The 72,089-nt window shown below is 47.2% G+C and overlaps 1 protein-coding gene across 2 annotated transcripts; it reads left to right on the top strand.

Moving 5' to 3' along the window:
* The first annotated feature begins 21,008 nt into the window (after nucleotides 1-21,008).
* On the top strand, nucleotides 21,009-50,829 carry PPAN (peter pan homolog). 2 transcript variants are annotated; one of them, XM_063931483.1, is made up of 12 exons: nucleotides 21,009-21,029; nucleotides 43,415-43,585; nucleotides 45,172-45,273; nucleotides 45,441-45,491; nucleotides 46,352-46,522; nucleotides 46,888-46,964; nucleotides 47,581-47,688; nucleotides 48,123-48,246; nucleotides 48,340-48,418; nucleotides 49,311-49,440; nucleotides 49,789-49,946; nucleotides 50,310-50,829. In XM_063931483.1, the coding sequence occupies exons 2-12, from the start codon at nucleotides 43,556-43,558 to the stop codon at nucleotides 50,717-50,719; spliced, it is 1,440 nt and encodes a 479-aa protein (XP_063787553.1). In that variant the 5' UTR covers nucleotides 21,009-21,029; nucleotides 43,415-43,555; the 3' UTR covers nucleotides 50,720-50,829. The 2 variants fall into 2 exon arrangements, with proteins under 2 accessions (XP_063787553.1, XP_063787552.1); XM_063931482.1 differs by lacking the exon at nucleotides 21,009-21,029 and adding an exon at nucleotides 21,175-21,331.
* Nucleotides 50,830-72,089: the final 21,260 nt, after the last annotated feature.

Below are 72,089 nucleotides of genomic sequence, written 5' to 3'. Positions count from 1 at the left end.
CCTGCAGAACTGATTGACCAAACTTTAGGTCCTCAGAGGCCAAAGTATTGAACTTTTAGAACTTAGCAAACGTGTTCGACCCTGACCAAGTAGCCGCTCTGCAAAGTTGTAACGTCTGAGACACCCCAGGCAGCCTCCCAGGAAGAACCCACCTTACGAGTAGAGTGGGCCTTAACAGATTTTGGACACGGCAATCCTGCCGTAGAATACGCATGCTGAATAGTGAACCTGATCCAGCGAGAAATCGTCTGCTTAGAAGCAGGCCATCCAACCTTGTTGGAATCATAAAGGACAAACAGCGCGTCCGACTTTTTGTGACGAGCAGTCCTCTTCACATAGATCTTAAAAGATCTTAAAAACACAACATCCAAGGACTTAGAGGGAATTGAGGAGTCAGTAGCCACTGGCACCACAATAGGTTGGTTGATATGAAAAGCCGACATAACCTTCGGAAGGAACTGCTGACACATCCTGAGCTCAGCTCTAACATCATGGAAAATTAAGTAGGGGCTTTTACAGGTCAAAGCCCCAATTCCAACACACGTCTAGCAGATGCTAACGCCAACAGCGTGACAGCCTTCCAAGTGAGAAACTTGGCCTCAACCTCCTGTAAAGGCTCGAACCAATCCGATTGCAGGAACTGCAACACCACGTTAAGATCCCAGGGTGATGTAGGAGACACAAAGGGTGGTTGGATGTGCAGAACCCCTTTCAAGAAAGTCTGAACCTCAGGGAGGGCAGCCAATTGTTTCTGGAAGAAAATGGATAAGGCCAAAATTTGGACCTTTATGGATCCCAAACGCAGGCCCACATCCACACCTGCTTGCAGGAAGAGTAGAAACCGTCCAAGTTGAAACTCCACCGTAGGAAACTTCCTGGATTCACACCAAGACACATATTTTTTCCATATGCGATAGTAATGTGTTGTCGTTACTCTTTTCCTAGCCTGTATCAGGGTAGGAGTAACCTGGGCCGGAATGCCTTTTCAAGCTAAGATCCAGCGTTCAACCTCCATGCCATCAAACGTAGCCATGGTAAGTCTTAATAAGCGAACGGCCCTTGTTGCAGAAGGTGCTCTCGAAGAGGAAGAGGCCTCGGATCTTCCAGCAGTAACTCCAGAAGATCCGCATACCAAGCTCTTCTTGGCCAGTCTGGAGCAACGAGGATCACCTGAACTCTTGTTTTCTTTACGAGTTTTAGAATTCTTGGGATGAGTGGAAGTGGAGGGAACACGTACACTGACTTGAACACCCACGGAGTTACCAGGGCGTTCACAGCCACTGCCTGTGGGTTTCGCGACCTGAAACAGTACCTCCGAAGCTTATTGTTGCGGTGGAAGGCCATCATGTCTATTTGAGGTACACCCCAAAGATTTGTCACCTCTGTGTACACCTCCGGGTGGAGGCCCCACTCTCCTGGATGGAGATCGTGTCTGCTGAGGAAGTCCGCTTCCCAGTTGTCCACTCCCGGAATGAAAATTTCTGACAGCGCACTGCTTGTCTTTCTGCCCAAAGGAGGATTCTTGTTACTTCGGATATTACAGCCCTGCTCTTCGTTCCACCCTGTCGGTTTATGTAGGCCACAGTCGTTACATTGTCCGACTGCACCTGAATGGCCTGATCTTACAGAAGATGTGCTGCTTGTAGAAGACGGTTGTACACGGCTCTTAGTTCCAGAATGTTTATCGGAAGAATGGATTCCAGACTTGACCACCTTTTTTGGAAGGTTTCCCCTTGAGTGACAGCGCCCAACCTCTGAGACTTGCATCCGTGGTTAAAAGGATCCAGTTCTGAATCCTGAACCTGCGCCCCTCGAGAAGGTGAGGCATTTGTAACCACCATAGGAGTGAAATCCTGGCTTTCGGCGACAGACGAATTCTTTGGTGTACGTGCAGGTGAGATCCGGACCACTTGTCCAGGAGATACAGTTGGAAGGACAGTGCATGAAAGCGTCCATACTGTAGAGCCTCGTAGGAGGCAACCATCTTCCCCAGAAGGCGAATGCACTGCTGAACTGATACCCCGGCAGGCTTCAAAACATCCCGGACCATTGTTTGTATCACCAACGCCTTCTCCACCAGTAGAAACACCCTCTGCACTTCCGTGTTGAGGATCATCCCCAGGAAAAACAATCTCCTTGTCGGCTCCAAATGTGACTTTGGAAGATTCAGGATCCATCCATGATCCCTGAGCAGTCGAGTCGTGACAGCAACGGACTGATACAACCTCTCCCTGGATGATGCCTTTATCAGCAGATCGTCCAGATATGGAATTATGTTCACTCCCTGTCTGCAGAGGAGTACCATCATCTCTGCCATCACCTTGGTGAACACCCTCGGTGCTGTGGAGATGCCGAATGGCAGTGCCTGGACCCGATAGTGACAGTCCAACAGTGCAAATCTGAGATAAGCCTGGTGTGGCAGCCAAATCGGAATGTGGAGGTACGCATCCTTGATATCCAGGGATACCAGGAATTCCCCTCCTCCAGACCTGAGATTACCGCTCTCAGAGACTCCATTTTGAACTTGAATTCCCTCAAATAAGGGTTTAACGACTTCAGATTCCAAATTGGTCTGACCAATCCATCCGGTTTCGGTACCACAAATAGGTTTGAATAGTAACATGACATTTGCCTTTTCTAATTTTTTAATGGCTCCCTGTAGGATAGCCCTTTCTGCCAGCAAAGCTGGTAAGCCTGATTTGAAGAATCTGTTTGGTGGGAGCTCTTGAAACACCAGTCTGTACCGCTGGGACACAATATTCTGTACCCAGGGATCCAGGCTGGATGATATCCAGACGTGACTGAAAAGTCTGAGTCTTGCTCCCACCTGCCCGCTCTCCAGGCTGGGAGGTCCACCGTCGTGCTGAGGATTCTGTTCCAGGCTTCTGTTCCTGGGAACCTGCAAGTGCAGGTTTTCTGGATTTTCCCCGACCACCTCTGAATAAAGTGGAAGGGGGCTTGGACTTCTTAACCTTTGCGGTCCAACAGGACTGCATTGTAGATGTAGAATTTTTTTTTTCGGTGGCTGAGGGAAGAAAGGTTGACTTACCCGTGGTTGCCGTGGAGATCCATGCATCCAATGCTTCCCCAAATAGAGCCTGACCTGTGAAGGGTAGGTTCTCCACACTTATCTTGGATTCCGCGTCTGCAGACCATTGGCGCAGCCAGAGTCCCCTGCGTGCCGAGATAGCCATGGAAGACGTCCTTGCATTCAGATAACCCAGATCCTTCATGGCCTCCACCATGAAACCCGCAGAATCCTGTATGTGATGTAAAAACATTTCAATGTCACTTCTATCCAGAGAATCTAATTCCTCAAGTAATGTGCCTGACCACTTTACTATGGCTTTAGAAATCCATGCACAGGCAATAGTGGGCCTTAACTCCACTCCTGAAGCAGTGTATATGGATTTGAGCGTAGTCTCAATCTTGCAGTCTGACGGTTCTTTCAAAGCAGTAGACCCAGGGACAGGTAAAACCACCTTTTTAGACAGACTAGGTACAGAAGTGTCTACTATAGGTGGGTTTTCTTTTTCCTATCCGCCACAGGAAAGGGAAAAGCAACAAGAGCCCTTTTTGGGATCTGGAATTTTTTCTCCGGGTTTTTCCAGGATTTCTCAACTAATGCATTTAATTTCTTAGACGCAGGAAAGGTCAGGGAGGCTTACCGAATTGGGGGAAAACAAAACACAAAAAGGAAAAAAAAAAAAAAACCCACTGCTTTCTCTCTGTTATGCACACCAGTGCCTGCAGGAAAGTACTGGTGTCAGGACTGTTATGCACACCAGTGCCTGCAGGAATGTACTGGTGTTTGAACTGTTATGCAAAACAAATGGACTCACAGACAGACTGGGGAATATGACATAACGTACACAGAAGGTGATAGGGTAACAAAATACACACAAAGTGAACAGAGAAGCCCAGAGGCTAAGGAACTGGGTGTCTCCCTTGTATTGGTAATGCTCAGATGAGAAAAGCAAGATGTTGTGTTTTAATACGTAGAGAACCCGAAATGCTGTTGCTAAGGGCAACAGGAAAACCCTAAAGGGTTACCAACGGGTGTGGCAGTAAACTCCTTGGTCAGAGATGGAATGATAGACACAAGGAGAGTCTCCACAATCCTAATTCTCACTTGCAGTGCACAGGTTCAGCTTACTGCCACTAAACTGACCCCTGACACCTAGCACAGTGAGACAGGATTAGACAGGCAAGTCTTAGAATACAGCCGCAAACTTGCTAAGTTCACAGAGTAGTAACAGAACCCCAGCAAGCTAAACGACTGACTCCAGTCTTACTGCTAGGTCTGGATTGGCAGAGTGTAATACCAAATCCCCAGGCCTATTTGCAGTAAGCAACAAACAAATACAAAGCTACACAGTACTGGCTTTCAGGAACTGACTAACCAACAAAGATTCAGCAGCATCTGCTTACCCTAAGAAGAGGCCTTATAAAGCAGGTGCTGTCCACGCCCCACTCAGACCTCACAGACTGTGAGCACAAAAACCAGCACCGGATCCCCTACCGTGCACAGAGCCTGTAACCACTGCACAGCAAAAGACCCGAACCGGAGTATCAGCTGCGCTCAGGTTACTCTGCTAGCACTTGTCTCCCGGTTGCCATGACGACGTGGCAGCACAGGGCAGGAGACCCTAACAGTACCCCCCCTCTGACGAGGGGTCAAAGAACCCCTACCACCGGGTTTATCGGGGAACAGCGAGAAGAAAGAGCGTATCAGTCTGGGGGCATGAAGATCACAACTGCGCACCCACGACCGCTCCTCCGGGCCATACCCCTTCCAGTGCACCAAAAATGACAGCCGACCCCGAACCACCTTGGAGTCAAGAATCCTTTCAACAACAAACTCCCTCTGGCCACGTATCAGAAGAGGGGAAGGTCTTCCACTGGAAGAAGGATTACTAATCGCCCGTTTTAAAAGGGAACAATGAAATGTTTTATTGATACCCAAAGAACGGGGCAGATCTAACTGAAATGCCACCGGATTGATAACCCTGGTGATCTTATAAGGGCCGATGAACCGGGGGCCTAACTTATGAGATGGCTGTCTCAACTTCAAATTCTTGGTAGATAACCAGACGAAGTCTCCTAATTTGAAGCTGCAGGGTCTTTTCCGCTTATCAAAAACCCTTTTGGTCACTAATGACACAGACACAAGGGCTTTCTTCACTTTCCGCCAAATACCTCTAAGGACCGAAACCACAGAGGAACCACCAGGCGTGGAGTCCAGGGGGTCAAAAGAATTGGCCTTAGGATGATGCCCATACACACAAAGGAAGGGAGAGATCCCTGTAGCAGAGTGAGCCGCGTTGTTATAGGCAAACTCCGCCATGGACAGATGAGCAACCCAGTCAGTCTGACACTTGGAGACATAACACCTGAGGAACTGCTCCAAGGACTGGTTCACCCTTTCAGTCTGCCCATTAGACTGCGGATGGTAGCCTGACGACAAGCTGACAGAAATCTGGAGATCGGAACAAAATGCCCTCCAGAATTTGGCCACAAACTGGGATCCGCGGTCAGAGACCACATCAAGTGGCAACCCGTGGAGACGCACAACATGCAGCATAAATAATTCAGACAGGCGCCTGGCCGATGGCAGCCCAACCAGTGGAACGAAGTGCGCCATCTTCGAAAACCTGTCAACGACAACCCAGATGGCTGTCATCCCCGAGGATTTGGGCAAGTCCACCACAAAATCCATTGAAATGTGGGTCCATGTCTTAGATGGGATAGAGAGTGGATGTAATGGGCCAACAGGAACCCCTCTAGGAGTCTTATTTCGGGCACAGATGTCACATGCCCGAACCCACTGATCCACATCCTTAGCCACCGAGGGCCACCACACCGCCCTAGATAGCAACTCCCGAGTTCTGGCAATACCCGGGTGACCTGCCGACTTCTTGGCATGGAATTCCAGGAACACTCGCTGTCTTAACCTAGGAGGCACAAACAAAAGACCTACCGGAAGGTCTGGAGGAGCCTGCTCCTGTGCTCTAAGGACTAATGATAAGAGGTCCTGGGTAATGCCCACTTTAATACATGATGGGGAAACAATGGGCAATGGCTCCTCGGTGGTCTCTTGGATTGAAGCAAAACTCCGCGAGAGCGCATCAGCCTTGATGTTTTTTGACCCAGGGCGATATGTTATCAAAAAATTAAAGCGAGCAAAAAACAAAGCCCATCGTGCCTGCCTGGCATTGAGACGCTTCGCTGACTCTAAATATGCCAGATTCTTATGGTCAGTGAGAATTGAGACCACAAACTTAGCCCCCTCAAGCCAGTGTCTCCACTCCTCGAGTGCATCCTTAATAGCCAACAATTCCCGGTTACCCACGTCATAATTCATCTCGGCAGGCGAAAATTTACGGGAAAAGTAAGCACAGGGATGAAGGCGATTATCAGACACTCCCATCTGAGAAAGCACTGCCCCAATACCCATCTCAGAGGCATCCACCTCCACCACAAAAGGACGCTCTGGATCTGGGTGTCGCAGCACCTTGGCCGAAACAAATGCCCTTTTGAGACGGGCAAAAGCCGCTTTAGCCTCACAAGACCAGTGAGCAACATCCGCCCCTTTCTTAGTGAGTGCCACCAAGGGCGCCACTATAGACGAAAATCCAGCGATAAATCGTCTATAAAAATTCGCAAAGCCCAGGAAACGCTGAAGCGCCTTCAAACTAGTGGGCTGCACCCAATCCAGGACTGCCTGTACCTTGGAACCCTCCATTTGGAAACCTTCTGGGGAGATAATATATCCTAGAAATGCGATTTGCTGAACTTCAAATTCGCACTTCTCCAGCTTCGCCCCAAGCCGGTGGTCTCTGAGTTTCTGGAGGACTAAGCGTACATGCTTCCGATGTTCCTCCAGGGAATGGGAGAAGACTAGGATGTCATCTAAGTATACAACTAAGAATCTATCCAAATATTCCCTGAGCACATCATTCATGAAATCCTGGAAGACTGCCGGGGCATTACAGAGCCCAAAAGGCATCACCAAATATTCATAATGCCCTGAGTGGGTATTAAAGGCAGTCTTCCATTCATCCCCCTCTCTTATTCGGATTAGATTGTACGCACCGCGTAGGTCAATCTTAGAAAAAATGGTGGCAGTACGAAGCTGGTCAAACAAGACCGAAATGAGAGGCAGTGGGTATGAGTTTTTAATCGTGATACGGTTCAATTCCCTGAAGTCGATGCAGGGTCGCAACGAACCGTCCTTTTTACCCACGAAGAAGAACCCCGACCCAACTGGAGACTGTGAAGGTCTGATAAATCCCTTAGCCAAGTTCTCCTGAATGTACTCTGCCATAGCCTGAGTCTCAGGACGTGACAGGGAGTACAACCTGCTCTTGGGAAGCTTAGCATTTGGCAACAAATCAATGGCACAGTCATAGGGGCGATGGGGAGGTAGTACCTCTGCAACTTTTTTGGAGAACACGTCCGCAAAATCTGCATAACACCCTGGCAATCATGGCAAACTTAGCTGCGAGAGCCTGACTGGAAGGCTCAAGCAACTCCTGAAACAATCAGTACCCCAACTAAGAATCTCCCCAGAGACCCAGTCAAATTGAGGATTGTGGGCCCTTAACCAGGGTAACCCCAACACCAATGGGGCAAAAGTACAGACAGTCACATAAAAGGACAATTTTTCAGAGTGTGTGGCTCCAATAAACAAAGAAATCTGGCTAGTGCAAGAGGTAATTTTACAATGGGATAATGGTTCCCCGTTTAACCCACAAATCTCAATTTCCGATGCCAAGGGTACTAAGGGAACAGAGTGTTTCAGGGCGAATTGGCGGTCCATAAAAACCCCGTCGGCCCCACTGTCCACAAAGGCCTCAGTCTTGACAGTTTGACCGAGGATCTTCAAGGTCACCGGAATGATAAAAGTCTTCTTGGGAAATTCTGACTTCTGGCCTGACAGGATATTTCCCATCACCCTCAGGCCCTGAAGTTTTCCGGCTTTTCTGGGCATGATACTACCACATGACCTTTATTCCCACAGTACAAACACAACCCCTGCTGTCTCCTCCGCGTCTTCTCACGCGAGGAGAGGCGGGTAGCCCCAATCTGCATAGGCTCCTCTGAAAATTCCTCAGAGTCTGAGGTTCCCTTGGGAAGGAAGGAAATCTCAGTCTCCCTTTCAAGCCTACACTCTATCAGCCGTCTATCCACCCGGATGGATAACTGCATGAGCTGATCCAAGCTATCAGGCAAGGGATATTGTACCAGTTGGTCCTTTATCTGGTTAGAAAGACCTCTTCGGTACTGGTGTCTCAGGGCTGGGTCATTCCACTGGGTATCATGGGCCAACCTCCGAAACTCCGTACAGTAAACCTCAACTGGCCTTCGCCCTTGCTTAAGGATCGAAATCTGAGCCTCGGCTGAGGCCGTCTTGTCAGGGTCATCATACAACATGCCCAGTGCCGTAAAAAAAGCATCAACACTTTTAAGCGACGGACAGTCAGGCTGCAACCCATATGCCCAGACCTGTGGGTCTCCTTGTAGCAAGGAAATCACTATGCCCACCCGCTGAATCTCCGACCCAGAAGACTGAGGCCTAAGCCGGAAGTATAGCTTGCAGCTCTCCTTGAAACAAAAGAACTGCGAGCGATCTCCAGAAAAACGATCCGGGAGATTTACTTTCGGCTCCTTAACCCCTGCAGGTGCTGCTGCTGCTGCGGGAGCTCCGCCAGCAGCCTGGGAGGTGTGCATTTTAATGGACAAATCATTAAATTGTCGAGTCAGGACCTGCACCTGATCGACCACCTGTTGCAACGTATTTTGAGGGGTATGCTCCATATTCCCACAAAATTTCAACAGGAGTATTAGGCTGCTGAATATGTTATGCACACCAGTGCCTGCAGGAAAGTACTGGTGTCAGGACTGTTATGCACACCAGTGCCTGCAGGAATGTACTGGTGTTTGAACGGTTATGCAAAACAAATGGACTCACAGACAGACTGGGGAATATGACATAACGTACACAGAAGGTGATAGGGTAACAAAATACACACAAAGTGAACAGAGAAGCCCAGAGGCTAAGGAACTGGGTGTCTCCCTTGTATTGGTAATGCTCAGATGAGAAAAGCAAGATGTTGTGTTTTAATACGTAGAGAACCCGAAATGCTGTTGCTAAGGGCAACAGGAAAACCCTAAAGGGTTACCAACGGGTGTGGCAGTAAACTCCTTGGTCAGAGATGGAATGATAGACACAAGGAGAGTCTCCACAATCCTAATTCTCACTTGCAGTGCACAGGTTCAGCTTACTGCCACTAAACTGACCCCTGACACCTAGCACAGTGAGACAGGATTAGACAGGCAAGTCTTAGAATACAGCCGCAAACTTGCTAAGTTCACAGAGTAGTAACAGAACCCCAGCAAGCTAAACGACTGACTCCAGTCTTACTGCTAGGTCTGGATTGGCAGAGTGTAATACCAAATCCCCAGGCCTATTTGCAGTAAGCAACAAACAAATACAAAGCTACACAGTACTGGCTTTCAGGAACTGACTAACCAACAAAGATTCAGCAGCATCTGCTTACCCTAAGAAGAGGCCTTATAAAGCAGGTGCTGTCCACGCCCCACTCAGACCTCACAGACTGTGAGCACAAAAACCAGCACCGGATCCCCTACCGTGCACAGAGCCTGTAACCACTGCACAGCAAAAGACCCGAACCGGAGTATCAGCTGCGCTCAGGTTACTCTGCTAGCACTTGTCTCCCGGTTGCCATGACGACGTGGCAGCACAGGGCAGGAGACCCTAACACTCTCCCTCTCTCATCATCATATGCAGCTCAAATTTATAGTAATCTGTCATTGATGACCAAATGTATACGTATTGCTCCAGCTTCATTCTTTCACTCCGCCCACCACGTTCTGCAGTTCCAATCACACCATCACAGGCTTCTATTCTCCAATCCCTTGGCATTTTAAAAAGAAAACACAGGTGCATTCGTGGAAAGCGAGCAGGCCGGAAATTTATTTCCCCCGGTAACCATCTAAGTCCTTTGCCCAACTGCTCACCCCCATACTCAAAGAACAATCAAATAGAAGTGATACCCAAAAGACGGCCCTGTGTTTGGAAGGACAGAACTGTCAACTCTCACTTTGTGACCCCCATACCCAGAGCTCCTGCACTTAACATAAAGAAAACTGAAGGCCCTCTGGTATGCCCAATCAGGTCAGTCCTTTGTAATGCCAGATCTATAAGAAACAAGACTGCAACAATTGCTGACCTTATTGAATCTGCAGATCTAGCCTGTATTACAGAGACCTGGCTAGATGAAAATGCAGCACCTATATTGGAGGCTGCAGTACCAACAAACTACTCTGTCATCCACAACCCAAGACTGGACCGCAGGGGTGGCGGGGTGGCTATCTGCTTCAAAAAAGAACTTAAACTTAGGGTCCACCCTATTGAAACTACTCGCTCATTTGAGTGCATTGCTGCCCGGAGTTCGACAGGATTAGGTTTCAGAGTACTTCTCATTTACCGGCCACCTGGAGATGGAAAGATATTTCTACAAGAAATTGCAGACACTGTTGCTGGCCTGGTTCTGGAACATCAAAGATGGCTCATCCTCTGGGATTTCAATGCATGGGTGGATGATGAGCTCTCACGCCTTGGCCAAGACCTCCTGTGCACAATGAATGGTCTGGGCTTCACACAGGTCATTCCCTCTGCCACACATAAAAGTGGTCACACTCTCGACCTTGTCTTTCAGATTGGATTAGAAGTCACTGACCTAAAAATAAACCCAGTCATCTGGTCAGACCACTACTCCCTCTGGTTCTCAGTTGCAACCCCTCAATTAAGATCTCTGCCCGTGGAGTTGACCAGGTATCGTCCAAGGAGGGGTATGACTCCCCAGGCTCTTGCAGCAAATCTGGATCTCTCTGCTATACTGGGTGCCTGTGAAGATCCCTGTTCCCTAGTCCATTATTATAATAGGGATGTTATGGCTGCAATTGATATTATCGCCCCTGTGCGTTTAAGACCTCGTAAACCACAACATCAAGCTCCATGGTTCGACAACAGTGTTAGTGAGCTCAAGAAAAGGGGGCGTAGACTGGAAAGACGATGGAGGAAGACTAACCTAGTGGATGACAAAATAAAACTAATAAAGCATAACGAAGAATATCAATCGACAATCACTCGTAAGAAAGCACAGTACCTGTCAAATGAGATCACAGCAGCAAACGATAGGCCAGCTCAACTTTTCCGCACAGTGGAGATGCTTTGCAAGCCAGCATGCCTGCAGACTGATGTCTCATGCCTCTCCCAGGCAAGATGCAACGAGTTTGCAAACTTCTTTGCAGATAAAATATCCACCATCCGGGCTGGAATCTCCACAGTGCCATCAAAGGAGTGCCAAACTACAAAACCTGCCAATATAAGCTACCTACCTTCATGGACCAGCTTTGATCCAGTGGATTTTACATCTGAAATTGCTCGGATTTTGCGTCCCACCACCTGTGATCTGGACCCAGCCTCAACCAAGCTTCTAATAGGTTGTATGGATATAATTGGTCCTGTCTTTACAAAAATTGTTCAATGCTCTTTGCAGACAGGCATTTTTTTCCTGGACCCCTAAAGGAAGCAATTGTTAGACCGCTTCTTAAAAAACCTAATTTAGATCCCGACTGCATGACCAACTACAGACCGGTATCAAACCTTCCTTTCCTTGGAAAGGTTATTGAGAAAGTCGTTGCAAATCAACTGGAACCCCGCCTGACAACCCATGATATTTATGATCCATTTCAATCAGGATTCAGGAAAAGACATAGCACTGAAACAGCCCTGGTGTGTGTGTTAAATGATCTTCTGATGGCAAAAGACAGAAGTGACTGTTCAATATTAATCCTTCTGGATCTCTCGGCAGCATTTGATACCGTGGACCATGGGCTTCTGATTGAGCGACTGATACATTTCTGTGGTCTGGATGGCACAGTCCTAAGCTGGTTCAAATCATTTCTCACAGGCAGGTCACAGAGAGTATCATCTGGATTATACTTATCACCACCAGTGCCATTGCCATGTGGTATCCCACAAGGTTCTATCCCATCCCCCATGCTTTTTGCAGTATACATGCTCCCATTGGGCGAAATAATCAGGCGCCATGGCCTGGTCTACCACTGCTATGCAGATGATACACAACTGTACTTGTCCTTTGCTCTGGGCATTGATAACCCAATAGCAACCCTAAATGGCTGTCTAGCTGAACTACAGGAGTGGATGAGTGCCAGTTGGCTGCGACTGAACCCGGATAAAACAGAGGTCCTTATGATACGACCGCAACATCAAAGGACAAGACTGCAGCATAGCCAACCAACTGGACTTACACTCGGGGATTCAGAAATACAGACCAGTGATCGTGTGCGGAATCTTGGCGTTGTCCTGGATGGTGGTTTGACACTTAAACATCAGATATCAGCCACAATCAAATCCTCATTCTTTCACCTGAGGAACATAGCCAGAATCAAGCACTTAATTCCCTCAGATGATATGCCAAAAGTCATACATGCATTTGTATCATCTCGTTTAGACTACTGTAATGCCCTCTACCTTGGTCTACCAGCAAAAGAATTGCAGCGCTTACAGCTGGTGCAAAACATAGCTGCCAGGCTATTAACCAACCAGCCCCGTTCTAGCCACATAACACCCATCCTCTACTCCCTTCACTGGCTGCCTGTACGATGGCGAATCATCTTCAAGATTGGCTTACTGAGTTTCAAAGCATTACATGACCAAGGCCCAAGGTACCTGAAACAGCTTCTGACCCCATACTGCCCCACTCGATTACTGCGATCTGTAGATGAAGGACTTTTAGCAGTACCTAGAATCTACCGTAATTCATCTGGGGGTCGAGCTTTTAGTCATGCGGCTCCGACTCTATGAAACTCACTTCCACGCACAGTGTGAGAGGCCCCAACTATAGAATACTTCAAAAGTAGACTCAAGACTTTTCTGTTTACTCAAGCATTTCCATAATGTCACTTTTAGTATCTTCTTGCTTCTGTATTTTATGAAAATGTACTTCATTATTTTCTGTACTATATTATGCTATGTATCTGTTAAGCGCCTTGAGTCCTATTGGAGAAAGAGCGCTATATAAATAAAATTATTATTATTATTATTTCTTATTGTCTGTAAAGTAAGCCTCCTCGACCTGCCCAGGTGCTTTATCAGTAATGTGTAACACATCCCTAATGGCCTCAATCATGAGCTGCACCCCCTTTGCAAGGGATGCCTCACCACCCCGCATATCCCCATCACCGTCTCCCGTATCAGAGTCGGTATCCGTGTCGACTTGCATAATTTGGGCAAGAGCACGCTTCTTTGGGCATATACCAGGGGAGTATGAGGAGGCAGTGGGAACAGAACCAGACAAAACCTCTACAGATTTTCTCAAAACCTGTCTTTCCGTCTCAGTATGAGCAATCCTAGATGACATCTGGGATATCATTCCCTTAATTGAAGCCACCCAAAACGGTTCGGATTTAGAAGGCTGAGACATGATATTACATTCCTGAGTACATGGAATTGATTCCTCTGGGGAAGATACATACTCTGTAGCACAAGACACAGAGTCCCTGGACATGGTAATGTGAGGAATATGTACACACACACACACACACACACACACACACACACAGGAAAATGTTAGACAGTTTCCCCCACGTACCTTCAGAAAGATAGAGTTAATAGAGCCAGCACCCACACAGCGTCCCAGTAGGCAGTTATATAATAAAAGCCTGGCGCTGACTGTGCAACCTTAATAGACTACACAGTGTAAAAACGAGATTTATGGTAAGAACTTACCGTTGTTAAATATCTTTCTGCGAGGTACACTGGGCTCCACAAGGAATAACATTGGGGTGTAGAGTAGGATCTTCATCCGAGGCACCAACAGGCTCAAAGCTTTGACTGTTCCCAAGATGCACGGAGCCTCCTCCTCTATAACCCCGCCTCCGTGCACAGGAGCTCAGTTTCGTTAACCAGCCCAATGCAGTAGCAGGTACTAGAGACGACAATCATAAACAGCCACATACACCACACACACACCACCACCGGGGAGGGTGTCAGCGACTAATGCCATATCAACCCAAACAAGCAAAGCGCATCAGGGTGGGCGCCTTGTGGAGCCAAGTGTACCTCGCAGAAAGATATTTAACAATGGTAAGTTCTTACCATAAATCTTGTTTTCTGCTGCGGGGTACACTGGGCTCCACAAGGAATAACATCAGGGATGTCCTAAAGCAGTTCCTTATGGGAGGTGATGCACTGTAGTGGGCACAAGAACCCGGCGTCCAAAGGAAGCATCCTGGGAGGCGGAAGTATCGAAGGCATAGAACCTTATGAACGTGTTCACTGATGACCACGTAGCCGCCTTACACAATTGATCAAGGGTCGCACCACGGCAGGCCGCCCAAGAAGGTCCTACAGACCGACTAGAATGGGCTTTGATGGTAGCAGGAGCTGGCAGACCATCCTGTACATAAGCATGTGCAATCACCATTCTAATCCATCTGGCCAAGGTCTGCTTGTTAGCAGGCCAGCCACGTTTGTGAAACAGTACAAAAAGAGAATCAGATTTCCTAATGAAGGAGGTTCTCTTCACATAGATACGGCGAGCCCGTACCACATCCAAAGACCGCTCTTTAGATGACACCTCAGGAGAATTAAAGGCTGGAACCACAATTTCCTGATTAAGGTGGAAGGAAGACACCACCATGGTCAAATAACCCGGACGCGTTCTAAGAACCGCTTGGTCACGGTGAAAAATCAGATGGGGGGACTTACAGGATAAGGCACCTTCGAGACCCTTCTAGATGAAGCGATAGCCAGCAAAAACAAAACCTTAAGGAAGAGCCACTTAAGGTCCACAGATGCAACAGGTTCAAACGGATACTCTTGCAAGGCCTCCAGAACCACAAACAGATCCCAAGGGGCCACAGGTGGAACGTAAGGAGGTTGAATCCGCAACACGCCCTGAGTGAAGGTATGAACATCAGGTAGGGCAGCAATCTTTCTCTGAAACCAAACCGACAAGGCAGAGATGTGAACCTTGAGGGAGGCCAGATAAAGGCCTAAGTCCAGGCCTTGTTGTAGAAAGGCCAATAGTTTGGCCGTACTAAACTTGAAAACGTCATGATTATAGGACGCACACCAAGTAAAGTAAGCATTCCAGACCCTATGGTAAATCCGAGCAGAAGCCGGCTTACGGGCCTTCAACATAGTTTGAACGACCGCCTCAGAAAAACCCTTGGCCATCAGGACGGTAGCTTCAAGAGCCATGCCGTCAAAGCCAGACAGGTCAAGTCCTGGTAAACACAAGGGCCCTGAACGAGGAGGTCTGGTCGTTGTGGAAGTAGAAGGGGACGATTCAACGAGAGGCCCTGTAGATCGGAGAACTAGTGCCGCCTGGGCCACGCTGGAGCTACCAGAAGCAGGTTTCCTCCTTCTTGCTTGAACTTTCGTTTTACTCTGAGCAGGAGTGACTCCGGAGGGAAGACGTACAGCAGCCGAAAGTTCCATGGAATTGCCAGAGCGTCCATGAACGCTGCTCGGGGATCCCTTGTCCTTGCTCCGAAGACTGGAACCTTGTGATTGTGTCGAGATGCCATCAGGTCCACATCTGGAAGGCCCCACATATCCACGAGAAGTTGAAACACCTCTGGATGGGGGCTCCATTCTCCGGCGTGTACGTCCTGATGACTGAGAAAGTCCGCTTCCCAGTTTAGGACCCCGGAATGAACACTGCGGATATGGCCGGCAGATGGCGTTCTGCCCACTGAAGAATCTGTGATACTTCCCTCATTGCCATGCGGCTTCGAGTGCCGTCTTGATGATTGATGTACGCCACCGTGGTGGCGTTGTCCGATTGTACTTGAACAGGTCTGTTCTGTATTAGATGCTGGGCCATTGTCAACGCATTGAACAATGCCCGCAGTTCCAGAATATTTATCGGGAGTAGAGACTCCTCCTCGATCCACCGACCCTGAAGGGAGTGTTGTTCCAATACCGTGCCCCAACCTCTCAGACTGGCATCCATCGTCAGTAGGACCCTGTAGAATATCCAGAATGGACGGCCCCTGCTCAATCGATGGTCCTGAAGCCACCAGTTCAGTGACAGACGGACCTCCGGAGACAAGGAGATCATGTGAGATCTGATCCGGTGAGGCAGGCCGTACCACTTGGTCAGAATTAACTTCTGCAGAGGGCAAGAATGCAATTGAGCATACTCCACCATATCGAAAGCCGACACCATGAGACCAAGCACTTGCATTGCCGAATGAATCGACACTTGTGGACAAGATAGGAAGCATCGAATCCTGTACTGAAGTTTCAGGACCTTCTCCTGAGACAAGAGCAACCGCTGGTTGTTAGTGTCCAATAATGCTCCCAGGCGTACCATGCTCCGAGCAGGAACCAGGGATGATTTCTTCGAGTTGACAAGCCACCTGGACAGTCAGATCTAGATGACACAGGAGAATTTCTGGGGAATTTGGCAGGATTAACAATTCGTCTAGGTACGGCAGGATCCTGACCCCTTGACGGCGGAGTGTAGCCGTCATGACTGCCATTACTTTGGTGAAAAACTCGGGGAGCCATTGTCAAACCAAAGGGTAATGCCCAAAATTGGTAATGAAGGTTGCCCACCGCAAACCTCAGGTACTGCTGATGAGACACTGCAATAGGAATATGCAGGTAGGCATCCTGTATGTCCAGGGAGACCATATAGTCCCCAGGCTCTAAGGCCAGAACAATAGAGCGAAGAGTTTCCATACGAAACTTGAAGATCCTCACGTGCTTGTTCAAGGACTTGAGATGGAAAATGGGCCACGAGGACCCATTCGGTTTCGGGACTAGGAACAGCAGTGAATAGAACCCTTTGCCTCGCTGAGCCAGAGTCACCCGTACCACCACTCCTGTGGTCAGGAGGGATTGTACCACCGAATGGAGAGTGTTTACCTTCATCGGATCCAAAGGGACATTGTCAGGCAAAATCAATGAGGAGGACGGTTCTTGAAGGGTACAGCGTAATCTCGAGTGACGACTTCCCTTACCCAGGTATCCAAAGTGGTCTTCAACCATTCCTGGGCAAAACCTAGAAGCCGGCCCCCCACCCTGGGATCCCCCAGAGGGAGGCCCGCCCCGTCATGCGATAGGCTTGTCAGTTTTGGAAGCATGCGCTCTGGGCTTGGCAGGTTTGGAAGCATGGGTCTACTTTAGGTACGCCTGACCTTTTGCTTTACCCGGAGGACGAAAGGGCCGAGGGAAAGTACTTTTAGCCTTCTGTGCGGAAGGAGCCGTACTAGGTAGGCAAGCTGTTTTAGCAGTAGCCAGATCAGCCACAATCTTATTCAAGTCTTCACCAAAAAGAATGTCTCCTTTAAAAGGAAGCACCTCCAGGGTTTTGTTAGAATCCATATCCACCAACCAGGATCTCAACCACAGGATATGGCGAGCCAAGATTGACGTAGTGGCAGCCTTGGCCACCAGCACCCCGGCATCGGAAACGGCCTCCTTAAGGTACAGAGAAGCCGTGGCAATATATGTGAGCCATTGTCTAGCATGATCAGAAATGTCGGAAGGCAGCTCCGCCTCCAGCTCCTGAGCCCATGCTTCAACAGCCCAAGTTACTGCAATGGTTGGCCTATGCACAGCCTCCGTTAGGGTATAAATCGCTTTTAGACAACCCTCCACACGTCTATCCGTCGGTTCCTTCAGAGAGGTGATGGTAGTTACTGGCAGAGCTGAGAAAACTACCATGCGAGCCAGATGAGAATCTACAGATGGAGGAGTTTCCCAATTTTTACATAGCTCCGCAGAGAGAGGATAGCAAGCCAACAGTCTCTTATGCGGTGTGAATTTCGTACCTGGATTTTCCCAGGATTCCTGACGTATGTCAGTCAAGTGTTGAGAATGAGGTAAAACTTGTTTAACCACTTTCTTACGTTTAAATCTGTCCGGATTTTTAGAGACAGCCACAGGCTCAGGTTCATCAGAGACCTGAAGAATGAGCCTGATAGTTTCAATCAAATCAGGGACATCCACCAGTGACTTGCCTTCCCCATCAGAAGCATCAGAGTCAGTGTCTGTGGGGACAGTATATGCACCATCATCCTCAGAGGATGTGTCCGGGACAGCGGTGGATTGTGAGGATGTAGCGTCCCGTTTAGAAGACGACTTAGTCTTAGGTGGGCGAGAGTGAGACTTATTTTTAGTCAGCGATCGGTTCAAGTGCTGTAACTGTGTTGAGATTTGATCCGCCTACGGCGGATTGACTGTAGGGACCATAAATTGCTGCAGTGGCATGGGAGGTCCCACAGGGGGTGTAAGTTTAGTTACCAGTGTATTCAACAATGTGGAGAAGGTAGCCCAAGGTGGGTCATTAGTTGTCACCGGTGCTACAGACCCACTGGGGGGTAAGGAACCCCCTGAACCTTAACTCTCTGCTGCCATGTTATCCTCAAAAGTGACTGCAGCATCACCACCATGCAATGTGGGAGAAGCCCCAGTTCCGTTGCCTCGTGTAGCTGACATAATGATAAGCACAATATCAGGCAACCTAGTATAATCTTAGCAGCGATATACCTTAGCAAGAATTCCCAGTGTAGTGTGACTTCCTATCAGCACAAACCGGGAATCCAAGAGATATATGGTGGCTATAAATGACAAAGAAAAATACACAGCAAGTATATCTTGTGAAATATCTATATCAGTTTATAAACCTGACTCACTTAGCCCCCCTCAGTTACAGAATACAGGAGTAGCAAGCTGAGTGAAATACCCGAGATGGCAGCCACGCAGCCGCTACATGCACACACACATATATAGTCACAAGCGTACCATGCAGAAATTATACACCATAAAACTGCACTGGACTAGCAATACAAAGTAATACTCAGTATAGCTATATATGTAAACAGTAGATCTAACAAAACACAGTAGATACTGTATGTACATCACAGGGTGTTTGTACCACACAACCCTGAATGTATGCACTCTCTTAACTAACACTAAACCCTTGACAGGTAGAATACTTAAGTGTCCTGTAAAATGCACAGCGCTGGCGAACAGGCGGTTTTAGAGGAGGATTTGCCCCAGCAGTCCCAGGAACAGCGCAGCTCCATGTGATGGTGGCTGACGGGGAGTGAGGGAAAGATATGCAGCTCCAGGGCGGGAACATTTACCCAAATGGTGCCCTGGGGCTGGGGGAGGGGCTACAGGTTAGGCCTTATCCACCTGCTGGTTTCCCCACCGGGCACTGTGGGCTGTAATAAAACGGGGTTTTATTAAGAGAAAACCCCCCACCTGTGCCCTGTGTCCCGGTGATTAGTGGAGCGGCTGCAATTTAAAGTGTCCACGCCAACGCGCGCGGCCCGCCCCCCACGGCCGCACCGGATCGCGATAAAAGTGGGCCAAAGAGACCCCTTACCTCCCCTTGTACCTGCGGCCACGCGATCCCGGAGGGCAGCGGCGAGTGTGTGTGACTGACAGGAAAGACACCGGAGCCTCCGCTGTAGTGACCGGCAACCAGGGCGCCGGAGTATACAGCACCACTGGGGGAGTGATGGAGCTGCAGCAGAGGATGTCTATTTGACATACATGAAAGCTGCAGCCCTTGAAGTCTTCAAATTTCTTTATTTTTTCCTGAAATTAAGCTATAATATAGGCTGCAAGAGCAGCCCCCCTGTTGATTGCCTGCTTACTGCATGGCACCAACTTACAAACCGAGCTCCTGTGCACGGAGGCGGGGTTATAAAGGAGGCGGCGCTGTGCATCTTGGGAACAGTCAAAGCTTTGAGCCTGTTGGTGCCTCGGATCCAGATCCTACTCTACACCCCGATGTTATTCCTTGTGGAGCCCAGTGTACCCCGCAGCAGAAATTGTGAATTACACTCTCTCTCCCCCTTTTATAACCACTGGTACCGCACAGGATAGCTGGAGTTATGTGGAGGGTCAGCGCTCCCTGTCAGCGTCTCTGTGTGTGATTTGCAGGCAGAAATTGGAGCTGGTGAGCTGCTGGATCCGCTCTGAGAAGCTCCGCCCCCTGTCATGGCGCGTCTTCCCGCACTTTAAGATTATACTGGCCCATACTTGCCTACCTGACCCTCTCCATGAGGGAGAAAATGCTCTGTTCCTGGACTTTCCTGGTAATGTATGATTGCCATCACCTGTAGTGAAACGCCTTTCTTATCAATTACCTAGCTCACCACAGGTGATGGCAATCATACATTACCAGGAAAGTCCAGGAACAGAGCATTTTCTCCCACATGGAGAGGGTCAGGTAGGCAAGTATGTACTGGCCTGAGGTAAAACACATTGATAGCAGTAGAATCCCTTCCCTGATAGCCCAGATGACCAGTTTTAAGGGTATTGCGCTGGCCCAGGGTGCCCCTCACAGCAGTGCCTCTGACCCTTCCGGAGCGCTGCGCTCCTACCCTGATGCCGCCATTCTCACAGGTTTCCCGCTTGTTGGGTCACCGGCAACCTACTCAACACCAACGTCTTCTGGCTCTGTTAGGGGGTGGCAGCATGCTGCGGGAGTGAGCGGTCGCCTTGGGGGCTTGCGTCATACTTGCCTACCTGACCCTCTCCATGAGGGAGAAAATGCTCTGTTCCTGGACTTTCCTGGTAATGTATGATTGCCATCACCTGTGGTGAGCTAGGTAATTGATAAGAAAGGTGTTTCACCACAGGTGATGGCAATCATACATTACCAGGAAAGTCCAGGAACAGAGCATTTTCTCCCTCATGGAGAGGGTCAGGTAGGCAAGTATGGCTTGCGTTCATCACCATACCTCCCAACATGACCCTCTCCAGGAGGGACACAATGCTCTGCTTCTGGACTTCCCTCTTAATTTATGATTGCCATCACCTGTGCTGAAACAACTTTCTTATCCATTAACTGTTCATAAAAGGTGCTGGCAATCACAAATTAAGAAAAAAGTCAAGAAGTAGAGCATTTTGTCCCTCCTGGAGAGGGTCATGTTGTAAGGTATGGAATGCTGGTCTTAGTGATATGATATTACTTATTGCAGTGCACCTCAGGTTCTCAAGTTGAAACCAGTTCACACAGACTGATTTACATACAACATAAAACAGTCACATCCATAAAAAAAAGTAAACCTGTGCCTGTGGCAGAGTGTCCTCCATCCCGGAACTAATGTGGAGCGGAACCTTAGCTCGGGCGGCCGTTTCCCAGGCTTAGTCATGTGACGCACAGTACACCCGGAAGTGCCTGGGCTACACGTGGGATTTGTAGCAGGAGGAGATAGAAGCAGCATGGGGAAGGATAAGGTGAGAGAGGGGGGTAATAGCGGCGGACTAGAGGGGGTGAAATTTGTGGGTGGGGGTATCCGGTGGTACAAGCCCCGGGTTTACCCATCGTGGGCTCAGATACACTGTACAGCGTCATCATTACAGCTGCTGGAGGATTCCCTGTCAGCGGGTGTGATATGCTGGGACCTGTAGTTCTACATGAGTAGGGCTGCAGATCGCCTGAATCAGAGCTCTTCTGTCCCAGGGGTTCTCTTGGCGAAGGAGTCAGCTCATATAAATTTAACAATACATATTATTATCATTATTATTACTACTGTTGTTTGTTTTATGGCGAGCCAGTATTACTAGCACAGACACGTGTAACTTGCCAGGCTAGCATAGGGATACTGTATGGTATATGGGTTTTCCTTTACTACTCGGAGCTATTGATTTAATTATGGGTAGGCTTACCAATACCATACTATCCCTTTAAACCGAGACACTCGTGAATTACACAGGTTCTGTGGCTGCCTGACTTCAAACCTGCGTTTCACATGATTTTAATTAGCCACAGAACCTGTGTAATTCATGAGTGTCCCTTTTTAAAGGGATAGTATGGTGGGATGTACTAAAAGGATGATCACAGAAAGGGATGATCGGGATGATTGCCTGTAGTTCCTATTCACACCTCTAGATGTCACTATATTTTTTTACCTCAACTGAGAATTTACAAACTACAGCAGGCACATAAAGCTTTTAAAATGATATACTCATAGTTAAAAAAAAATAGTTACAGCATTTATATTGTTTCTGCATCGGTTTATATCAACAAAGCCATATAATTAAATAAGGAAACCAGCATCCTAATATCAATATTGAGTCCTGGCACCCTCTACCATTTTCATACCTGGGACTGTTTTCTATGCGTTTCCAGTGGGATTATGGCTATATCTTTTTTATTTATGTGGGATGATCACGTTTTTAGCGCAAATATACATACCTGGGACTGTTTTCTATGCGTTTCCAGTGGGATTATGGCTATATCTTTTTTATTTATGTGGGATGATCACGTTTTTAGCGCAGATATACTTACCTGTCACTGTTTTCTATGCGTTTCCAGTGGGATTATGCCTTAATCTTTTTTTATTTACGTGGGATGATCACGTTTTTAGCGCAGATATACATACCTGGGACTGTTTTCTATGCGTTTCCAGTGGGATGATGGCTATATCTTTTTTATTTACGTGGGATGATCACGTTTTTAGCGCAAATATACATACCTGGGACTGTTTTCTATGCGTTTCCAGTGGGATGATGGCTATGTCTTTTTTTATTTATGTGGGATGATCACGTTTTTAGCGCAGATATACTTACCTGTCACTGTTTTCTATGCGTTTCCAGTGGGATTATGGCTTAATCTTTTTTTATTTACGTGGGATGATCACGTTTTTAGCGCAAATATACATACCTGGGACTGTTTTCTATGCGTTTCCAGTGGGAAGATGGCTATATCTTTTTGATTTACGTGGGATGATAACGTTTTTAGCGCAGATATACTTACCTGGGACTGTTTTCTATGCGTTTCCAGTGGTATTATGGCTTAATCTTTTTGATTTATGTGGGATGATCACGTTTTTAGCACAGATATACATACCTGGGACTGTTTTCTATGCGTTTCCAGTGGGATTATGGCTATATCTTTTTTTATTTATGTGGGATGATCACGTTTTTAGCGCAAATATACATACCTGGGACTGTTTTCTATGCGTTTCCAGTGGGATGATGGCTATATCTTTTTTATTTATGTGGGATGATCACGTTTTTAGCGCAGATATACTTACCTGTCACTGTTTTCTATGCGTTTCTAGTGGGATTATGTCTTAATCTTTTTTATTTACGTGGGATGATCACGTTTTTAGTGCAGATATACATACCTGGGACTGTTTTCTATGCGTTTCCAGTGGGATTATTGCTTAATCTTTTTTATTTACGTGGGATGATCACGTTTTTAGCGCAAATATACATACCTGGGACTGTTTTCTATGCGTTTCCAGTGGGATTATGGCTATATCTTTTTAATTTATGTGGGATGATCACGTTTTTAGCGCAGATATACTTACCTGTCACTGTTTTCTATGCGTTTCCAGTGGGATTATGGCTTAATCTTTTTTATTTACGTAGGATGATCACGTTTTTAGCGCAAATATACATACCTGGGACTGTTTCCTATGCGTTTCCAGTAGGATAATGGCTATATCTTTTTGATTTATGTGGGATGATCAAGTTTTTAGCGCAAATATACATACCTGGGACTGTTTTCTATGCGTTTCCAGTGGGAAGATGGCTATATCTTTTTGATTTACGTGGGATGATCACGTTTTTAGCGCAGATATACTTACCTGTCACTGTTTTCTATGCGTTTCCAGTGGTATTATGGCTTAATCTTTTTGATTTATGTGGGATGATCACGTTTTTAGCACAGATATACATACCTGGGACTGTTTTCTATGCGTTTCCAGTAGGATAATGGCTATATCTTTTTGATTTATGTGGGATGATCACGTTTTTAGCGCAGATATACTTACCTGTCACTGTTTTCTATGCGTTTCCAGTGGGATTATGTCTTAATATTTTTTATTTACGTGGGATGATCACGTTTTTAGCGCAAATATACATACCTTTAATCTTTTTTATTTACGTGGGATGATCACGTTTTAACGTAAAACGTGATCATCCCACGTAAATCAAAAGGATATAGCCATTATCCCACTGGAAACGCATAGGAAACAGTCCCAGGTAAGTATATCTGCGCTTAAAACGTGATCATCCCGCGTACATAAAAAAGATATAGCCATCATTCCACTGGAAACGCATAAAAAACAGTCCCAGGTATGTATATTTGCGCTTAAAACGTGATCATCCCACGTAAATCAAAAAGATATAGCCATAATCCCACTGGAAACGCATAGAAAACTGTCCCAGGTATGTATATCTGCACTTATAATGTGATCATCCCACGTAAATAAAATATATATATATATAGCCATTATCCCACTGGAAACGCATAGAAAACAGTCCCAGGTAAGTATATCTGCGCTAAAAACGTGATCATTCCACGTAAATAAAAAAGATATAGCCATCTTCCCACCGGAAACGCATAGAAAACAGTGACAGGTGTGTATATCTGCGCTAAAAACATGATCATCCCACGTAAATCAAAAAGATATAGCCATTATCCCACTGGAAACGCATAGAAAACAGTCCCAGGTATGTATATCTGCACATATAACGTGATCATCCCACGTAAATAAAATATATATATATTGATAAAGCTGAATATTTATCTTATATAAAACCCTTTATGAGGTCTAAGAACACTGTACGCTATTTACGTATGGAGTACCGTAAGGGTACGCTCGTTGCGTAGCAATCGCTTAGCCGTGGTCGAGACGCTCAAGCGTCACGTTCGCTCACGGCCAAGAGATCACAGGCAGGCACGCTATTGGCTGCCGACTAACGTAATGGTTCACTATAGCGTAACGGACGCTGTATCGGGAGCGGGCTGCTCGAGCGATACAGACGCTCACGAGAATACGCTGTTGGTATCGGGCACACTTATAGGTGAGCGACTACCGTAATGCTACGCTATCAGCGTAGCGGACGCTCGAGACCACGAGGAGATCACGAGCGGCGCAGACGCTCACAATGTTAAACCTTTATATCTAAACCACAAACAATGTAATTTGCTGTAAAACCTTAGTGTGGAGATAGGGTGTAGATGCAACACAGTGTAACCTTATTAACTTAAAAGCTGTTTGAACGTCACCGACGCTCTGAGAATACTTAACACTATAAGAAATACACAGATACCGTGCTTAGGGTCCAACGCCTAATATATATATATATTATGAATGTTATACTTGCAAAAGAATTAATACAATACAAGTCATACACTACAATATAACATAGACTAACTAACCAGGTAACTACACAGTAAATACAATACAATTACGTTTAAGAGAAAATGAGAGAAAGAGAAGAGAGAGAGAAAGATATGGCCCATACTAACAAGAAAAGACAATATGATTACGGAGAAAACTTACGCACAAAGGAAACGATCGCATGCGCCTCTGGACATCCAGCTCCCGATTTTCAGCAATGATAACCGTTGAAGAGTGAGCTGGATGTGATCGGCTTGTCTATTTATGCCCCACACACAATACAATTCAATGGTCCCTACAATCTCATTGTTCATTGAACACAGGAATTCCTCCTCGCATTATAACAAAAGGTCATAGGTTGATTCATACAGGTGGGCTGTGACTATTTCCAACAGCTCAGGTGGGAGGGAAACTGGGTTTCCCGCCGCATGGATAAGTAAGTGCAAAAATAGTAAATGTTCATAAACTTCTTATGTCCATAACTATTCGCACGAGCGATTGATCCGCTTCAAACCAACACCGGAATATTGCTAATTAAATACTCTTCCGATGGATACTAAACACCACTGTATTACTCCTGTCTGACCCTTCGTATCAAACAAAGGGGGATTTCTCTGTTCATGAACATTCTACATTAACCAAACTTTCAGATCCTATCAAAGGGACCATGATCTACAAAATCCATTATATGGTGAAAATATGTAACGATTGAGTCGCACGCTACGAACACATGAACTCTACCGTAAATGCACATACCGTGCGTCCGCGGGTGCCCGCAACAGCGAGTATGCGCACGCACGGGAGAGCGCACGCATGCGCAGCGCAGACCTGTGTGAGGTGCAAATATGGCAGTGTGCATCGTGATATTTTTCTGACTTTGACAGTCCACCCTTTGGCAGTCAACAATAACTGCCACTTCCTAAAACATTCCAAAAGGAGAAAAATATATGTCAGGGGTTAATACATTTACATGGTTGGGTGGGGGAGGAGAGGAGAAGGTAGGAAAAGGGTATGACCTAGTGAGATAGCAGAAGCATGTGTGTATGAATCCATGTTTGGGGGTCATGTATCATCGTGCCGTACGTGTTTTAAATCAAGCTTCGAGGTATTGCGAAGTATACATTTGAATTCCTTCTTATCCCGTGGTACGGGTCTGTGGATGGGCTGTCAAACTTTACCGAGCTCTTTTTAGGTTTTGGTTGTAACAAAAATGGGGAGCACATTTTAGTTGATGATACATGAATGGGGGAGTATGTGATTGCTGATATCTGTGCCTGTATTCCCTATACTATGTGTGTAATTACCTGAAGGTTGTAGAGATGAAGAAAAGACATAATTACGGTAAATGCAGTGGTATTCTATGTCAGGTTAATGAACATTCGTCGATTGAGGTCTTGTTTGGTGTCTGTTGAAGGCAGTCTTCTTTGTGCTTTTGCCCATAAGGTGCGAGCAAAAGCTTTGTCAATGTCCATAGATTTACAAAAATGTTGGGCTAGCGTAATTTTAAAATCTCTAGGGAAACTGGGGATCTATGGCAAAGTTCATCAAATCTCTGTGTATAAGGTTGTCAAAACTTCTTCTTTAATCCATCTGTTGTCTGTATATCGGCTCATCAAATTCCTCGTCCAAGTGGGTCTTTTTACCTTGGAGGAAAACGGAAAAACAGGTGAAAGAAACGGACCGTAGAAATCGCATTTTCATCACATCATTGTTTCTACATTTGGGTCATAAATCAAATCCATTGGAATTACAATTTCCTCACTCCTTAAACTCATCACCCTGGTACTTCGTTTGCACTTCGTTAAAGCCTGACCGCATCTAAATATCAAGCCAATCGTTATGACAACACCTAAGATACATAGGAGAAACTTCCCTACATCCATTATGACTCCTTGAGCCCATTCTCCTAAACCGGAGAACCAATTTCGCGGGTTCAACCATGACACCCAACTAGTCAGCTCATTACTCACAGCAGCAAGGGTGAGATTGTGTCTACTTCGAAATTCCCACTTCAATTGGAGAATATCGTCCATCTTTTGGTCTATGACCTCGACCGGGTCCTCGGTACTATTCGTTATATATGTACAGCATTTTACGCCGTACTGCGTTGCCAGTGTGACACAATATCCATCTGTTACTGCTGTGAGATAATTGAGAATCATTCTATGCTGAACTAGTTCTGTTTTATAAGCTTGAAGTTCTCTTCCAGTATACCTAAACGTGTCATCATACATTTCTGTGATATTATCTAACAAATTTGCGAGCGCAGATATGTATTTATAATTCAACACTCCTCTGGCGGTGCGAGTGATGTCTAACGCAAGTAGAAACTGAATCCCGGTGGATTCATGGATCATGTCAGAGGCCGGGTGCTCTGTTCTTTCTATCAGGTGCCGTTTAACTACGTGCTCGTAATGGGTATGAGTATAAGGAGCTTGGGCAACACGGTGTATATCTTTCATTTTGGCATGTGATACAGTCATTACTTCAGGCAATACTTTTCCAATATAACACAATCCTTCTGAGTTTGGGGCAAGCCACTTATACGCCTTCCTCCCGCATATGAAATATGCATCATCGGGGAGAACATATGGGACGGAGTAGGACATAACCATATTACACATCTTCCATGTGAAATCTCCTAACCCTAATTCTCCCATCTGTCTAGTACACGTATCAGCTTGTACGATATGTGCACAGTATCCTGATGATACCTCTCCAACTCTCGTAATCCTACTTCCTAGGGTATACCTATATCGGAAAGATTTTCCTCTACTGGCTATGTGGCGTATAAGCTCTGTATCTGTCGGCATTCTATCTGCTCTATATGAAAAGGTCATGGTTTGGTTACTCCATGACACTTCCCAATTTCCCGGCTTTCGGGGATTGGAAATGTTAAAACATATTAGGGATCTATCCACATGATATTGGTGGAGCTTCAAACTAGGAGGACTGGAGATATTAAACCTCCTGTCCACCGGTCTCCCACCCTTTAGCTCAAGTACCTCCCCTACCGTTAAAGGAAATGGTACTAGCCCTGATTTGCTATGACCTTGAGGTACTTGAGAGCATACCCAACAATCTGTTTTATTTAACACACTACCCACTAAGGAGTGATAGTCACTCAATGGATGCCGGTCCATATGGATATTCAAACTGGATTGGCATTTCTTAATGCACCCATCCTCAACTACGTTGTCACAGAGCCTACAGATACAGTTTTCTTTTCAGCTAACAATGTTTACAAATAACATGGCTGTTAGATCGTTTCCGGTACTCGCCTTTTGCTTGGTGGTTGTGTTGCTATTGGAAATTTACACCTCTGTCTCAGTCATCGGAACCTTTCTGGATCCTTTCTCGACCTCTCTGGTACTCTCGCCGGAACAGACTGCTCTGGTCAACATCATGGTCAACAGGAAAATCCATATCACAGTCTCTTGGGGCAAGTCCATCTTACAGGAGGAGAAAAGAAGAAATTTGTAATGGGGGTACAGGAAAACAGTTTGAGGGGGAGAGAAACTTGTTACGATAATTAAGTTCTCTAGTCTTGTTGTTCTTCTTGTTCTGCTGTCATCTCAAAGGTGCTGTCTCTCAGTCTTCCAAACGAACATTCCGGTGATGCAATATTCCTTCCAAACCAGCGATCTCTCTGTAAGGAGCAAAAATCTTGCATTACCATTTGTCTAACTGATGTGTGACATACCATCTTTATAACATGAAAACATGAGTGAGAAGAGAGAAAACAAAAAAAAAACAAAAGAGAGAGAGAACAATTCATATATGTATATATCACATAAATCAACAGAGAACAACAACAGGGGAAAAAAAACATTATTTTTTTTTTCAAACATAAACATTTTCTAAAACATTGTCAGATCATCAGGCTGTCATATCTACATGTCCAATGGTTTCCTTGCGCAGTCCCTCCCCCCAGCACTTCCATATTCCACTGTCCGTATCTGGCCAGAATACATTGGTGCGGATGGGTCATGCTGGGGTTTGGTAGACTTCTGCAAAGACCAAGTATATATGCAATGTTTGAATCTTACCAATAATCGTCAGAGATGGGGAGAGAGAAAAAGAAACATTTCACAGATACATTTACAATGTTTCACCTGGTCATTCCTGTGTCTTCAGGGAATGACCTCCCAATTTATTAACTATAACCTCAGGCTTACCATCAGTCCTAATGATCACCTTTCCTGACTGCACATTATGGGTGTGGGCCAAAATTCTCCCTATATGATCCCTGTTTATAATTGTGTGTGTTATAATTTTGCTCATATCTTTGTCTAGGGGGTTTATGTGAATTTTGTCTACTTCCTGATCTGCAATCTCTTGCAAAATGACCTTCCTTTTGGCAGTTATAACACCTTGTCACCTTTGGCTTAACCACAGGGATCTGAGGCTTCTTTGTTTCCTTGTGCTTGATGATGCTTTGCTCATGCCCAACAGCAGAGTCCCTTAATGCAGTTACTGATTTATCTCTCCAGTATGGATTGGTGATCTGTATCTTTGCTTTCAACACTTCCCTTAAACCATCCATTAGCACAGATACTGCTACTTCTCTGTGCGGTGCACTTGTTTTGATGTCTGTGATCCCAGTGTTCCTAGCCATCACTTGCAGTGCTCGATTGAAATAATTGGAAATACTTTCCCCTTCGTTTTGTCTTATGGAGAAGATTTTGTTCCACTCGACAATGGCTGGGAAATATATTTCTAACTGTCGGTTGATCTGCTTAATACATTCCTGATTGTGTTCCTCTGTACAAGGTACCTCCGTGTCTAATTTACAATCAGCAATACATTTCGCAGGGTCAACACTGGAGGGCAAACATGCCCTCAGCACTGTCCGCCACTCTTTGTTGGTGGGTTCTGTGGAGTTTCCTAGTTCTTTAATGAAATTTTGACATGCGACTAGATTTTTCCTAGGATCAGGAAATTCAGACATAATTGATCTCAATTCGGTCCGGGACCAGGGACAGCGCATTGCACTGTCCTGGACGGGAAGGATTCCCTGATAGTCAGTCTTCCCATTGGGGACTGTGATCACCCTGACAGGACTAAACTCAATTACATCACCTTGTTTTGGTCTTACAATATGGGGTACATTTGTTTGTGCGTGATATAAAACATTGTACGTACCTGTGGACACGACCTCACCTGACCCTCCGTTAGGGGGTTTGATTATTGCCTTTACCGATTTGGTCGCGTCCACCTGGATGTCTTGTGTGATGGCTGCTGGAAGAGGTGTCGTCATCGTGTTGGGTTCACTTTCTTGCTCGTTTTCCTGAGGGAAGTTTGACATGGGGTGCAACTTGCATGGGTTAATAGTTGTACATTTAACAGCATTACAATTATCATTGTTATGTTTATTACACTTATTCTTATCATCTATACTACAGTTGCTAAGTGCGTTTTTATTGTTCAACATTGTGCCTTTCTCCGCAACCATAATTCTCTCCATTGCCATGTCTCTCCTCCCAAGATAAGAGTCAGATATGTCAGTTAACTCTCTTTGCATTTCACTTTCTTGTTGCCATAATTTTAAACAATCATAATGTTTGATCCGTCTCTTTGCTGGTTTAATAAGACCTATCCTTCTCCTTAAATTCATTAACACTTCTGGGCTGAAGCTACCTATTCTTGGGAATTTCTCCCCGTCATGCATTGTCATTCTTTCCCATTCATCACATAAAATTTCTGTGTGCCTTCCGTATTTTTCACACATTACGTACCTTGCCGACCCGATTGGTCGGTTTACAGAATCAACCCGAACCGAGGTTGATCGCCCCCTTCCTGAACAACTGGCCCCCATAAAAACCAAAATATTCAAAGATAGGTTGACGGTGAAGTTTACCGAGCACCTCACTCACTCCGACCAATATGCCCACACACCGATATGGTGCTGGCGTACTCGACCCAGGGCCCCTATTAACCTGTGTTTACTGGAACATGTGGGTGTGATCCGCAGAGCATTAACCCTTTCCAGTAAAGGTGGGGTTGTCGGATAATTCCTGAGTGACCAGAGAATTTCCCTTTTTGGTTAAAATAAAAAATTACACAAATCACGTTAGAATGTACAAATAGCGTTTATGACCGGGTTTGTACACAAATGGTACTGGTCAGGTTACTAACTAATGCACACAATTACGTGCGGTACAATCGTTCAGTACATAAGCAACTAATCTTATGTACGGAGCGACCAGTGGAATCGACATTCAGCAGCTGCGAATTCCTTCAGCCTGAGCTTTATTGGCCTATATGGGTGTTGCACCAACCCTTCTTTGGTGTTGTGCCTTGTCTCTATAGCGGACTTCCTTGTCTGCTGTACCTGGACCTCCTGGTCTGTTATGCGACCTCCTGGTCTGTTACAGTATGACCACCTGGTCTGCTACACTCTAATGCTCAAATTTTATATGTGTTTAACCAGAGATGCCTCCCCAGCCACCATGTATGTCACTTACACGTATGTATCTTCACGAGAACTCGATGATTTCTGTGGTTCAATCCCCAAAATTGTAAAAACAAACACTCACTCACCACATACACACTTTTGTTTCTATTTCTATTTCTGCGCAGAAATTTTTTTTCTTTAGACCAGATGTGTTGTAAATTTGGAGAAGGATCTGTTAATTTAAATTTCGGATTTAAAATAGATTTGCGCTACTTATCGCCTGATGCGCTACTTATCGCCTGTTGCGTTACTTAAAAATCAACACTATCGTGTGACTTGAGTTACGTGGGCGTACCCAGACGCTCCGTTGCGTAATTTACGCTGCGTGCGTCGGCCCTTGCGTACGCGAGTCTCAGTCCTTTGTTAGAGACACGTGTACACAAAACCAATGTCCACCGTAACACAACTAACACGTTTTATCAATGTAGATGATCCTCGATCGTCTACCGTGCAACACACCAATCTCTCCTTATACCTTAGGTAGAGTTGCGTGTGGGTTTTACACTTTATCCCTTAACGCATTACTTTTACACTTTAACTATGGAATAGCGACAAATCTCTCTTAGCACGTTTTATCAATTATAAAATGGCAAACAGGAGAGTGATATATGAAAATACACGAATGAAAAAGAAATGCAGATATGTGCGTGTGTACGCAAGACAGAAATAAACAGTTTTAAAAGACACTAGTGTGTTGTTCTTACCTCCGGTTCCCGGATTCCTTCAGCACCCTTTACTAAGCGAAGCAGACGCTTATCCCGTCAGCACTGCGAAGAATATGATCTCCCGCCCTTTGCTGATGGATAATGTCTGCTGAAATTACCTAGCAGAGATATGTGAAGGACAGGACGAGCCGCCAATTGATAAAGCTGAATATTTATCTTATATAAAACCCTTTATGAGGTCTAAGAACACTGTACGCTATTTACGTATGGAGTACCGTAAGGGTACGCTCGTTGCGTAGCAATCGCTTAGCCGTGGTCGAGACGCTCAAGCGTCACGTTCGCTCACGGCCAAGAGATCACAGGCAGGCACGCTATTGGCTGCCGACTAACGTAATGGTTCACTATAGCGTAACGGACGCTGTATCGGGAGCGGGCTGCTCGAGCGATACAGACGCTCACGAGAATACGCTGTTGGTATCGGGCACACTTATAGGTGAGCGACTACCGTAATGCTACGCTATCAGCGTAGCGGACGCTCGAGACCACGAGGAGATCACGAGTGGCGCAGACGCTCACAATGTTAAACCTTTATATCTAAACCACAAACAATGTAATTTGCTGTAAAACCTTAGTGTGGAGATAGGGTGTAGATGCAACACAGTGTAACCTTATTAACTTAAAAGCTGTTTGAGCGTCACCGACGCTCTGAGAATACTTAACACTATAAGAAATACACAGATACCGTGCTTAGGGTCCAACGCCTAATATATATTTATATTATGAATGTTATACTTGCAAAAGAATTAATACAATACAAGTCATACACTACAATATAACATAGACTAACTAACCAGGTAACTACACAGTAAATACAATACAATTACGTTTAAGAGAAAATGAGAGAAAGAGAAGAGAGAGAGAGAAAGATATGGCCCATACTAACAAGAAAAGACAATATGATTACGGAGAAAACTTACGCACAAAGGAAACGATCGCATGCGCCTCTGGACATCCAGCTCCCGATTTTCAGCAATGATAACCGTTGAAGAGTGAGCTGGATGTGATCGGCTTGTCTATTTATGCCCCACACACAATACAATTCAATGGTCCCTACAATCTCATTGTTCATTGGACACAGGAATTCCTCCTCGCATTATAACAAAAGGTCATAGGTTGATTCATACAGGTGGGCTGTGACTATTTCCAACAGCTCAGGTGGGAGGGAAACTGGGTTTCCCGCCGCATGGATAAGTAAGTGCAAAAATAGTAAATGTTCATAAACTTCTTATGTCCATAACTATTCGCACGAGCGATTGATCCGCTTCAAACCAACACCGGAATATTGCTAATTAAATACTCTTCCGATGGATACTAAACACCACTGTATTACTCCTGTCTGACCCTTCGTATCAAACAAAGGGGGATTTCTCTGTTCATGAACATTCTACATTAACCAAACTTTCAGATCCTATCAAAGGGACCATGATCTACAAAATACATTATATGGTGAAAATATGTAACGATTGAGTCGCACGCTACGAACACATGAACTCTACCGTAAATGCACATACCGCGCGTCCGCGGGTGCCCGCAACAGCGAGTATGCGCACGCACGGGAGAGCGCACGCATGCGCAGCGCAGACCTGTGTGAGGTGCAAATATGGCAGTGTGCATCGTGATATTTTTCTGACTTTGACAATATATAGCCATTATCCCACTGGAAACGCATAGAAAACAGTCCCAGGTATGTATATCTGCACTTATAACGTGATCATCCCACGTAAATAAAATATATATATATATATAGCCATTATCCCACTGGAAACGCATAGAAAACAGTCCCAGGTATGTATATCTGCGCTAAAAACGTGATCATCCCACATAAATAAAAAAGATATAGCCATCATCCCACTGGAAACGCATAGAAAACAGTCCCAGGTATGTATATTTGCTCTAAAAACGTGATCATCCCACGTAAATCAAAAAGATATAGCCATCATCCCACTGGAAACGCATAGAAAACAGTCCCAGGTATGTAAATTTGCGCTAAAAACGTGATCATCCCACATAAATAAAAAAGATATAGCCATCATCCCACTGGAAATGCATTGAAAACAGTCCCAGGTATGTAAATTTGCGCTAAAAACGTGATCATCCCACATAAATAAAAAAGATATAGCCATCATCCCACTGGAAACGCATAGAAAACTGTCCCAGGTATGTATATCTGCGCTAAAAACGTGATCATCCCACATAAATAAAAAAGATATAGCCATCATCCCACTGGAAACGCATAGAAAACAGTCCCAGGTATGTATATCTGTGCTAAAAACGTGATCATCCCACATAAATAAAAAAGATATAGCCATCATCCCACTGGAAACGCATAGAAAACAGTCCCAGGTATGTATATCTGCGCTAAAAACGTGATCATCCCACATAAATAAAAAAGATATAGCCATCATCCCACTGGAAACGCATAGAAAACAGTCCCAGGTATGTATATCTGCGCTAAAAACGTGATCATCCCACATAAATAAAAAAGATATAGCCATCATCCCACTGGAAACGCATAGAAAACAGTCCCAGGTATACGGAAATGTGATTATAACGCGGTCATCCAATGTAAATTTTAATCGATTTTTATACAGTTTATAAAACAGAAATTAGGTGTACTTTAACACCTTATGCAATGGTATGTGTATGTGTACATATATTATACTATATAATAAATGTGGGATAATGTACTTTTACTGCTAATTATAAATATATTAAGTCACTTTTTGGGCCTGACTTACATAAAATTTGATGTTATATGATGTTTTTTTTGTTAATCTTTAAATTAAGTAAAAAATTCTGACATCTAGTGTCTTGGAGGTGAACTGCATGTAATCATCCCAATCATCCCTTTCTGTGATCATCATTTTAGTACATCCCTAATATGGTCAGCCTACTTATAGGTGATGCCCATAATGTTTTATGAATGCCCCTAATTTGCACATGTCAGTTTGCAGCCCCACAAGGGTCTGTACTGTTGTGTGCATGCTCGGACATTGCTCTGGAATTATGCGATTTGGCATCACACATAGCTTTATAAAAAAAAAAAAAAACCATAGCAGCCAGTCCCACATCTGCGTGCATTGTCTAAAGCAGGCATTCCCAACCGCGGTCCTCAAGGCACACCAACAGTGCAGGTTTTTGTGATATCCAGGCTTCAGCACAGATGGTTAAATCAACATACCTGAGCTACTAATTAAGTCACCTGTGTTCAAGCCCGGATATCACTAAAACCAGGACTGTTAGTGTGCCTTGAGGACCGAGGTTGGGAATGCCTGGTCTAAAGGGTTGAGGCTAGATCCAAGTGGCCTAAGGGACCTTTTCCGTCAGGGGGAGGAGCCACGCCAGCGGGACAGTTGCTCTAGTATCCACGCCACCAACTATTGCCTTTAGTAATTAGGTGGCGAGCCACCGTGCCCGAAGCGCGGCGAGCGTACTTTTCGGGTACCTTGTTCGGCCGTAGCTCCTCCCCTAGGTACGTCAGAAGGTCCCTTCTCCCACAGTTGGTTCTATATTGGAGTGGCTGAAGGGACCTTGTGACGTACATAGGGGAGGAGCTACGTCACCAGGGGGAGGAGCTACGGGCAACAGGGTACCCGAAAAGTACCCTCGCGGGCTCGCTTCGCTCGCCACGCTTCGCTCACCACCTAATTACTAAAGGTAATAGTTGGTGGCGTGGATAGTAGAGGAACTATCCCGCTGGCCTAGCTCCTCCCCCTTGCGTCGTAACTCCTCCCCCTTATGGAAAAGGTCCCTTGGCCCACTTGATTCTAGCATCTACCCTTCTCCCACTCCGATATAGAATCAACCTTGTCTAAAGGCCCCTATCCACTAGGGAATTTTGTCTCAGCAATGAGTTGGATCCATTTTTCCTGCAATCTGGCTGGGAGCTTCCCGGGAGCCCTGCGATTGCGATTTGCTACTTGAGTGTATTTTTTACATGTGATTTATCTCATGCGATCTAACGTTATTAAACCTATTTCTGTGCAATTGAGATAAATATTATGGTCAGCTCGTGTGATCTGCGACTGCAATGCGAGGCAGATGGAAACGCGCATCGCAATTGCACGAAAAGGACATGCGATGTGACACACTTCATGCACTCCGTCTCTGTCGCATAAATAGAGCCCATATCGCACTAGTGGATGTGGGGGCCTTTACATTCACTGCATCCCAGCTAGTGTCTGGTTGCAGTTGAATTTGCACTATTAGTAAATAGCCCCATCCTGATACAACTCATGTTGCTGTTTGTAAGCCTTGTTGATCATCAACAAAAAGATGTTTTCTCTATCGTCCTAGTGGATGCTGGGGTTCCTGAAAGGACCATGGGGAATAGCGGCTCCGCAGGAGACAGGGCACAAAAAGTAAAGCTTTTCCAGATCAGGTGGTGTGCACTGGCTCCTCCCCCCATGACCCTCCTCCAGACTCCAGTTAGATTTTTGTGCCCGGCCGAGAAGGGTGCAATCTAGGTGGCTCTCCTAAAGAGCTGCTTAGAAAAAGTTTAGCTAGGTTTTTTATTTTACAGTGATTCCTGCTGGCAACAGGATCACTGCAGCGAGGGACTGAGGGGAGAAGGAGTCAACTCACCTGCGTGCAGGATGGATTGGCTTCTTGGCTACTGGACATCAAGCTCCAGAGGGACGATCACAGGTACAGCCTGGATGGTCACCGGAGCCGCGCCGCCGGCCCCCTTGCAGATGCTGAAGTCAGAAGAGGTCCAGAATCGGCGGCTGAAGACTCCTGCAGTCTTCTAAAGGTAGCGCACAGCACTGCAGCTGTGCGCCATTTTCCTCTCAGCACACTTCACACGCGGTCACTGAGGGTGCAGGGCGCTGGGGGGGGGCGCCCTGGGAGGCAAATGTAACCTATATAAAGGCTAAAAATACCTCACATATAGCCCCCAGAGGCTATATGGAGATATTTAACCCCTGCCTGATTTCTCTAAATAGCGGGAGACGAGCCCGCCAGAAAAGGGGCGGGGCCTATCTCCTCAGCACACGGCGCCATTTCCTCTCACAGCTCCGCTGGTCAGGACGGCTCCCAAGTCTCTCCCCTGCACTGCACTACAGAAACAGGGTAAAACAGAGAGGGGGGGCAAATTTATGGCGATATTTTGATATAACAAAGCAGCTATAAGGGAGCACTTATTATAAGGCTATCCCTGATATATATATATAGCGCTTTTGGTGTGTGCTGGCAAACTCTCCCTCTGTCTCCCCAAAGGGCTAGTGGGTCCTGTCTTCGTTAGGAGCATTCCCTGTGTGTCTGCTGTGTGTCGGTACGTGTGTGTCGACATGTATGAGGACGATATTGGCGTGGAGGCGGAGCAATTGCCAAATATGAGGATGTCACCCCCTAGGGAGTCGACACCAGAATGGATGCCTTTATTTATGGAACTACGGGATAGTGTCAACACGCTAAAGCAGTCGTTTGACGACATGAGACGGCCGGACAATCAATTAGTGCCTGTCCAGGCGACTCAAACACCGTCAGGGGCTGTGAAACGCCCTTTGCCTCAGTCGGTCGACCCAGACACAGGCGATGACTCCAGTGGTGACGGTGACGAATCAACCGTATTTTCCAGTAGGGCCACACGTTATATGATTTTGGCAATGAAGGAGGCGTTACATTTAGCTGATACTACAGGTACCACTAAACAGGGTATTATGTGGGGTGTGAAAAAACTACCTATAGTTTTTCCTGAATCAGAAGAATTAAATGACGTGTGTAATGAAGCGTGGGTTGCCCCTGATAAAAAGCTGATAATTTCAAAGAAATTATTGGCATTATACCCTTTCCCGCCAGAGGTTAGGGAGCGCTGGGAAACACCTCCTAGGGTGGACAAGGCGCTAACACGCTTATCTAAACAAGTGGCGTTACCCTCTCCTGAGACGGCCGCACTTAAAGATCCATCAGATAGGAGGATGGAAAATATCCAAAAAAGTATATACACACATGCAGGTGTTATACTACGACCAGCTATAGCGACTGCCTGGATGTGCAGTGCTGGGGTAGTTTGGTCAGAGTCCCTGATTGAAAATATTGATACCCTGGACAGGGACAATATTTTACTGTCGTTAGAACAAATAAAGGATGCATTTCTTTATATGCGTGATGCACAGAGGGATATCTGCACACTGGCATCACGGGTAAGTGCTATGTCCATTTCGGCCAGAAGAGCTTTATGGACGCGACAGTGGACAGGCGATGCGGATTCAAAACGGCATATGGAAGTTTTGCAGTATAAAGGGGAGGAGTTATTTGGAGTCGGTCTATCAGATTTGGTGGCCACGGCTACAGCCGGGAAATCCACCTTTCTACCTCAAGTCACTCCCCAACAGAAAAAGGCACCGACCTTTCAACCGCAGCCCTTTCGTTCCTTTAAAAATAAGAGAGCAAAGGGCTATTCATATCTGCCACGAGGCAGAGGTCGAGGGAAGAGACAGCAACAGGCAGCTCCTTCCCAGGAACAGAAGCCCTCCCCGGCTTCTACAAAAGCCTCAGCATGACGCTGGGGCTTCTCAAGCGGACTCGGGGATGGTGGGGGGTCGTCTCAAAAATTACAGCGCGCAGTGGGCTCACTCGCAAGTAGATCCCTGGATCCTGCAGATAATATCTCAGGGGTACAGGTTGGAATTAGAGACAGATCCACCTCGCCGTTTCCTGAAGTCTGCTTTACCAACGTCCCCCTCCGAAAGGGAGACGGTTTTGGAAGCCATTCACAAGCTGTACTCTCAGCAGGTGATAGTCAAGGTACCTCTTCTACAACAAGGGAAGGGGTATTATTCCACTCTTTTTGTGGTACCGAAGCTGGATGGCTCGGTAAGGCCTATTCTAAATCTGAAGTCCTTGAACCTGTACATAAAGAAGTTCAAGTTCAAGATGGAGTCACTCAGAGCAGTGATAGCGAACCTGGAAGAGGGGGACTTTATGGTATCCTTGGACATCAAGGATGCGTATCTCCACGTTCCAATTTACCCCTCACACCAGGGGTACCTCAGGTTCGTTGTACAAAACTGTCACTATCAGTTTCAGACGCTGCCGTTCGGATTGTCCACGGCACCTCGGGTCTTTACAAAGGTAATGGCCGAGATGATGATTCTTCTTCGAAGAAAAGGCATATTAATTATCCCATACTTGGACGATCTCCTAATAAGGGCAAGGTCCAGAGAACAGCTAGAGATGGGATTAGCACTGTCTCAAGAAGTGCTAAAACAGCACGGGTGGATTCTGAATATTCCAAAATCCCAGTTAATGCCGACAACTCGTCTGCTGTTCCTAGGGATGATTCTGGACACGGTTCAGAAAAAGGTTTTTCTCCCGGAGGAAAAAGCCAAGGAGTTATCCGAGCTTGTCAGGAACCTCCTAAAACCAGGAAAGGTGTCTGTACATCAATGCACAAGAGTCCTGGGAAAAATGGTGGCTTCTTACGAAGCAATTCCATTCGGCAGATTCCACGCAAGGATTTTCCAAAGGGATCTGTTGGACAAATGGTCAGGGTCGCATCTTCAGATGCACCTACGGATAACCCTGTCTCCAAGGACAAGGGTGTCTCTTCTGTGGTGGTTGCAGAGTCCTCATCTATTGGAGGGCCGCAGATTCGGCATACAGGATTGGATCCTGGTGACCACGGACGCCAGCCTGAGAGGCTGGGGAGCAGTCACACAAGGAAGAAACTTCCAGGGAGTATGGACGAGCCTGGAAACGTCTCTTCACATAAACATTCTGGAACTAAGAGCAATATACAATGCTCTAAGCCAGGCAGAACCTCTGCTTCAAGGAAAACCGGTGTTGATCCAGTCGGACAACATCACGGCAGTCGCCCATGTGAACAGACAGGGCGGCACAAGAAGCAGGAGTGCAATGGCAGAAGCTGCAAGGATTCTTCGCTGGGCAGAGAATCATGTGATAGCACTGTCAGCAGTGTTCATCCCGGGAGTGGACAACTGGGAAGCAGACTTCCTCAGCAGACACGATCTTCACCCGGGAGAGTGGGGACTTCATCCAGAAGTCTTCCACATGCTGGTAACCCGTTGGGAAAGACCAATGGTGGACATGATGGCGTCTCGCCTCAACAAAAAACTGGACAGGTATTGCGCCAGGTCAAGAGATCCGCAGGCAATAGCTGTGGACGCGCTGGTAACGCCTTGGGTGTACCAGTCGGTGTATGTGTTTCCTCCTCTGCCTCTCATACCAAAAGTATTGAGAATTATACGGCAAAGAGGCGTAAGAACGATACTAGTGGTTCCGGATTGGCCAAGAAGGACTTGGTACCCGGAACTTCAAGAGATGATCACGGAAGATCCGTGGCCTCTACCTCTAAGGAGGGACTTGCTTCAGCAGGGTCCCTGTCTGTTTCAAGACTTACCGCGGCTGCGTTTGACGGCTTGGCGGTTGAACGCCGGATCCTAAAGGAAAAAGGCATGCCGGAAGAAGTCATTCCTACTTTGATTAAAGCAAGGAAGGAAGTAACCATGCAACATTATCACCGAATTTGGCGAAAATAAGTTGCGTGGTGCGAAGATCGGAGTGCTCCGACGGAGGAATTTCAACTGGGTCGATTCCTACATTTCCTGCAATCAGGATTGTCTATGGGTCTCAAATTGGGATCTATTAAGGTTCAAATTTCGGCCCTGTCGATTTTCTTTCAAAAAGAATTGGCTTCAGTCCCTGAAGTCCAGACCTTTGTTAAGGGAGTGCTGCATATACAGCCTCCTGTGGTGCCTCCAGTGGCACCGTGGGATCTCAATGTGGTTTTGGACTTTCTAAAATCTCATTGGTTTGAACCACTAAAAAAGGTGGATTTGAAATATCTCACATGGAAAGTGACCATGCTTCTAGCCCTGGCTTCGGCCAGGAGAGTGTCAGAACTGGCAGCTTTATCTTACAAAAGCCCATATCTGATTTTCCATTCGGACAGGGCAGAACTGCGGACTCGTCCGCATTTTCTCCCTAAGGTGGTGTCAGCATTTCATCTGAACCAGCCTATTGTAGTGCCTGCGGCTACAAGTGACTTGGAGGACTCCAAGTTACTGGACGTTGTCAGAGCATTAAAAATATATATTGCAAGGACAGCTGGAGTCAGAAAATCTGACTCGTTGTTTATATTGTATGCACCCAACAAGATGGGTGCTCCTGCGTCTAAGCAGACGATTGCTCGTTGGATCTGTAGCACAATCCAACTTGCACATTCTGTGGCAGGCCTGCCACAGCCTAAATCTGTAAAGGCCCACTCCACAAGGAAGGTGGGCTCATCTTGGGCGGCTGCCCGAGGGGTCTCGGCATTACAACTCTGCCGAGCAGCTACGTGGTCAGGGGAGAACACGTTTGTAAAATTTTACAAATTTGATACTCTGGCTAAGGAGGACCTGGAGTTCTCTCATTCGGTGCTGCAGAGTCATCCGCACTCTCCCGCCCGTTTGGGAGCTTTGGTATAATCCCCATGGTCCTTTCAGGAACCCCAGCATCCACTAGGACGATAGAGAAAATAAGATTTTACTTACCGATAAATCTATTTCTCGGAGTCCGTAGTGGATGCTGGGCGCCCATCCCAAGTGCGGATTATCTGCAATAATTGTACATAGTTATTGTTAACTAATTCGGGTTATTGTTGAAGGAAGCCATCTTTCAGAGGCTCCGCTGTTATCATACTGTTAACTGGGTTTAGATCACAAGTTGTACGGTGTGATTGGTGTGGCTGGTATGAGTCTTACCCGGGATTCAAAATCCTCCCTTATTGTGTACGCTCGTCCGGGCACAGTACCTAACTGGAGTCTGGAGGAGGGTCATGGGGGGAGGAGCCAGTGCACACCACCTGATCTGGAAAAGCTTTACTTTTTGTGCCCTGTCTCCTGCGGAGCCGCTATTCCCCATGGTCCTTTCAGGAACCCCAGCATCCACTACGGACTCCGAGAAATAGATTTATCGGTAAGTAAAATCTTATTTTAGGTTTTATGTGTCACATTAAGTCTCTCTCATGCAAAATGAGTTTTAGTAAAGTAATGTAGTCAGTGACTTGCAAGCCTAACCTACTTGCCGGGTGTGGATCATAGGTTCGACCATACTTAGGTCGACCACTATTCATCGACAGTGACTTAGTCGACACGTGAAGTAGGTCGACACAGTCATTAGGTCAACATGGACAAGGTTGACGTGGAAAAAGGTCGACATGAGTGTAAAAAAAAACATTGGTGTCGTTTTCTTCGTAAAGTGACCGGGAACCCCAATTAGTGCACCATGTCCCTTCGCATGGCTCACTTCACTCGCCATGCTTCAGGCAGGTTACTATTCCCAATCGTAGTCCACGTGGATCACAAAGTATGAAAAAGTTTTTTTTTAAATGTGGAAAAACTCATGTCGATCTTTTTCCATGTCGATCTAAGTGTTGTTGACCTAAAGACCGGATACCCTAATTGCCTATGACACGCAATGTTTAATACTTAATTTATTCCCTTCCCTGCTTTAGAAGCGTATTTGTATGAATCCCTACCTGTGTCAGGAATGTGTCATGCTGTTGCACTATACGTGCTTTATTTGTGTTCTTGAAGGGTGGTCTTCAGTATGCCGACTGACGGGATTCCGACAGCCGGCATACTGACACTTAATCTCCCTCATGGGGGTCCACGACCCCCCTTGAAGGGAGAATAAAATAGCATGGCGCGCCTAGCGCGCCACCGTGCCCGCAGCATGGAGAGCGCAGCGAGCCCGCAAGTGGCTCATTTGCGCTCGCCACACTGCCGGTAAGCCGGTGGTCGGGCTCCCAGCGCCGGTATGCTGGTTGCCGGGAGCCCGACCGCCGGCATACCATACTGAACCCGTTCGTTCTTGAACCCTGATGTATCTGTAACATTTCCCATCTTCCCTGTGACACTAATTAAGCGCAGAAGTCTTTGGATGTCTTATGTCTGTTATTTGTACTATTGGGGTGTTTATTATTGTTGGGCCATAGTACGGAACATTAGGTGACCCCGCATCTTAGTACTGCCCCTTTTTTCATCCCTAGACTAAGAACCAGAAGAAGCTCCGCGCGGCAGCTGTTCATAATGCAGAGGAAGAATACATCAGCGTCCCCCACTCCTTTGTGTTCCATCGAGGGCAGATTGGGAAGAATGTGCAGCAGCTGATTTTGGATGTGAGGAGAGCGATGGAGCCATATACAGCCTCCTCTCTTAAGGTGATGAGACACCAATATCTGTGATCCAGAAGGAAGGCAGCAAGCTATACAATTCTAAACTTATAAGACTCTGAGAGCAGCCACACATACAAAGGAAGTAAATGGCACAGGCGGCCATCTTGTAGGCTGAGCCAACATTAATGAGAAAGCAGCCAATCGGTTCACTAGGAGCCAGTTACATCATGGAAGCATGTTTTGCCTCAGTAATGCCTTGTGTCCATAGGTGATTGATGCCTTCTGAATATGGGTTCAGGCTACAGCATGGGGCCTCTGCTGTTTGTAGATGATGTGCACCATTTCATACTTTCCTCACACTGTCGCCTACCAAAGGTATAATGAGGCACCGAATCCTCACAACATGATGGCACAGATGTGAGGTAGCCTATGTGGGTGGGAGGCAGTGTTTCTAAACACGGTCATAGTAGTCACTTCCAGTGATCCATGTTACTGCATACAGCAGCAGCTTATGCACAAATGTGCCGCTCTTTTCTGCTTGATACTGTGGCATGGGAGCACAAGCTGGTAATCCTGTGATTTAGGGCATGGAGTATAGAGAGTTGCTCAGGTAATTATTTGATACGCCATGCTGTTACTATATCAGAGGAGTGGAGAATGGTCTTTGTGTAGCTAGTTCATAATTACTTTATTCTTTTTATTTTATTTTTCTACACAGTATATTGCTTTTATATATTATTATTATCCTTTATATGGTGCCAAAAGGGATCCGCTGTGACTTACATAGCACATAAACCGAAGCAGTGCAAACAGTGCAGAACATGGAATACAAGCTATATAACCACTGCTGCACATGTAGTCATAATACCCACAAAAGCGGTGGAGGCTGAACCCAGGGGTTTGGTTTCATTGTTGGCAGTGGGGCGGAGATGATATACATGAGAGAAGGAAAAGCACATGAGGGAATAGGGCCCTGCTTGTAAGAGTTTATAATCTAAATGGAAGGGGCAGAAGACGGGTGACACAGAGCCAAGAGACCGTGAGCAATGAGCGTGAAGCAGTGGTTTAGAATTAGAGCTGGAAGGTTTTAATAAAAAATTGGGTTTGGCAGCAAATGTAAAACTTTGTAGAGAAGTGGAGAGTCTGATTGGGGGAGGAAGAGAGTTCCAGAGGTAAGGAGCAGCACAGTCAAAATCTCGGAGGCAGGAATGGGAAAAAGTAATCAATTGGGAGAAGAGGCGGTGTTCATTTGTAGAGCAAAAATGGCGTAAGTGTGAATGGAGATGAGATCAGAGATGTAGTGGGGAGAGGGTTCGGTGAGGGACTTGTAAGTGATTGGGGAGTTTTAAATATGTTCTAAAGGGGAGGCAGCAGCAGGGCATTGGGGAAAGAGTGGAGAGAGGTGGGTGTTGGGGAGGCTGGATAAAAGGGGATTACAGTAATCCAATCTAGAGATGAACAGTGAGTGGATGAGGGTCTTTGTCTACAGGGTTAAAAAAAGGGTGCGACATTGAGTATTAAATAGCAGAAAGACAACTAGAGACATGAGTGAGAAGAGAGATCTGCCCAAAGTAATGCAAATTAAGTCTATTTCCTAAAGAAGTCATCATAACAATGTTGTTTGTTTCTAGATCCGCAAGAAAAATGCCCTGAAAGACTTTGTTGCAGTAGCCGGTCCCCTCGGAGTGACCCATTTTCTGATCTTCACCAAGACCCAAACCAACATCAACTTTGTAAGTGTTGGGATGAGACATGTACCCTGCAAGTGTTATCACCTATATATACTCTTCTGACTGACATCAGTACCCCACTCTACATTCTTACCTCCTTCCTATTCCAGTATCCCCCTCACCTTCCCAGTATTCATAATATAAATTCCATTTTTTTTTTCTCTCGGCAGAAATTTGTCCGTTTACCCAGAGGACCCACATTGCACTTCAGGGTGGCCCAGGTTTGTATCATTTCCATTATCTACCAAGAACTTCAGCTTTATTCCTCCATCGTTCCTGTCCTGATTCTTCTTCTCTCATTGAATGCCCTTATGGTCTATCATCTACTGCCCGAATTCTCCAAAAAAGTCCTCCTTCTTGAAAATAAACTCACTCCCCTATCGAAGTGATTTTCTCTCTCTCTTTCTCTCTCTCTCCTATCTGCTGTGCATTCCATGCAGTGGGACTATGTCCTATGCAGTAAGACTTACTTTACATTTTCTTCCTGTTGTAAAACCGAAGTCACCCAAACCTTAGCAGACTATAAGACGCACCCACATTGTAGAGAGGGAAAAATATTGGAAGGAATCATTTTAAGCCCCTTTACTTATCACTCTGACCCTGATTTTCTATCTCCCCTGACTGTCCTCCCTCCTTCTCTGGTTTGTGTCTATCGCTTCTCCCTTTCCTTTCTCCTCCGTGTCTCTTACTTCAGTGCTGCAATTTTGGGACTTCGGTGTATTTTATGGTTGAAAGAGCAGGTCTATAAACGCGTGCAGTGACGTCTTCTAACTTCTGTTGGTGTGCTGTCACATTGTCGAAATTATCCGAATGACATAATATACCCCACCCCTTCTGTTTTGTTTGTGTGAATGTGTCCGAGAATGAGAATACCCGTTGCAGTTTATTTTGAACCTATCTCAATTAATCCAAACTTTGCTTTCATAAACTGCTCCGCACTGCAAAATGAAAGCTATTGCTCGGTATGAATTCCTGTGTGTGTGTGCACCCATTACCGTGTGTTGTTATAAGCCTTTGTTCCTCATGTACAACATTGTAAGTGTATGTCTCCTTAACAATGGATGTTCTCTCTCGTGGGCAGTACTCCCTGGTGAAGGACGTGGTCTCCTCCCTGAAGAAGCACCGGATGCACGAGCAGCAGTTCACTCATCCCCCACTCCTGGTCCTCAATAACTTTGGCACGCAAGGCATGCATGTCAAGGTGATGGCCACAATGTTCCAGAACATGTTCCCCTCCATTAATGTGCACAAGGTGAGACACCAGTCCTAGCTGCTTCCATTATCAGTGTCCTGATCATATTCTGGTTCTACCTGCTTTGTGACCAGGGGCTTGGTCCACTAAGTCTCACATTGTGCCCTCCTTATCCAGATGTGAAGGGACCATCAAAACCAGGAATTTCCTTTGCTGTAGAAGCCTTTCTGTACATGTTGTCTATAGCATCTATTATAGAAAATATGGGCAGCCTCTGGTCCCCAACACTGGAGACCTACAGACAATTGTGTGCCACCCAGAGGGTGGTTAGTCTTAGTGTCCTGCACTGTAACATGATGGCTTTGCAGGTTTCATGATCAACTTCAACTTCACTCTGTGTGTGACGTTTTGTGTCTTTATTGTAGGTAAACTTGAACACCATCCGCAGATGTATTCTCATCAACTACAATGACGACTCCCAGCTGCTTGAGTTCAGACACTTGTAAGTTATATGAAACACACATTGTTGTAGTATAAATTACAAAAACTTGTAGTTGCTAGGAGCTACAGGACCTTTAAATGTTTCTGAGAAACATTTATACACCAGGTAATGAGTGAGGGATGTTAGGGCAATGGGTAATTCTTCAAAGGGTGTTTAGTAGGTTTGTGGCAGGTGTTTCCCAAATCTGGTCCTCATGCACCACTTACAGGTCATGTCTGAGGATTTCTCTAATCATGCAGAGGCGACTTGGTCTGCTTGGCTGGGTCACTGATTAACTTACCTGTACCCACAGACAAAAGCCCTCAAACATGAGCCTTTAGGAGGACATGAGGATCGATTTGTGAAACACTGGTATAAAGGACGGTTCTTCAAATTGCTAAATATCCTTATACCCTTAGTCTCAGTCCTCTTCATGTAATAGAGTTGTATTTTTTTATATGTAGCATTCAGCAAATAGACAATAAATGCTTTTCAAGTATTATATTGGGATCCACGCACTGGTTACAGTAAGGACTGAATTGTTATTAGTGAGGTGCAGTATCACCTCACAGCCTTTAGGTTGCGCTGTTGTGTCTGGAGAAAAAAATCCTAGTAATTGTCTTGTCTGTCACCACAGCAGCCTGAAGGTGGTTCCTGTAGGAATGAGTAAAGGGACGAAGAAGCTGCTTCAGGAAAAGTTTCCCAACATGAGTCGCTGGGACGATATCAGTGAGCTACTGGTCAAGTGAGTGTCGGAACCTGGCATGGTGGAGCGCCGTGGGGTAACCATCACTGTGGAAATAGGAGGACTGAATGGGGACACTTAACTTTCAAGGAAACAGTCTCAGCCAGTGCATATTTATAGGGGTTTCCTATGCACCAAAGTGAGATTTATTAAATACTGAGGACTATGTTTCTATGTAAGTAGGCATGAACAACTCTGCCCAAATGATATAAAGATGATGATAAAATAAAACACAGAAACCCCACCCCCACAAAAGATAGCAATGTATATAGTAAAAGCTGCAGATGGGCATTTACAGATCAGTGTGTTAATGTTGTTTATTGGTGGAAAACACTTTGTAGTGAAGATGTGGAAACCCCTTCCGCTATGATGTAACTGTTAGAGCCGTAAAAACAGAAACTAATGCTGAAAGTCTTCATGTTTTTTTTTTCCAGAGGAGCCAACCTCTCGGAGAGTGAAGCCGAGCAAGACGGAGAACACAACATCACAGAGCTGCCTCAGGCCTACGCCGGCCGGGGCAACATGAAGTCTCAGCAGAGCGCCGTGCGTCTTACTGAGGTCGGTGCCTCTTAGTGTTCGCTTGTACTGAAGTTCCTGATGCATTTATAGGGTCTTATGTGACAACTTCCTTTTCTTTTTCTTTTTTAATAGATCGGTCCCCGGATGACTCTGCAGCTGGTCAAGATTGAGGAGGGTTTAAATGATGGCAAAGTTTTATACCACAGCTTCGGTAAGTAATAGAATGTGATGGCACCAGAGTTTAAAAGGACTTAGAGCCATATAAGTGGACAATAATCTGCTCCATGGGGGGAGGGGGTATCTTTTTTTTTTTTTTTTTATCGTTGTATTCCAAAGTTTTGGCCTCCCTAAACAAATGGTCACTGAGGGTTCTAATACACACCATGCACCACCAATGTTGCAGGCTGTCTGACAATGTTATATAGACATTGCGGTATATTCAGTTAGTCTGATCCACTCCAACATGCATTTGTTGGAATGGATCCGACCAGGGCTATTCAATGACCATCTCAGTCCGTCTTTCAAAAAAGTTGACTTGAAATGAGGGAGCTGGGGGCGGGGGAGAGCAGCGCTTCAGCAGCGTAGCCGGAGGATGGGGCACCGCCGCCAGACCTCACGGCAGCATCCACCCGGCTCTAGCAAGCGAGACCTCACTTGCTGGAGCCGGTTGGACGCTGCCGTGAGCGGCGGCTGTGCCACATCCTCCTGCTACGCTGCTGTAGCGCGGCTCTCATCCATCTCACTGCTGGTCTCCCCCCTCTCCTCTCAGCTCCCTCATCTCAATCCAACCTGTTGGATTTGGCCCCGTTTCCGACAGAAGCACGCGGATCGGCGGCTATTCTGCCGATCGCCTGCTTTCCGAAAAGTCAGAATTCCAGACTTGTCGGATAATTTTGGGGTATATTGAATAGGTCGGAACCCATTCTGAGCTAAAAAAGTTGAAAACTGCCGTCTTTCCGAGAGACAGCAGCTTTCGACTGCAATTTAATATACCCCATTGGGTGTGTGACCACCGTCCCTCGGTCTGTCGCTAGCAGCATGAGTAATAGTAAAGGGACTGGTAACGTTGTACTTCAGCTGACTTTTTCTCCTCTTATGATCAGTCCAAAAGACAGAGGAGGAGATCATAGCAATGTTAGAGCGCAAAGAGAAGAAGCTGAAACAGAAAAAAGAACGGAAGAAGCAGCAAGAGAAGAACGTGTTGCAGAAGCAGCAGCAGAAGGAGGAGAATAAGTGAGTCTGAGTTACTCTGTGTGCAGCTAGAATCAGTGAGGGCTCAGTGCCAGGCAGCTGCTGCAAAAGCCAGCACAAGTCTGGATAGATACATGAGAAGGAATGTAGCCGTATCACTGTGTTGCAGCATGTATAATGGGGTATTTGATTTCTGCATGGACCCTAAGAGGCATAAGTGACAGGTTTACCTATTAAGGAAATAGTGATGTAAAATGACGTTCTTGGATTGTTTACTTTGTAAAATGAACCCCCTTTAGAAGTGACCTTAACAGAAGAAGCAGCTTCCCATTACCTAGCACAGGAATCATAGAAACCCTGTACTAAGGCACTCTCTGACCCCACACACAGAAAGCGCAGCGTGGCTGGCATGAAGCGGAAGCGAGGGGAAGGCGGAGACGACGACAGTGAAGTGGAGGACCCTGGAACTTCTGTCGATCCTGCCGACGTGTCTGAGGACGATGATGCTGAGTATTACAGACAAGAAGTTGGAGAGGAGCCGGACAAAGGTACCATTTTTCTCTAGCCCTGTATAGATATTGGGAGCAGAAGACTGTTTACTGTACTTGCCTGCTCCGAAGGAATTTTACCTTTCTGGCTTGCTGTCCCCAATTCTGTTTTATTCCTGTAACTTTCTATGCACAGTCCATCTATCCTGAACTCTCTCCCTCTTGGTTATCAAGCCTTGATGTTTCACGTGTGGTCATGTCTGTTTCTGAGAACTTTTCTCTGTTCCTCTGTGTCTTTCCGGGGGCCGCTATGTATTCATCTGTGTCTTTCCTGGGTCCGCTATCTGTTTGTGTGTTTCCGGGAATTCCACGTATCTTTTTTTTTTTTTTATCTGACTCTCATTTTCTTCACCCACTATATAGAGCTCTTCCTTCATGGGAGTAAAAGGAAGTTTTCCCGGCAGAAATTTGGTCCCCCTAGAAAGAAATTCAAAGAATCTAAAGGACCCTTTAAACAAAGACAGGATTCCCACCCGCCGGGTGGCCGCGCCAGACAGCATAAACCTAAATCGTCTTTCCAAAAAGGACCTAAAAGCCCTAAGGGACAATCACCCAGACCTGGTAAAAAAGGACAAAACGCCCATAAACATATGGGGCGCCAGCCACCATATAAACACCCCGCCGCTTCAGGCAAGAAAAAGAGCACAGGGTCCAAGAAACCAGGATCATTTGGCTCTAAACGCCCGAAGACGGGGAAAAACCCGAAGTTTAGTGGCGGGAATAAAATGGGCGGGCCGAAAGGTAAAGCTTTCAAACAGAGGAAAAAGATGTAAATGGACACTATACATGTTTTCTGTAAATAAGTGTAATTAACATCTAAGTTTAAAACTACTTTATTTCATGTCTGCTCCGGAAAATTAAAATGGTTTCCCCTTTATTATAACAGACTCTGTGGTTGCTGCAATAAAAGCACGGCTAAGTACACGGAACACGATAAAGTGGGAAGAGAAAGCTGCTTTAAAGCGATAAATGAAGTTGACTTGTATCTGCTCTGTGGTATCCGCCATTGTGGCGTCTGTATGTGCAGTGAAGTGCTTTGTATAATGGGTCGGCTGTAAGTAAGTTGTTGCAAAACCCTTACTTTATATGTACAGAATAAGTAAGCACGTCGGCCAGTGAGGTGTGTGTCTGTTGGGCATCTTCACACAAAGGGGAGGCGGTTAGTGGCTTTGGGGGTCATTCCGAGTTGATCGTTGCTGTGCTAAATTTAGCACGCCTACGATCATACACACTGACATGCGGGGGGACGCCCAGCACAGGGCTAGTCCGCCCCGCATGTCAGTGCCGGTTCCCCCGCAGAAGTGCAAAGGCATCGCACAGCAACGATGCCTTTGCACTTCGAGTAGCTCCCGGCCAGCGCAGCTTTAGCGTGCAGGCTGGGAGCTACTCGTCGCTCCCTGGCCCGCAGCGGCTGCGTGTGACGTCACGCAGCCGCTGCAGCCCGCCCTCCGTTTGGCCAGGCCACGCCTGCATTTGCCGGACCGCTCCCGCGAAACGGCGGCCAAACGCCGCCCTCTCGCCCAGCGACCGCCTCTACCTGTCAATCAGGCAGAGGCGATCGCAGCCCTGCTATGGCCTTCGGCCGTCTGGCATGCGGCGGCGCACTACGGTGCATGCACAGTAGGGACCCGTTCGCTCGGCTGCGACAAAAAGCAGCGAGCGAACGGGTCAGGATGACCCCCTTTGTCATCACCCACAGGAGCACTTGTACGAAGGATATTCTTGTTTTCACCATATAACGGAGGAGGCAGGGGCGGTTTTACAGGTAAAACAAACCACCAGGTCGGCGCACAATAGCAATGATGTTGATAAAAAGCAATTTATTAACATAAAAACAATAACAGACTTACTAAAAGACCTCTTGAAGAAGCCGCCTGGGGTGCGGAGAAACACGTTGAGGGTACAGAAGAAAGGGCCGCTTTTGACCATTAAGTGTCCCAAGGAGCGAAACACACACTTTTATCGTCTGCTTGTTACAAGTAGCCGGTTAACTGTTCAGCCTGCAATCAAATTATCTCACTTAAACCTCCCCCTGCACTTGGATCATAGCAACACTCTGCCTGGCTGGGCACTGCTCACTTGAGCTGGGGGATCTGCACGGCAGTCCGGCGCACCCACACTGTGCCGCACTAAAGGGAACGGTTCTTACCTGAACGTACCGCTGACGGATGTCTTACCCATGCACAGGGTGATAACAAGCGGCTTTCAACTTCTTATGCCGTGCAGTAAGGGATTACAACGTCTCAGTGAGTAACAACAACCGCTTGGTTTTATTATTCCTATTTGCTCCATGGAAACAGCTATCTAAATTTGGACACTTCTATATGGTCATAGACGTTAATTATATCATTTGGAGGATTTATTCCCAATTGAACTGTGAGATATGGAATAACCTTGAGAGACTAATTCTATCTAACAGAGAGTGGCTCTCTCCTATATTTCAGCGTCCCTTTCACACATTAATACATTATACGTATGCATCTATGTAATCTAAGAGGCTTATAATACCTCAGTCATATGCTTTGAGAATTGTTGTGGTCTTTTAGTAAGTCTGTTATTGTTTTTATGTTAATAAATTGCTTTTCTCTAACGTCCTAAGTGGATGCTGGGACTCCGTAAGGACCATGGGGAATAGCGGCTCCGCAGGAGACAGGGCAGAAAATAAAAGCTTGAGATATCAGGTGGTGTGCACTGGCTCCTCCCCCTATGACCCTCCTCCAAGCCAGTTAGATTTTTGTGCCCGGCCGAGAAGGGTGCAAACTAGGTAGCTCTCCAGAGCTGCTTAGAATAAAAGTTTAGTTAGGTTTTTTTATTTTCAGTGAGTCCTGCTGGCAACAGGCTCACTGCATCGTGGGACTAAGGGGAGAAGAAGCGAACTCACCTGAGTGCAGAGTGGATTGGGCTTCTTAGGCTACTGGACGTTAGCTCCAGAGGGACGATCACAGGTTCAGCCTGGATGGGTCACCGGAGCCGCGCCGCCGTCCCCCTTACAGAGCCAGAAGAGACGAAGGTCCGGTGAAAGCGGCGGCAGAAGACATCCTGTCTTCAAGACTAAGGTAGCGCACAGCACCGCAGCTGTGCGCCATTGCTCTCAGCACACTTCACACTCCGGTCACTGAGGGTGCAGGGCGCTGGGGGGGAGCGCCCTGAGACGCAATATAACACACACATACCTTAGCTGGCAAAAGGAATACATCACATATAGCTCCAGGGCTATATGGATGTATTTTTTCCCCTGCCATTTTACACAAAAAAGCGGGAGTTAAGGACGTCGTGAAGGGGCGGGGCCTATCTCCTCAGCACACTGGCGCCATTATTCCCTCACAGCTCCGCTGGAAGGACGGCTCCCTGATTCTCCCCTGCAGTACTGCATCTGATTCAGGGTAAAAAAGAGAAGGGGGGGCATTTTGGCAGCAAATAACTAGATTAACAGCAGCTATAAGGGATTAACACTTATATAAGGTTATCCCTGTATATATATAGCGCTGGGTGTGTGCTGGCAGACTCTCCCTCTGTCTCTCCAAAGGGCTAAGTGGGGTCCTGTCCTCTATCAGAGCATTCCCGGTGTGTGTGCTGTGTGTCGGTACGCGTGTGTCGACATGTATGAGGAGGAAAATGAGGTGGAGGCGGAGCAGTTGCCTGTGTTAGTGATGTCACCCCCTAGGGAGTCGACACCTGACTGGATGATTGTGTTTAAGCAATTAAGTGATAATGTCAGCAATTTACAAAAAACTGTTGACGACATGAGAAAGCCGGCAAATCAATTAGTGCCTGTTCAGGCGTCTCAGACACCCTCAGGGGCCCTAAAACGGCCGCTACCTCAGTGGGTCGACACGGATCCAGATACAGATACTGCATCTAGTGTCGACGGTGACGAGACAAACGTAATGTCCAGTAGGGCCACACGTTACATGATCACGGCAATGAAAGAGGCATTAAACCTTTCTGACACTACAAATACCTCAAAGGCGGGTATTATGTGGGGTGTGAAAAAACTGCCAATAGTTTTTCCTGAGTCTGAGGAAATAAATGAGGTGTGTGATAAAGCGTGGGTTTCCCCCGATAAAAAACAGCTAATTTCTAATAAGTTATTAGCACTATACCCTTTCCCGCCAGAGGTTAGGGCACGGTGGGAAACACCCCCTAGGGTAGATAAGGCGCTCACACGTTTATCTAAACAAGTAGCGTTACCGTCCCCTGATACGGCCACCCTCAAAGAACCAGCTGATAGGAGGCTGGAAAATATCCTGAAAAGTATATACACACATACTGGTGTTATACTGCGACCAGCAATCGCATCAGCCTGGATGTGCAGTGCTGGAGTCGCATGGGCGGATTCCCTGACTGAGAATATTGATACCCTGGATAGGGACAATATTCTGTTAACTATAGAACATTTAAAGGATGCATTGCTATATATGCGTGATGCGCGGAGGGATATTTGTACCCTGGCATCAAGAGTAAGCGCAATGTCCATCTCTGCCAGAAGAGCATTATGGACCAGACAGTGGTCAGGGGACGCAGATTCCAAACGGCACATGGAAGTATTGCCGTATAAGGGGGAGGAGTTATTTGGGGCTGGTCTAACAGACCTGGTGGCCACGGCAACGGCTGGAAAATCCACCTTTTTACCCCAGGTTACTTCACATCAACAGAAAAAGACAGTCTTTTCAAACTCAGTCCTTTCGTTCCCATAAGTACAAGCGAGCAAAAGGTCACTCTTTTCTGCCCAAGGGCAGAGGAAGAGGAAAAAGGCAGCACCATGCAGCCGCTTCCCAGGAGCAGAAGCCCTCCCCTGCTTCTGCCAAGTCTTCAGCATGACGCTGGGGCTTTACAAGCAGACTCAGACACGGTGGGGGCCTGTCTCAAGTATTTCAACGCGCAGTGGGCTCACTCGCAAGTGGATCCCTGGATTCTACAGGTAGTATCACAGGGGTACAAACTGGAATTCGAGGCGTTTCCTCCTCATCGGTTCCTGAAGTCTGCTTTACCAAAGTCTCCCTCCGACAGGGAGGCAGTTCTGGAAGCCATTCACAAGCTGTACTCCCAGCAGGTGATAATCAAGGTACCCCTCTTACAACAGGGGAAGGGGTATTATTCCACACTATTTGTGGTACCGAAGCCGGACGGCTCGGTGAGACCAATATTAAATCTAAAATCTTTGAACACTTACATAAAAAGGTTCAAATTCAGGATGGAGTCACTCAGAGCGGTGATAGCGAACCTGGAAGAGGGGGACTATATGGTGTCGCTGGACATCAAGGATGCTTATCTCCACGTCCCAATATATCCTTCTCACCAAGGGTACCTCAGGTATGTAGTACAAAACTGTCATTATCAGTTTCAGACGCTGCCGTTTGGATTGTCCACGGCGCCTCGGGTCTTTACCAAGGTAATGGCCGAAATGATGATTCTTCTACGAAGAAAAGGCATCTTAATTATCCCTTACTTGGACGATCTCCTGATAAGGGCAAGAACCAAGGAACAGTTAGAAGTCGGAGTGGCACTATCTCAGGTAGTGCTAAGTCAGCACGGATGGATTCTAAATATTCCAAAATCGCAGCTGATTCCAACGACACGTCTACTGTTCTTAGGAATGATTCTGGACACAGTCCAGAAGAAGGTGTTTCTCCCGGAGGAGAAGGCCAGGGAGTTATCCGAGCTAGTCAGGAACCTCCTAAAACCAGGACAGGTCTCAGTGCATCAGTGCACAAGGGTCCTGGGAAAAATGGTGGCTTCTTACGAAGCGATTCCATTCGGAAGATTCCATGCAAGAACTTTTCAGTGGGATCTACTGGGAAAATGGTCCGGATCGCATCTTCAGATGCATCAACGGATAACCCTGTCGCCAAGGACAAGGGTGTCTCTCCTGTGGTGGCTTCAGAGGGCTCATCTACTAGAGGGCCGCAGATTTGGCATTCAGGATTGGATCCTGGTAACCACGGATGCCAGCCTGAGAGGCTGGGGAGCAGTCACACAGGGAAGGAATTTCCAGGGCTTGTGGTCAAGCATGGAAACATCTCTTCATATAAACATTCTAGAACTAAGGGCCATTTACAATGCCTTAATTCAAGCAAAACCTCTGCTTCAGGGTCAGGCGGTGTTGATCCAGTCGGACAACATCACGTCAGTCGCCCACATAAACAGACAGGGCGGCACGAGAAGCAGGAGGGCAATGGCAGAAACTGCAAGGATTCTTCGCTGGGCGGAAAATCATGTGATAGCACTGTCAGCAGTGTTCATTCCGGGAGTGGACAACTGGGAAGCAGACTTCCTCAGCAGACACGACCTTCACCCGGGAGAGTGGGGACTTCACCCAGAAGTCTTCCACCAAATTGTAAACCGTTGGGAAAGACCAAAGGTGGACATGATGGCGTCACGTCTAAACAAAAAACTGGACAGATATTGCGCCAGGTCAAGGGACCCTCAGGCAATAGCAGTGGACGCTCTGGTAACGCCGTGGGTGTACCAGTCAGTGTATGTATTCCCTCCTCTGCCCCTCATACCGAAAGTATTGAGAATCATAAGAAGGAGAGGAGTAAGAACTATACTCGTGGTTCCGGATTGGCCAAGAAGGTCTTGGTACCCGGAACTTCAAGAGATGCTCACGGACGAACCGTGGCCTCTACCTCTAAGACAGGACCTGCTACTGCAGGGGCCTTGTCTGTTCCAAGACTTACCGCGGCTGCGTTTGACGGCATGGCGGTTGAACGCCGGATCCTGAAGGACAAGGGCATTCCAGAAGAAGTCATCCCTACTCTCGTAAAAGCCAGAAAGGAAGTAACCGCAAAACATTATCACCGCATTTGGCGTAAATATGTTGCGTGGTGTGAGGCCAAGAAGGCCCCTACACAGGAATTTCAACTGGGTCGTTTCTTGCATTTCCTGCAAACAGGACTGTCTATGGGCCTAAAATTAGGGTCCATTAAGGTTCAAATTTCGGCCCTGTCGATATTCTTCCAGAAAGAACTGGCTTCAGTACCTGAAGTTCAGACATTTGTGAAAGGGGTGCTGCACATACAGCCTCCTTTTGTGCCTCCAGTGGCACCTTGGGATCTCAATGTTGTGTTGAGATTTCTAAAATCACACTGGTTTGAACCATTGTCTACGGTAGATTTAAAATATCTCACGTGGATGGTGTCGATGCTGTTGGCCTTGGCTTCAGCTAGGCGTGTGTCAGAATTGGCGGCTTTATCATGTAAAAGCCCTTACCTAAATTTTCATTCTGACAGGGCGGAATTGAGGACTCGTCCTCAATTTCTACCTAAGGTGGTTTCTGCATTTCACATGAACCAACCTATTGTGGTACCTGCGGCTACTAGGGACTTAGAGGACTCTTAAGTTGCTGGACGTTGTCAGGGCCTTGAAAATATATGTTTCCAGGACGGCTGGAGTCAGGAAAACTGACTCGCTGTTTATCCTGTATGCACCCAACAAGCTGGGTGCTCCTGCTTCAAAGCAGACGATTGCTCGTTGGATTTGTAGTACAATTCAGCTTGCACATTCCGTGGCAGGATTGCCACAGCCAAAATCAGTAAAAGCCCATTCCACAAGGAAAGTGGGCTCATCTTGGGCGGCTGCCCGAGGGGTCTCGGCTTTACAACTTTGCCGAGCAGCTACTTGGTCAGGGGCAAACACGTTTGCTAAATTCTACAAATTTGATACCCTGGCTGAGGAGGACCTGGAGTTCTCTCATTCGGTGCTGCAGAGTCATCCGCACTCTCCCGCCCGTTTGGGAGCTTTGGTATAATCCCCATGGTCCTTACGGAGTCCCAGCATCCACTTAGGACGTTAGAGAAAATAAGATTTTACTTACCGATAAATCTATTTCTCATAGTCCGTAGTGGATGCTGGGCGCCCATCCCTAGTGCGGATTGTCTGCAATACTTGTATATAGTTATTGTTACAAAAAATTCGGGTTATTATTGTTGAGCCATCCTTTCAGAGGCTCCTTTAAATTTATCATACTGTTAACTGGGTTCAGATCACGAGTTGTACGGTGTGATTGGTGTGGCTGGTATGAGTCTTACCCGGGATTCAATATCCTTCCTTATTATGTACGCTCGTCCGGGCACAGTATCCTAACTGGCTTGGAGGAGGGTCATAGGGGGAGGAGCCAGTGCACACCACCTGATATCTCAAGCTTTTATTTTGTGCCCTGTCTCCTGCGGAGCCGCTATTCCCCATGGTCCTTACGGAGTCCCAGCATCCACTACGGACTATGAGAAATAGATTTATCGGTAAGTAAAATCTTATTTTTATCAACATAATTGCTTTTGTGCGCCGACCTGGTGGTTTTGTTTTAGTTCATTTTTAAGGAGGCCGGCTACCTCTTTACCAGGTGGCTGCCAATATCAGTGTTATATTTACACGACTGCTCAGCGCCTACAAACCCTCTTTCTGTTTGCGGTTTTACAGGTGCCAAGCTGGGAAAGTTAGGGTTTAGGGTTAGATATTTTGACATAAGGTATGTGTTTGGTCCGATTTCTCCTGACACAAGTAGTATGACGTGAGTAATTACATTTCTCTAACGTCCTAGTGGATGCTGGGGACTCCGTAAGGACCATGGGGAATAGACGGGCTCCGCAGGAGACTGGGCACTCGAAGAAAGATTTAGGACTACCTGGTGTGCACTGGCTCCTCCCCCTATGACCCTCCTCCAAGCCTCAGTTAGATTTCTGTGCCCGGCTGAGCTGGATGCACACTAGGGGCTCTCCTGAGCTTCTAGAAGAAAGTATAGTTTAGGTTTTTTATTTTCAGTGAGACCTGCTGGCAACAGGCTCACTGCATCGAGGGACTAAGGGGAGAAGAAGCGAACCTACCTAAGTGGTGGTAGCTTGGGCTTCTTAGGCTACTGAACACCATTAGCTCCAGAGAGTTCGAACACAGGCACCGATCTCGTCGTCCGTTCCCGGAGCCGCGCCGCCGTCCCCCTTACAGAGCCAGAAGCAAGAAGGTCCAGAAACTCGGCGGCTGAAGACTTCTGTCTTCTCCAAGGTAGCTTGCTCCTCATGCACACCACACACTGCGGTCACTGATGGGTGCAGGGTGCAGGGCGCTATTTTACACCTTGGCTGGCAAATTAACACCATATATAGCCCCAGGGGCTATATAGGTTATATTAACCCCTGCCAGATACATTAAAATAGCGGGAGAAAGCCAGCCGAAAAAGGGGCGGGGCCTTCTCCCTCAGCACACTGGCGCCATTTTTCCCTCACAGCTCCGCTGGAAGGAAGCTCCCTGGCTCTCCCCTGCAGTCCTGCACTACAGAAAAGGGTAAAAAAGAGAGGGGGGCACAAATTAGGCGCAGTATAAGTATATATGTAGCTATAAGGGGAAAACACACTTTTATAGGTGATATCCCTGTGGTATATAGCGCTCTGGTGTGTGCTGGCATACTCTCCCTCTGTCTCCCCAAAGGGCTTTGTGGGGTCCTGTCCTCTGTAAGAGCATTCCCTGTGTGTCTGCTGTGTGTCGGTATTGCTGTATCGACATGTATGTGGAGGCGGAGCAAATGCCTGTGAATGTGCTGTCACCCCCTGAGGGGTCGACACCGGTGTGCTTGGACTTATGGAAGGAATTGCGTGAAAGTGTCAACTCCTTACACACAAGGTTTGACGACATAGGACAGCCGGCTACACAGCTTGTGCCTGTTCCAGCGTCTCAAATGTCATCAGGGGCCTTAAAACGGCCGCTACCTCAGGTGACAGATACAGACGTCGACACAGATACTGACTCCAGTGTCGACGGTGATGAGACTAGTGTACCCTCCAATAGGTCCACCCGTTACATGATTGAGGCAATGAAAAATGTTTTACACATTTCTCTAACGTCCTAAGTGGATGCTGGGACTCCGTAAGGCCCATGGGGAATAGCGGCTCCGCAAGAGACTGGGCACAAAGTAAAAGCTTTAGGACTAGCTGGTGTGCACTGGCTCCTCCCCCTATGACCCTCCTCCAAGCCTCAGTTAAGATTTTGTGCCCGAACGAGACGGGTGCAATCTAGGTGGCTCTCCTGAGCTGCTTAGAGTAAAAGTTTAAATAGGTTTTTTTATTTTCAGTGAGTCCTGCTGGCAACCGGCTCACTGCATCGAGGGACTAAGGGGAGAAGAAGCGAACTCACCTGCGTGCAGAGTGGATTGGGCTTCTTAGGCTACTGGACATTAGCTCCAGAGGGACGATCACAGGCCCAGCCATGGATGGGTCCCAGAGCCGCGCCGCCGTCCCCCTTACAGAGCCAGAAGAGCAGAAGAGGTCCGGAAAAATCGGCGGCAGAAGACGTCCTAGTCTTCAATAAGGTAGCGCACAGCACCGCAGCTGTGCGCCATTGCTCTCAGCACACTTCACACTCCGGTCACTGAGGGTGCAGGGCGCTGGGTGGGGGCGCCCTGAGACGCAATATAAACACCTTAGGGGGCAAAAAATGCATCACATATAGCTCCTGGGCTATATGGATGCATTTAACTCATGCCTGTTTTTCCATAAAAAAGCGGGAGAACGGCCGCCGAGAAGGGGGCGGAGCCTATCTCCTCAGCACACAAGCGCCATTTTCCCTCACAGCTCCGCTGGAAGGACGTCTCCCTGACTCTCCCCTGCAGTCCTGCACTACAGAAACAGGGTAAAACAAGAGAGGGGGGGCACTAAATTGGCAGATAAATAATATACAGCAGCTATATAGGGAAAAACACTTATATAAGGTTATCCCTGTATATATATATAGCGCTCTGGTGTGTGCTGGCAAACTCTCCCTCTGTCTCCCCTAAGGGCTAGTGGGGTCCTGTCCTCTATCAGAGCATTCCCTGTGTGTGTGCTGTGTGTCGGTACGTTTGTGTCGACATGTATGAGGAGGAAAATGGTATGGAGGCGGAGCAATTGCCTGTATTAGTGATGTCACCCCCTACGGAGTCGACACCTGACTGGATGGTCTTATGGAAGGAATTACGTGATAGTGTCAGCACTTTACAAAAGACTGACGACATGAGACAGCCGGCAAATCAGTTAATACCTGTACAGGCGTCTCAAACACCGTCAGGGGCTCTAAAGCGCCCGTTACCTCAGGTGGTCGACACAGACCCAGACACGGACACTGACTCCAGTGTCGACGGTGAGGAAACAAACGTATTTTCCAGTAGGGCCACACGTTACATGATCACGGCAATGAAGGAGGTTTTGAACATTTCTGATACTACAAGTACCACAAAAAAGGGTATTATGTGGGGTGTGAAAAAACTACCCGTAGTTTTTCCTGAATCAGATGAATTAAATGAGGTGTGTGATGAAGCGTTGGTTTCCCCCGATAAGAAACTGCTAATTTCTAAAAAATTATTGGCATTATACCCTTTCCCGCCAGAGGTTAGGGCGCGTTGGGAAACACCCCCTAGGGTAGATAAGGCGCTCACACGCTTATCAAAACAAGTGGCGTTACCGTCTCCTGATACGGCCGCCCTCAAGGAACCAGCTGATAGGAAGCTGGAAAATATCCTAAAAAGTATATACACACATACTGGTATTATACTGCGACCAGCAATCGCCTCAGCCTGGATGTGCAGTGCTGGGGTGGCTTGGTCGGATTCCCTGACTGAAAATATTGATACCCTGGACAGGGACAATATATTATTGACTATAGAGCATTTAAAGGATGCATTTCTATATATGAGAGATGCACAGAGGGATATTTGCACCCTGGCATCAAGAGTAAGTGCGCTGTCCATTTCTGCCAGAAGAGGGTTATGGACGCGACAGTGGTCAGGTGATGCGGATTCCAAACGGCATATGGAAGTATTGCCGTATAAAGGGGAGGAGTTATTTGGGGTCGGTCTATCGGACCTGGTGGCCACGGCAACGGCTGGGAAATCCACCTTTTTACCCCAGGTCACCTCTCAGCAGAAAAAGACACCGTCTTTTCAGGCTCAGTCCTTTCGTCCCCATAAGGGCAAGCGGGCAAAAGGCCACTCATATCTGCCCCGGGGCAGAGGAAGGGGAAAAAGACTGCAGCAGGCAGCCTCTACCCAGGAACAGAAGCCCTCCCCCGCTTCTGCCAAGTCCTCAGCATGACGCTGGGGCCTTACAAGCGGACTCAGGCACGGTGGGGGCCCGTCTCAAGTATTTCAGCGCGCAGTGGGCTCACTCGCAAGTGGACCGCTGGATCCTGCAGGTAGTATCTCAGGGGTACAAATTGGAATTCGAGACGTCTCCCCCTCGCCGGTTCCTGAAGTCTGCTTTACCAACGTCTCTCCCCGACAGGGAGGCGGTATTGGAAGCCATTCACAAGCTGTATTCCCAGCAGGTGATAATCAAGGTACCCCTCCTACAACAAGGAAAGGGGTATTATTCCACGCTGTTTGTGGTACCGAAGCCGGACGGCTCGGTGAGACCTATTTTAAATCTGAAATCCTTGAACACTTACATACAAAGGTTCAAATTCAAGATGGAATCACTCAGAGCAGTGATAGCGAACCTGGAAGAAGGGGACTATATGGTGTCTCTGGACATCAAGGATGCTTACCTCCATGTCCCAATTTACCCTTCTCACCAAGGGTACCTCAGGTTTGTGGTACAGAACTGTCACTATCAGTTTCAGACGCTGCCGTTTGGATTGTCCACGGCACCCCGGGTCTTTACCAAGGTAATGGCCGAAATGATGATTCTTCTTCGAAGAAAAGGCGTCTTAATTATCCCTTACTTGGACGATCTCCTGATAAGGGCAAGGTCCAGAGAACAGTTAGAGGTCAGAGTAGCACTATCTCAAGTAGTACTACGACAGCACGGATGGATTCTAAATATTCCAAAATCGCAGCTGATTCCGACGACACGTCTGCTGTTCCTAGGGATGATTCTGGACACAGTACAGAAAAAGGTGTTTCTCCCGGAGGAGAAAGCCAGGGAGTTTTCCGACCTAGTCAGGAACCTCCTAAAACCAGGCCAAGTGTCAGTGCATCAATGCACAAGGGTCCTGGGAAAAATGGTGGCTTCTTACGAAGCGATTCCATTCGGCAGATTCCACGCAAGAACTTTTCAGTGGGATCTGCTGGACAAATGGTCCGGATCGCATCTTCAAATGCATCAGCGGATAACCCTGTCTCCAAGGACAAGGGTGTCTCTCCTGTGGTGGTTGCAGAGTGCTCATCTTCTAGAGTGCCGCAGATTCGGCATTTAGGACTGGGTCCTGGTGACCACGGATGCCAGCCTGAGAGGCTGGGGAGCAGTCACACAGGGAAAAAATTTCCAGGGCTTGTGGTCAAGCATGGAAACGTCACTTCACATAAATATCCTGGAACTAAGGGCCATTTACAATGCCCTAAGTCAGGCAAGGCCTCTGCTTCAGGGTCAGCCGGTGCTGATCCAGTCGGACAACATCACGGCAGTCGCCCACGTAAACAGACAGGGCGGCACAAGAAGCAGGAGGGCAATGACGGAAGTTGCAAGGATTCTTCGCTGGGCAGAAAATCATGTGATAGCACTGTCAGCAGTGTTCATTCCGGGAGTGGACAACTGGGAAGCAGACTTCCTCAGCAGACACGATCTCCACCCGGGGGAGTGGGGACTTCACCCAGAAGTCTTCCACATGATTGTGAACCGTTGGGAAAAACCAAAGGTGGACATGATGGCGTCCCGCCTCAACAAAAAACTGGACAGATATTGCGCCAGGTCAAGGGACCCTCAGGCAATAGCTGTGGACGCTCTGGTAACACCGTGAGTGTACCAGTCAGTGTATGTGTTCCCTCCTCTGCCTCTCATACCCAAGGTACTGAGAATCATAAGAAGGAGAGGAGTAAGGACTATACTCGTGGCTCCGGATTGGCCAAGAAGGACTTGGTACCCGGAACTTCAAGAGATGCTCACGGAAGACCCGTGGCCTCTACCTCTAAGAAAGGACCTGCTCCAGCAGGGACCATGTCTGTTCCAAGACTTACCGCGGCTGCGTTTGACGGCATGGCGGTTGAACGCCGGATCCTGAAGGAAAAAGGCATTCCGGATGAAGTCATCCCTACCCTGATCAAAGCCAGGAAGGATGTAACTGTGCAACATTATCACCGTATCTGGCGTAAATATGTTGCGTGGTGTGAGGCCAGGAAGGCCCCTACAGAGGAATTTCAACTGGGTCGTTTCCTACATTTCCTGCAAACAGGACTGTCTATGGGCCTAAAATTAGGGTCCATTAAGGTTCAAATTTCGGCCCTGTCAATTTTCTTCCAAAAAGAACTAGCTTCAGTTCCTGAAGTTCAGACGTTTGTCAAAGGGGTACTGCATATACAGCCTCCTTTTGTGCCTCCAGTGGCACCTTGGGATCTCAATGTAGTTTTGGGATTCCTAAAATCACATTGGTTTGAACCACTCACCACTGTGGACTTAAAATACCTCACATGGAAAGTGGTAATGCTGTTAGCCCTGGCGTGAATTGGCGGCTTTATCTTATAAAAGCCCTTACCTAATTTTCCATACGGACAGGGCAGAATTGAGAACTCGTCCTCAATTTCTCCCTAAGGTGGTTTCAGCATTTCACTTGAACCAGCCTATTGTGGTGCCTGCGGCTACTAGGGACTTGGAAGACTCCAAGTTGCTGGACGTAGTCAGGGCCCTGAAAATATATGTTTCCAGGACGGATGGAGTCAGAAAATCTGACTCGCTGTTTATCCTGTATGCACCCAACAAGCTGGGTGCTCCTGCTTCTAAGCAGACTATTGCTCGTTGGATTTGTAGTACAATTCAGTTTGCACATTCTGTGGCAGGCCTGCCACAGCCAAAATCTGTAAAAGCCCATTCCACAAGGAAAGTGGGCTCTTCTTGGGCGGCTGCCCGAGGGGTCTCGGCTTTACAACTTGGCCGAGCAGCTACTTGGTCAGGGGCAAACACGTTTGCTAAATTCTACAAATTTGATACCCTGGCTGAGGAGGACCTGGAGTTCTCTCATTCGGTGTTGCAGAGTCATCCGCACTCTCCCGCCCGTTTGGGAGCTTTGGTATAATCCCCATGGTCCTTACGGAGTCCCAGCATCCACTTAGGATGTTAGAGAAAATAAGAATTTACTTACCGATAATTCTATTTCTCATAGTCCGTAGTGGATGCTGGGCGCCCATCCCAAGTGCGGATTGTCTGCAATACTTGTACATAGTTATTGTTACAAAATCGGGTTATTTTTGTTGTGAGCCATCTTGTCAGAGGCTCCTCTGTTATCATGCTGTTAACTGGGTTCAGATCACAGGTTGTACGGTGTGATTGGTGTGGCTGGTATGAGTCTTACCCGGGATTCAAAATCCTTCCTTATTGTGTACGCTCGTCCGGGCACAGTATCCTAACTGAGGCTTGGAGGAGTGTCATAGGGGGAGGAGCCAGTGCACACCAGCTAGTCCTAAAGCTTTTACTTTGTGCCCAGTCTCCTGCGGAGCCGCTATTCCCCATGGGCCTTACGGAGTCCCAGCATCCACTACGGACTATGAGAAATAGAATTATCGGTAAGTAAATTCTTATTTTCTGATAATACCCCAGGTACCACAAAAAAGGGTATTATGTTCGGTGAGAAAAAACTACCTGTAGTTTTTCCTGCATCTGAAGAATTAAATGAGGTGTGTGAGGAAGCGTGGACTTCCCCTGATAAGAAATTGATAATTTCAAAACGATTATTGGCAGCGTACCCTTTCCTGCTAGAGGATAGGTCACGTTGGGAAACACCCCCTAGGGTAGACAAGGCACTGACACGCTTGTCAAAGAAGGTGGCACTACCGTCTCCGGATACGGCCACCCTGAAGGAACCTGCTGATAGAAAGCAGGAAAATACCCTAAAGGCTATTTACACACACTCAGGCATTATATTGCGACCAGCGATTGCATCAGCTTGGATGTGCAGTGCTGCTGCTGCGTGGTCAGATTCCCTTTTGGATAATATTGATACCATGGATAGGGACAATATTTTGCTGACGCTTGACCATATAAAAGACGCAGTCTTATACATGCGTGATGCACAGAGGGATATTTGCCGGCTGGCATCACGAGTAAGCGCTATGTCCATTGCCGCCAGACGGGGGTTATGGACTAGGCAATGGTCCGGTGATGCCGACTCTAAGCGGCACATGGAAGTTTTACCCTATAAAGGGGTGGAACTGTTTGGGGATGGTCTTTCGGACCTCGTGTCCACAGCTACGGCTGGGAAATCGACCTTTTTGCCACAGACTGCACCACAGCAAAAGAAAGCACCGTATTATCAGGTACAGTCCTTTCGGCCCCAGAAAAGCAAGAGGGCTAGAGGCTCCTCCTTTCTGCCGAGAGGCAGAGGTAGAGGAAAAAAGCTGCAACACACAGCTAGTTCCCAGGAGCAGAAGTCCTCCCCTGCGTCCGTTAAGTCCACAGCATGACGCTGGGGCTGCTCAGGTGGACCCGGGCACGGTGGGGGCCCGTCTCAGAAATTTCAGTGCACAGTGGGCTCTCTCACAGGTGGATCCCTGGGTCCTTCAAGTTGTACTTCAGGGGTACAGGCTGGAATTCGAGACGTCTCCCCCCCGCCGTTTCATAAAGTCTGCCTTACCGGCAACTCCCTCTGCCAGGGAGGCAGTGTTGGTGGCTATTCAGAAACTGTATTCACAGCACGTGATTGTCAAGGTACCCCTCCTTCAACAAGGCGAAGGGTTACTATTCCACACTGTTTGTGGTACCGAAACCGGACGGTTCGGTGAGACCCATCTTAAATCTAAAATCCTTGAACACTTATATCAAAAGGTTCAAGTTCAAGATGGAATCGCTCAGAGCGGTTATTGCGAGCCTGGAGGAGGGGGACTACATGGTTTCCCTTGACATCAAAGATGCGTATCTTCATGTCCCCATTTATCCTCCTCACCAGGAGTACCTCAGATTTGTGGTACAGGACTGTCACTATCAGTTCCAGACGCTGCCGTTTGGGTTATCCACGGCGCCGAGGGTCTTTACCAAGGTAATGGCCGAAATGATGATACTGCTTCGCAAGAAAGGTGTTTCAATTATCCCGTACTTGGACGATCTCCTGATAAAGGCGAGTTCCAAGGAACAGTTGGTAGTGGGGGTAGCACTTTCTCAGGAAGTGCTACAACAGCACGGCTGGATTCTCAATATTCCAAACGACACGTCTTCTGTTCCTGGGAATGTTTCTGGACACAGACCAGAAAAGAGTGTTTCTTCCAGTGGAAAAAGCAGAGGAATTGTCATCTCTGGTCAGAGACCTCCTAAAACCAGGAAAAGTGTCGGTACATCAATGCACACGAGTCCTGGGAAAAATGGTAGCTTCATACCATTTGTCCAACAGGTTCCACGCAAGGACGTTCCAGTGGGACCTGTTGGACAAATGGTCCGGGTCCCATCTCCAGATGCAACAGCGGATAACCCTGTCGGCAAGGACCAGGGTGTCGCTGCTGTGGTGGCTGCAGAGGGCTCATCTACTAGAGGGCCGCAGATTCGGAATACAGGACTGGGTCCTGGTGACCACGGATGCCAGCCTTCGGGGCTGGGGGGCAGTCACACAGGGCAGAAATTTCCAGGGACTGTGGTCAGCTCAGGAGATATCGCTGCACATAAATATTCTGGAGCTAAGGGCCATTTACAATGCCTTAAGTCAAGCAAGACCCCTGCTTCAGAACCGGCCGGCGCTGATCCAGTCAGACAACATCACGGCGGTCGCCCATGTAAACAGACAGGGCGGCACAAGAAGCAGGAGGGCAATGGCAGAAGCCACAAGAATTCTCCGATGGGCAGAGAATCATGTGCTAGCACTGACAGCAGTGTTCATTCCGGGAGTGGACAACTGGGAAGCAGACTTCATCAGCAGGCACGACCTCCACCCGGGAGAATGGGGACTTCATCCAGAAGTCTTCCAGATGCTGGTAAACCGTTGGGAAAAACCACAGGTGGACATGATGGCGTCCCGCCTCAACAAAAAGCTAAAAAGGTATTGCGCCAGGTCAAGGGACCCTCAGGCGATCGCTGTGGACGCTCTAGTGACACCGTGGGTATACCAGCCGGTTTATGTTTTTCCTCCTCTACCTCTCATACCCAAGGTATTGAGAATAATAAGAAGGCGAGGAGTGAGAACTATTCTCGTGGCTCCGGATTGGCCAAGAAGAGCTTGGTACCCGGAACTTCAAGAAATGCTTGCAGAGGACCCTTGGCCTCTGCCGCTCAGACAAGACCTGCTGCAGCAGGGACCCTGTCTGTTCCAAGACTTACCGCGGCTGCGTTTGACGGCATGGCGGTTGAACGCCGGATCCTAAAGGAAAAAGGCATTCTGGAGGAAGTCATCCCTACCCTGATCAAGGCCAGGAAGGATGTTACCGTAAAGCATTATCACCGCATTTGGCAGAAGTATGTTGCTTGGTGTGAGGCCAAGAAGGCCCCAACGGAGGAATTTCAACTGGGTCGATTCCTACATTTCCTGCAAGCAGGTGTGACTTTGGGCCTCAAATTGGGGTCCATTAAAGTCCAGATCTCGGCCCTGTCAATTCTCTTCCAGAAAGAACTGGCTTCACTGCCTGAAGTTCAGACCTTTGTTAAGGGAGTTCTGCATGTTCAGCCTCCTTTTGTGCCCCCCAGTGGCACCTTGGGATCTCAATGTGGTCTTGGAGTTTCTAAAATCACATTGGTTTGAGCCACTTAAGACTGTGGATTTAAAATATCTCACGTGGAAAGTGGTGATGTTGTTGGCTCTGGCTTCGGCCAGACGTGTCTCAGAATTGGCGGCTTTGTCCTGTAAAAGCCCCTATCTGATTTTCCATATGGATAGGGCAGAATTGAGGACACGTCCTCATTTTCTCCCAAAGGTGGTATCAGCTTTTCACTTGAACCAACCTATTGTGGTGCCTGCGGCTACTAGGGACTTGGAGGATTCCAAGTTGCTGGACGTGGTCAGGGCCCTGAAAATATATGTTTCCAGGACGACTGGAGTCAGGAAGACTGACTCGCTGTTTATCCTGTATGCACCCAACAAGCTGGGTGCTCCTGCTTCTAAGCAGACTATCGCGCGCTGGATTTGTAGCACTATTCAGCTGGTGCATTCTGCGGTAGGATTACCGCAGCCTAAATCAGTAAAAGCCCATTCCACGAGGAAGGTGGGCTCATCTTGGGCGGCTGCCCGAGGGGTCTCAGCTTTACAACTTTGCCGAGCTGCTACTTGGTCAGGGGCAAATACATTTGCAAAATTCTATAAATTTGATACCCTGGCTGAGGAGGACCTGGAGTTCTCTCATTTGGTGCTGCAGAGTCATCCGCACTCTCCCGCCCGTTTGGGAGCTTTGGTATAATCCCCATGGTCCTTACGGAGTCCCCAGCATCCACTAGGACGTTAGAGAAAATAAGAATTTACTCACCGGTAATTCTATTTCTCGTAGTCCGTAGTGGATGCTGGGCGCCCATCCCAAGTGCGGATTGTCTGCAATACCTGTACATAATTATTGTTACAAAAATCGGGTTTTGTTGTGAGCCATCTCTTCAGAGGCTCCATTTTGTTATCATACTGTTAACCGGGGTTCCTATCACGAGTTATATGGTGTGATTGGTGTGGCTGGTATGAGTCTTACCCGGGATTCAAAATCCTTCCTTATTGTGTCAGCTCTTCCGGGCACAGTGTCCTAACTGAGGCTTGGAGGAGGGTCATAGGGGGAGGAGCCAGTGCACACCAGGTAGTCCTAAATCTTTCTTAGAGTGCCCAGTCTCCTGCGGAGCCCGTCTATTCCCCATGGTCCTTACGGAGTCCCCAGCATCCACTACGGACTACGAGAAATAGAATTACCGGTGAGTAAATTCTTATTTTTCCGCCCTCCGCTGATGTGGGCTCCTCTTCCCTTCCATCTTTCTCTAAGAAGCTGCTGTGGTTGAGATTTTCTTTTTGAATACTGTACAGATACAATGAAATCTACATTTCTTTTTCATCCACTAGGGGTCACTGGAGTACGCTTGGGATATGGACGGCTTCCGCAGGAAACAGGGCACTGAATATTTAAATTTAGAACTCTCCACCCCTCCATATCCCCGAGTACCTCAGTGTTTTTTCTGTGCTCATGCACTAACAGAGGCTTGTGTGGGTTCTCACACTTATCTTTGAATATTGATTTTAATTTTAAATTTTTACTTTTTTCTACTACTCCAGCACATCCCTTCCCAGTTTCTACTAAAAACATGGGTCCGGGATAGTGCCGCTGCACGGAGCAGCGCATGGCGTGTCGGTCCTCACAAAGCGCACCCTCACAGCCACACGCAGCCCACTGACTGCTGCAAGAGCTGGACGGAGCTTACAGAAAGAAGCCCCGTTGCAGCCCTCCCTACAGGAGACAAGGTATGCTGGGGAAGAACGGGGCGGTCAGCTCAGGCTGCCGCCCTGCTGTGTGGGGTCCGTGTTATAATGCCGCCCGCACCCGCCGCTCATACAGTCCGCCCGCCCCAGCCACTCCGTCCGGCCGCTCCTTCCGCCTGGCCCAGCCGCTCCGTCCTGTCAGCGCTGTACGTCCATGAAAGTACCAGCGCTAACAGGGGGAGAACCGCCGCAGCTCGGCTAGCGCCGCCGGAACCCGCTACGCGCCGGCCAGCCGAACTCCGTTGTCTGCATAATGTTCCCTCGGATAAGCGTCCCCCGTCTCCCTGCAATGACAAGGTCAGCTCAACGCTCCCCGCTGAGACACAGCGCTACAGGGAGCACAGGGGGAAGGGGGGGGGGGGGGGACAAGTCTGCTTACAGCGCTGCTCCAAGGGAGAAAATCTTATATGGGAAGAATAGCCTGTATGACAGGCTGCCATATGCACCATAGGTTGTATTAATAGATATTGAGCCTATATTAAACTGCAGTCAGGAGGCTTGTATTGTAACCTGACCTGTGATTATCAGTGTAAGCATGGCATGCGGGCCATTTTAACCATGCTTCCTGTTTCTAATTCCAGAACGTTCCTGTCCTACATCTCTACTCCACCGGAGGCGCAGGGTTGTTAGTGGGAATTTTTGGTTCACGTTTCATATAGGCTGGCCATGTGAACTGCACTTCGGCCATATATATATAAATATATATATATATATTACACACCTTAAGTAATAATTTTACTAGTCGTGCAAGTGTCTGTCTTTGTCTATTGTGTTGTCTGTCTGCATAATGAGTAAGGCACCAGCAAAGACTAAAAAATAAGTTTTACTGCAATGTCTGTACATAAATCTACCACATGTTCAGTATGGTTTGTAGGTTTCCACTCCGGAAGCCGGTTTCATTCCCAGATCCTATGTTAAGCTTATAATTTAACCATTTCTGCTATGTTGCAGTCTGACAATTCTAAACGACAGAGATCTCCAATGGGCTTCTTATTTAGGATATCTTAATAAGATGTTAGTAGAAACACAAAATAACCGAATAACCGGTTCTATACCTCACAGATTTAAGTCTATTTACCCGTTTCCACACAGTGACATCTACACTGGAGAATCCGCCATTGGTGAATTCGTCTGTGTCAAACCTTATAAAGACCCAAGATAGATTTGGGTCACTAAGACGCTCTATGTATGGAAACAATGACGATCACGTTATACTTATCGTTAATCAAATCTGAGAAGCAGCTGAGTATCTCTGTACAGCTTCTGCTGCCGGCTGTTAGCTCGCTTCTCGCCTTTCTTCGTCGCTAGTTACAGCACGACAAGTACTCTGGCTGCGTTCTTGGCAGTCGGAGTCAGAGGTCAAAAGAAACGGTGGCCAGAAGTTGTTGGTCCTAAATTTGACAAATGCATTTCTCAGGCCAAGGCGGGGGGAGGGGAGGGGGGGGGTCTGTCTAGTTTTCCTGCCATTGCCTCCACCGGTACCGAGACGGAAATACTCTGGTCCGGCGTTTAAATCCTTTGGACTTCAGTCCTTTCAAGCCTGTGGTACAGAAACAGTCACGCCTTGTAATGCCAGGGCGCTAAAGTCACCAACAAGCCAGTGGCTTGATGGGCTCCCAGGCCATCTCGGATTTCCAATTGGGGGAGCGCGCCTTTAGATGTTACATTTGCCGGGATTCCAGACATCCACTGATGGATGTATCCGCAATTTAGTGTTAAAAGAAAGCTGTCTCCCGCCACTGCGCTTTTTCAAGACAGGACTGCTTCTGTCGGACGACAAGAAGGCGTTTTGGCAGATTGCCATTCAGTCTCTGCTGGATTCAGCAGTTTTTAATTCCA

This window comes from Pseudophryne corroboree, chromosome 6 (assembly GCF_028390025.1).
Source record: "Pseudophryne corroboree isolate aPseCor3 chromosome 6, aPseCor3.hap2, whole genome shotgun sequence".
NCBI classification, from domain to species: Eukaryota; Metazoa; Chordata; class Amphibia; order Anura; family Myobatrachidae; genus Pseudophryne; species Pseudophryne corroboree.
Note: the sequence above shows the minus strand (reverse complement) of the source record. Positions and strands in the feature narration are given on the sequence as shown.

Coding starts and splice junctions, on each gene's coding strand:
- PPAN (XM_063931482.1), top strand. Junction 45,274..45,440: donor CCCAAACCAACATCAACTTT/GTAAGTGTTGGG, acceptor TTCTCTCGGCAG/AAATTTGTCCGTTTACCCAG. Junction 49,441..49,788: donor CAGCAGAAGGAGGAGAATAA/GTGAGTCTGAGT, acceptor CCCCACACACAG/AAAGCGCAGCGTGGCTGGCA.